General features: G+C 36.5%; 1 protein-coding gene across 1 annotated transcript; it reads left to right on the forward strand.

The window, feature by feature from the left end:
* The first annotated feature begins 24,591 nt into the window (after nt 1-24,591).
* On the forward strand, nt 24,592-58,118 carry LOC133522172 (ras-related and estrogen-regulated growth inhibitor). The gene is made up of 5 exons (XM_061857437.1): nt 24,592-25,594; nt 52,477-52,533; nt 53,784-53,857; nt 53,965-54,141; nt 54,457-58,118. Exons 1-5 carry the CDS (start codon nt 25,507-25,509, stop codon nt 54,688-54,690), a joined length of 630 nt encoding a protein of 209 aa, XP_061713421.1. The 5' UTR covers nt 24,592-25,506; the 3' UTR covers nt 54,691-58,118.
* Nucleotides 58,119-60,948: the final 2,830 nt, after the last annotated feature.

Genomic DNA, 60,948 nt, shown 5'->3' on the forward strand with positions numbered 1-60,948 from the left:
CACGGCAACTCGCGAGGGAACGATGCGGCCGACATATTGGCGAGAGGAGGTTCGGAACTGAGGGTGGCAGGACCGGAGCCAATTAAACCTCTGCCTTATGCCTGGCTCCGGAACATGCTGCGACACAACACCAAGGTAAAACACCAACAGTACTGGTCCAACCTAGGCACGTGCAGGCAGGCGAAGGAAGCCCTCCCGATAATCGACCCCGGTTTGTCGAGGAGGCTGAGACAGCTGAAGAGGCCACAGCTCCGGCTTTTGACTGGGGCCATAACCGGCCACGCCCCACTAAACAAACACCTACTAACCCTACGTGCTATAGATAGCCCCATCTCATCAGAGCGTACATGGAGGCAGAGGAGACAGCCGCCCACGTCATTCTTAAATGCTCAGGGCAGAGCCATCAGCATCAGAGCGCTCCACTTCATTGTTATTATTCGCACGAGATGCTAGTGTTGAGTTGCTCACTCGTGAGGCACCTCATTTGTACCACTCATTTAGTTAAATTGTCGCAGAACTTCACACCGCATAAATGTCATACATCACTCCTCAATTAATTTTACTCATTTACTCGCGCGCATCACACACAGCTCTTACCACTCAAACCATTCAAACACTTCAAATTTGAAAAAAAACTCTCAGCCTTTCAAACTCACTCGCGTTCCTCACAACGCTCGGTGCTCGCCGACATTCAAATGAAGAAATGAGTCATTGACGTCATCGCATTCATCGCTCACACTATCAACTGCCCAACTACAAACCTTATTGCAAGGACAAAAGGTCCACCGAGAAATGCGTTGTGTTTATTCACTCGCCTCACTGTGACATCCCTCAAAAATCCTTTCAAAATGAAACAATGAATTAGATTTACCGAAAGAGGGAGTGAGACAGACACGCGCCGTGCTTCAATAACACCTCATCGAAAATACGTTAAAAATGAAACACGAAAGAAAACAAGCGTAAGCGTCCGCAAGCTTACATACATATTACGTCATTTTGATCCTAGCATTGCTAAGTTACTTGTCAAAAGCGAAAAATCTAAGTCATCAAAGAACCTACCGAAGAAAGTTTTTTCTCTCTGTCGCACTTGTAATTTCATACGTAAGTGCGACAGCAAAGCAAAACTTCGTGGTTCGCGGTAGGCCTCCATATTTGTTAGCTATTATTGTACTAACGCGCATACCAGTATAACCTGACCTCAAGACTCATATTGCTGGTGTCATGTATAATCTGAATCAATTAGACTGGACAGTGAAATGGTTACTTGATAAGCGATTGAAATGCCAACCAAGTCTCACTGGGCATTTACGAAGCTAGCTTAGTTAGAAACAGTTATCGTTTAAGAGACCAAAATATTATTTAAATTATTGAAATATAATATAGTGGCGTACACAAAATATGATATTTTACATTAGTTTATTAATAAAAAAGTAAATATAATTTGTATAGGTGAAATAAACATGTACATTTTAACGATTTGAATTTGTAATACTTTTTGTTAACGTGCTTCGTATAGTATTTCGATCATTTATGATTTTGACATATTTATAGTAAGAGAAACTCGAAAAAGTTGTTCGTAATCTTTAGTTGTGTTTTATAAATAGTGATCAGTGACCATTCTTATAATTATACCAAAATAACAATATATTAACATTGTTTTCGCGATAAAATATACCTGTGGGTCTTTCTTTGTGTCTTTTGCATACAAAAATCAAGTGTATATTACACGCCGGTGGCATTACCGCGCGAACGTTATTGAGGCTTTCGTTTGTTATCATATTACAATGCTATTATTACTGACAAATTATGAGGTGGTAAGTTAGTAATTTCTATATAATAATGGTACAAAAAATATTGGATTTGTTCTCCTTAGTTTGTTAATTGTTTGTCTGGCAGTTTATGGTTAGTATTTATTTCAATATATGAATGTTAAACTTAAAATGATATCAAGTAGCAAGGATTGATACTGAACAATCTAACAATAAAAATAATAAACTGCTAAATTAGAACAAGTTTCATAAAAGCATCATATTAAGTTGCAATAGGATGTATGTACTTTAACTCCTTAGTTTGATTCTTAAATGTATGTCTTCTGTTGTTAAAAGTTCTGTTTTAAACCTCCAGAATTGCACTCCAAGTAAATATTTAAAAGGAAGTTTAGCAATGCCTAAATATGTATTTACATTAAATATGGTTTGCTGCCGTTGGAGTTGATGGAATAGTCGATGCTGCAAAAGTGCTAGTACCTCTCCTCATTTGAAGTAAGACATTGTAACACCTCATTTTAGAGAATGAGGTACTCATACAAACTCATTTTAAATTGATGTCCTACCCATCACTACGAGATGCACACCATACTGTAATGCACTAGACACTGACTGAGAGACAGGCGGCCCTAGTGCGCTTACCCGCCTGACAGAAAGGGATAGCCATATGCGGCAATCAAGGACGCTGTCTCCGCGCCCCTTTGGCCCGGCATTATTTGAAGACCAACGTAATTTTTGTACGGTCGTATGTTCATACGCCTCTTTGCCGCGACGCACTTTGAGGATAGTTGGTAAAAGTTTATGGTCGTATGTACGTACGCCTTTATACTCCGATGAATATTGGGGACTGAATGAAAATATCACTTATACGCCTTCAGTACGCCTTTTTGGAACGACATTAAAATGATGACTGTCAGTTATACGCCAAATGATTTTTTAATTATTTAATTAACTAATTGTTATGATAAAATTATGAAAAAAATTGTGCTTACGTATTGTTACAAGACGAATACGATGCCGTTAAAAACGAAAAATAGCATTTTTGCGTATACGCCCCTTTGGCCTGAAGCCCTCGATATATGTACATAGACCTAATTTATAAGTATTTATAAATACATAGAAAATACCCATGTCTCAGGAACAAATATTCATGCTCATCACACTAATAAATGCCCGTTCCAGGATTTGAACCTGGGACCATCGGCTTCATAGGCAGGGTCGCTGCCAACAAGGCCAGACTCGTTCTCATGATTAACAGACATATAAATACATAAAAAGTTAAAGCATTGATAAAGGGTTGTTGATAACTGGATGCTGAAAAACATGATTTATAGATGCATATTAGCGCGAAATAATCAGTTGATCATCTCATTAGCAAACGCATGGAATATAAACTGTAGATAAAGTCATGTTTTTCCAAGGCTGTATGTTTTCAGATGCAGGCAGTGGGCCAAATTTGTTGGGAACGAAGACCTGATACATCTTTCCATAGAAAAGTTACATTTATTCAAACATGTATGTGCACATCATTATGAAAATCAAGCATTTAATAAAATAAAAAAACACGACTTAAAAACTGTATTAAAATAATTCGGGTCCACATTAAGCCCGACCAGATAGTAGTCCAATTAAGAACTATCCACTATATAACATACAACTTAAATGTGGACTCGATGCTAACCTGATTACGAGTACAAAATTTGTAGACAGGAGCCTATGTTTCAACCCTCCCCATTTTATCGATAAGAATCGTAAATGTGTAGCGTACTACACTATTTAAATCGCTTATGTTGGTACTATGGTTCTTTGACAGTTCTTTGTCGTACATTTTGGTAATGATTTGCGAAACAAACTGATTCCACTCGCTAGTATGGAAGTCCCGTCTCTTAAAACGTAGTGATTATATGCTCTTTGACAATGACATGCAGTTGCGTCGATGTAGATCTATCATAAAAACGTACATGTGACGCATGTGACAATTGTCCAGGATGAAAGAAATATCTTGACAATTAACATAAAGCAATACAATACCACAAAATGTCAACAAGAAAACAGATTTATTATAAAAATACAAATTATATACAAAGCTTCATTTTAAAACCAATGGTCGTGGGTTCTAACCCCGGCTCTTAACAATGTGCATCTTGTAACATGTACCGATTGCTTTTCAGTAAAGTAAAATATATTATTATGAGGAAGATGGAGTAGCCCCAATAAGGTATATTTTCCCCTCTGGGTTAGGTCAGATAGTAGTGAGACAGGGAGATATAGTGAAGAATGCGGAAAAACAAGCATTTATTGTGTTGTTAGGCTAGTTCTTTTTTTCAAAATTTGAAAACGAACGAAACAGCATGCTCAAAGCCCCCTGTGAGTCAGAATCTGTTAAATTCAGGCTTAAGACGAAACAGGAGCTGAGCCCGTACACAAATTTGAGATTTTTAGGTAAAAGGTAAAAAATATCGCCGTCGCGCTGACGAGTGTGGCACCCCGTACCTAGCTAGAGACTATCCCTTATGTGTGTACCAACAAACCAAATTTTAGACAAATATGATACGTCTTCTTCTTCTTTGTCGTTGTACTCTTTGCAGAGCGTCGTGGTCAACTGCTGATATCAGGCGCAGATGTTGCTTGCCGTACGATTTCTCGCCATTTTTCGCGGTTGGAGGCCATTCTGGCAAATGCGTTCAGGGGACCCTTCATGGCAGATTTGATTTGGTCAGTCCATCGCATAGGTGGCCTTTTGCGCGGTCTTTTTCCGTTTGCTCTACCCTGCACCACTAAACGCTCTATGGAGTCGTTGTTCCTCCTCGAGACGTGACCGAAAAAACTGAGTATGCGGGTCTTTACGAGAGTCGGAAGGCGCTGCTTGATACGGAGTTCTTTAAGGATGGAGACATTAGTCCGAAACTCGGTCCAGGATATCCCCAGCATTTTCCTCTAGCACCATATTTCTAGGGCGTCTATCGTCTTCTCCTCTGTCTTTCAGATAGTCCAGGTCTCCGCAGCGTATAAGAATATAGGAAAAACGAGGGCCCGTACAAGCCGAACCTTCGTGGTGTTTGTGACGTTTCGGTGATATACGTAAAAACTAGCCAAGACAAATCCTTTATAATTTCAGGATTTTCTACACAGCACAGAACATGGCACCCATATAGATCTCAATTCCGTTATCGGCGAGTCAACAACGACACATATTCTTAATATTGAACTTAATTGGCTCTCATTTAACATTTATGTTTTAAATTAATTATAGGCATAGACATACCATATCCTATTGTAAGTACAAAGTTTCAGAGCAATCTAGCAAGTCATTTTAAAATGAGAGCGTAACTACATTTGTATGGAGAACCGAATTTGCTGCGGACGCACAATGTAGCATAATCGGATTAGGACCAACCTCGAAATCTCTGTAACAGTCATGAAATTTATTATGTATATAAATTAAAGGCCCCTTTTTCATGCCCAAACCATTTAACATTTGGGGACCTCGAGGAATCCGAGCCATCTTGGAAAATGTGTACCATCAACACAACAGTCAACATTAAAACTTATTAAATTCTACACAAATAAGTCCTCGATATCTTTGCAGAACAATACATCTTGTTATAGAGAATACTTGCTGAATCTAAGTTTAACGCTTATACACTTCCAGGGGACATTCTCTTAAAAGGAAACTCGGAGGAATATGAATTCTATTTTTAACTATACATTTGTACGTGGTCTACTCTATAATATTAACATTTTACTCTACTGTGACTAAACCAGAAAGAAAGGTTATGGGTCTAAGTACTGATGATTCAGTACACCCAGTAGCTAGGTATTAGGATACTGGACGGATTTTTTTAAATGACGTATCGTTAGATTCCTCTTGCCATTCACAACCTACTTTTACTTGTTCTATTAAAGAAAAATCAATACAGCCGCCTTGAGAGGACTCCGAATATTAAATCATATTTTTTCTTCTAGCGCCTAAACTATTAGTAGAGGAGATATAGCCTTTGGGGTCATAATAATTCCCACAAAGACGGGGTTTGATTTTTTTAGGTCTTTGTGTGTATCTTTTTGACATACTAGAAATCTAAAAAAATATACCTATGCAAAATACGTTTTTTTGACCGCCAAAACTTTTAACTTTGAAAAATTAAAATAAATATTAAAAATCGTGCGTGGTATCAAATTACAGGAATTTACACGCTAAAAAACGTTATGGCATTGATTTTGTAAAATAATAAAATAAAAAAACAAAATAGTGACAAAAAACCGGAATAATTTTTAAATGTAGGAAATATCTTTATATTTATTGATAACTATTAATTTTACACATTAATATTCGTTTTATAAAAGAAAAGCACGTTTCATTATTAAATATCTTTAACTATATTAATATAGCTAATATAGAAAATAGGTTGCGTATTAATATAAAAGGTTATTGAACGCACCTCAAAGGAAACATAAAAAAAAAAACGAATTTACCATAGAGGTCGTTGCAGAGCGCAGTAAGGTCGTAAGTACTGTACTCGAATGGAGGGAAAAAATTACTATAGAACGTATTGAAATATCTGATGCTAGAAAATCAAGAGATGCCAAGGATTTATAACATTACTTAAATTTTTGGAAGTCCATTTGATTTACACTGTGTAGAGCTACACAATATTTCCACTGGGTTAGTCGATAGCCAACACAAAGTAACAGCAGATGAAACTAAGTCTATTAGACTCGATATTCCAACCAAACTGACTGAAAAAGCTTTCATCAATGGGTAAAAAGGATCAGGCTGTCACAATGAAGATTTAAAAAAAAGGTCGTGTTATTCACGGAGCTATTAAGCACATTGATTTAGGATTACTCACTCAGAGAATGCTGGTATCTATAGGGAGCGTGCATATGAACTGTAGGAGGCAGCACAGGAGCCGTCAGATTTTTGGCGCGAGGCGTAAATGTGACGTTTATTGTTCAGATGTAGATGTAGCCAAAAGATGGCAGAACCTACTATGCACAAGAAAACACGTGACGTGTAAATGTACATGTTTATTGTTCCGATTCAGGCCACAAGATGGCAGACCCTCCAACGCGCACGGTCCCTATATCTGTTAATTCTGATCTTCAAAATTTAAAAGATAATTTCAATTATGAATAATGTTTGCTGCCTCCGTCTCTATTCGATACAGAAACTCAGTTAATGAGAAAATGTGACAAATCTACATTGGCTTGAACTTTAGATAGCATAGGAACTATAAATGACGATTCACCTGATGAAACATCTTATGTTCTTGATGGAGGTGCATTGCTACACAAGTTACCATGGCCAAGAACTGGAACATTTGGGGATGTGTTAGAACTGTATCATATTGCCAAGCAATATAAAGATAAAGTTGTGACAGTTGTGTTTGATAGTTATACTACCTCCAGTACAAAGGATGTAGAGCATCAGATATACACAAAACAATCATCAGTAGCAGTGAATTTTAATGTAAGCTCCCCACTTCTTATCAGCAAAGGACCTTTTCTTTCTATGTAATAGTCAAAACAAACAGTGCTTTATAACCATGCTTGGCATACACTTGGAAGCAAATGGTCATTCCGTGATTCATTTTAGAGACGATACTGACACTGTTCTTGTAAAAACAGCACTGACCTTGGCGGAAGAAAAGCATGTAACAGTTGTTGCTGATGGTGATGACACCGACATTCTTGTACTTTTGATTTATCATAATACACGAGATATTTCTTTGCAGTTATCTTTGTCCAGTGATAAAAACGTGATATTAAATCGATGCAACGTGCACTTGGTGTAAACGGATGCAAAATAATTCTCTTTTCACATGATTTAACTGGATGCGATACCACAAGCTCCTTATTTGCTAAAAGTAAATCAGCAGCATATCGTCATTTTTGTAAATAGGAAGATTTTAGCATTTGCGCTACTCTATTTGGATCAGAAAATGCAAACAGAGCGGGACTCATAGATATTGGAACCAAGGCGTTGGTATCATTATACGGTGGAAATCCAAAGACAGAGACTTTGAATCTATTGCGTTATAACCTCTACTTGAAAAAAATCACTACGCCCACTACGGCCAAAGCAGAATTTAATATTGCAAGATTGGCACCTACAGAAGATGCTGCTGTACAATGTCTTTATTGGAAAACTATGGACACCAATATTACTAATCATGTAGAGCAGGGTTGGAAAAAAAGTAGAAAACGAACTCCAGCCCATAACATGCCAATTGAGCCCTGCACTAGAGTTTTTATTAAATATACTATGTTTTAACTGTTCTGGTAGCGATTGCACCAATAGTGTAAAAAAGAAACTGATTTAGAAGAAACCGAAGATTACTGGATTTAGATTTTTATATTTCATTTGGATTTTGATATTATATTTATAGAAATGTACATTTCATTTGTGTTACGAAATACAATCCGCTTATCTAAAATAGGTAATGATTTTGAATACTGCATTTTTTTTCCACCTATTTATAATTTCTTTATATTTTCAAAAAATTAAGGCTTTTTTTCCATGTCTTCATGCATTCTGCCACGGCATGGGAGCCTGAGGTCCGCTTGACAACTGATCCCAAGATTTGGCGTAGGCACTATTTTTTACGAAAGCGACTGCCATCTGACCTTTCAACCAAGGTGGCCTTAAACTAGGCCTTGTAGGAAGTAGTAACACCATGAAATTTCCTGTGATTTGATACTACGCACGATTTTTAATACTGTACGAAAATGTTCAAAGTTAAAAGTTTTGGCGGTCAAAAAAACGCATTTTGCATTGGTGTATTTTTTTAGATTTTTAGTATGTCAAAAAGATACCCACAAAGGACTAAAAAAAACAATCCCCGTTTTTGTGGGAATTAGTATGACCCACCCCATATAAATTTTCACACGTCTCCTTTACTATATTGAGCGGAGTACAGTAAAACAGACATCAGTAGATCCACAGTTAGTATACAAGTGCTATGCAATACAAAGTCACTAAAATTAACGGAAGAAAAAAGTTTAGGGCTAAATAATACGTCATTTAAAAAATCCGTCCAGTATCCTAAGCTACAGGGTGTCCTGAATCCTCAGTACTTATACCCATAACCCTACTTTCTGGTTAAGTTGCAGTCAAGTAAAATATTGATATTGGGGTAGATTATGTACAAATGTATAGTTAAAAGTGAAATTTTTAAGCTATTGCATAGCTTCTATCGCGGGCCTTGAGCGCGGGGACCGAATCCAGAAATTCCGTAACGAAAAAACCTCACGCTCCCCACTTCGTCTAACGTCGTTTCAGTTCGGCAGTCTTCGACACGGCGTTGTGTGCGTGCGATTAGACGTATTGTACGACTCTACGAAACTCGCACGAATCGAGACGAGCTGCTCCGAAATCGGACAAATACATAAGCAGCTGTTTATAGTAATCTGTATGTATCATTGATGTACGTAATAGGGGTAGATGAGGTACCAGGCGCTCGATCGTGAGCCACAAAATATAGGTTCCGGGACCTATATTGAATTAGTCGTACGGGTGACGCTGAAGTGTCAACATTGTCATCAAATTCGATAAAATATTGCCAAAGAATGCCGTGTTGCGCCTTTTTCCAGTGCTTCAATAGCTCCAAGCACAAAAACAAAGCTCACGGTATCACTTTTCATTCGTAAGTACTATTATAACATTTGAAACATATTTTTTCTAAATAAAATTAAAAATTTCCTTGTTATTGAGTGAGCGCGACAGCTAAATAATGCATTACCCATGTGAGAAATACGTTTATCCGAGTGTCAAGTAGGCATGCCCGCTTCATGCAGTGCATGCATGCCCGAGTCAGCAATTTTTTTTATAAATAATGCAACTTTTTAAATCATGTGGTCCTATTATCCTATTCCTTGAAACTATAGAATGTAACCGGTTTTTATTTTAATATAAGGTCACTGTGGGCAAGACCGTCTACAAGGCAAGTCCGTCAACACATTATAACTTTTGAATTAGAAAGCGTTTGCCGCTTTGGCGTCGAGTTTATAAGTCAGTTTTTCGTGCTAGTTCCCTCACTCTAAAACAGATGGCGCTGTGACAACGAACTTCAGAGCAATCCGCGTAAACAAGTCATTACGTGTATGGAACTCGAAGTGATAGTGCGACAGTCTCTGCAAATAAAATTGTTAAAAATAGTTTATGCCAAGATTTTGCACCAGAAATTGACTACGTAAGTAATATAAGACCCGGCAATCTTTATTATGTGTTTAAATTATCAGATATTGGCTTAGTTTTGTAATTATACGTTCCATCATTCATCACATTAAAATTTTGCTAAGTTGGAAAGTCTGTCTACTATGCACCAGGCAAGTCCGTCATATGCCGGACTTTCCTTGAATCAGAGGTTACCAACTGCTAAATGGCTTCAATATTATTTATTACGATTTTATAAGGTTACTACAGATATGCATCTTTACAACATTGCGCATGATGTTTGTGTTTTGTGTTTATTAACAATTTTAATCTCGAAACTACTAAAAAAATATGTTCTTCATCCTCAGCACTATGTAACCGAAAATACAAATAAGAAAATACCTATTAAGTAAATAAATAAATAAATATTGGCCGCAAACTAAGCATAGCTTAGCTTTTACTATTGGTGCTAGGCGACGACATATACAAACTTATATAGATAAATACATAAAAAACAAACATGACTGGAGGAACAAATATCTGTGTAGATTATACAAGCAAATGCCCCTACCGGGATTCGAACCCATGATCATCGCCTTCATATGTTATATTATTATACCTATGACACATATGATTACCCTTTTTACTCCTCTTGAATTTTATAATTATTGTGGTTTAGGCGTTTTGCCTACACCGTGATCACGACACGCTGTACCGCGCGTGCCACGCCGCTATGTGACGTGGGTTCTTCGCCTTACTTATCCTGAAAATTTATGTATGTAGGGTACCTACTTGTGTTATGGAGGTTGATTTGCCAATCACTATTTGATTTAAACTTAAACGGTGTTCGTAGTTTAATTTTTTTTTACAAGAACATATGGTACAGTACAGTAGATGTTATAAATTTACATTGTTGACCCCTAATATGTTCTGCCATATGACATGTGAAAATGGTTTTCCCATGACATGACAAAGCCATGCATGTGGACACTAACTACTAAAACTAAAAATTATTACTATACTAAAATTGCTACTACTATGAGTTTATTTATGTAACCCTCTTTGATCTCCGTAAATTTAAAACGAGTAAATTTAAAATGACTATTGGTATTTTATTTGAGAAGTCCAAAAAATAAGTACGTATAATTATTTTCCAAAAAAGGTTTACCACCCCATTTTCGTAATATATGACTTACCTTTTAATAAGAAAAATTGTGTTTATTTCGAATCTAAACCCTATATTAACAAGTTTAGAGTACACTTTTCATTGTCTTGTTTTATTCTTTGTAAGGATTCGAATACGAACACATAAGCACCCATAGTATGGCTGATATCGTTACTAGACGGACTTACCTTAAACTACACGGGAAGTCCGTCTACTCGCCGAATTTTTAAAAACACTATTGTTTTTGCTTAATTTATGATTAAAATGATCTGTCACTATAGCTTAACTATTATTTATGAAATTCTTCATCGTATGTGATTACAAGCGGTCACGTAAGTGAATAATTAACGGAGCTAGAATACTCCAATGTAAAAAATAAATAAAGTATGCCGGTCTTGCCCACAGTCACCTTACGAATAACCGGTTGTTAACCAAAAATCCAATTTTTCTGATAGTATTGTTAAAACAATATCTTGCATTAACTTGAAACCCAAATATCGGGAATAGTCCATCAAAAATTACTAAATAGTACTTGTACAACAATAGGAAAACTATGGACAACATTTTTAACGAGAGCTCGGATTTACAATTTTAATATGCGAGTTATAGTGTAGTTTTAAGATGTATTTATGTATGTTGAAAACTGTGTAAAAAATATCTTGTTTTATTCTTTGTAAGGATTCGAATACGAACACATAAGCACCCATAGTATGGCTGATATCGTTACTAGACGGACTTACCTTAAACTACACGGGAAGTCCGTCTACTCGCCGAATTTTTAAAAACACTATTGTTTTTGCTTAATTTATGATTAAAATGATCTGTCACTATAGCTTAACTATTATTTATGAAATTCTTCATCGTATGTGATTACAAGCGGTCACGTAAGTGAATAATTAACGGAGCTAGAATACTCCAATGTAAAAAATAAATAAAGTATGCCGGTCTTGCCCACAGTCACCTTACGAATAACCGGTTGTTAACCAAAAATCCAATTTTTCTGATAGTATTGTTAAAACAATATCTTGCATTAACTTGAAACCCAAATATCGGGAATAGTCCATCAAAAATTACTAAATAGTACTTGTACAACAATAGGAAAACTATGGACAACATTTTTAACGAGAGCTCGGATTTACAATTTTAATATGCGAGTTATAGTGTAGTTTTAAGATGTATTTATGTATGTTGAAAACTGTGTAAAAAATATTTAGAACAGATTTTAGATCAATCAAATTTAACCTTTTATCATAAACAAAAGAAATAAATAATAATCATCTCTATTTGTCAAGTAAAATGTATGATGACTGGTCTGGCCTAGTGGGCAGTGACCCTGCCTATAAAGCCGATGGTCCCGTCCCGGGTTCAAAGTTCTAATGATGGAATCCATGAAGAATTGAGGGAACACTTAAAATCTTATAGGTACACATATAGTGATTTTTGTATTGTTTGTCTACAAATTAAGCATTTTCATCCAAAAACTGGCAATTAGTGTAGTGGAACTGCTGATGATAAACAGAACGAAACTCCCTAACTACGTATTTACCGTTTGAGTATTTGTATTAATTTGTCCTCTTTGTAGAGCAACTAAGGTGATGAAAATGAAAACGATGAAAATCAGAACGAATACTTTAAATTGAACATTCTAATGTAAGGGCACGCTGCCGTCTCAAATCGAGAAAAGTGGGACATTGCTAATTTCGCCTTCGATAGGGAATGATTTAAAAAAATATAACTTCAAAATCAGTATTAACGTTAAAAAAATGAAAACTATAATGTTTAGAGAAAAAACTTTCACTTATTTCTATTTTAAAACGAGCTGCAGCTGTGGAAATGCCTAGCGATTGAATTGTGAAAATTAAAAATGATGCTCGGTTTCGTTTTTGATGAAATTTTTTTTTCTCCATACATTATAATTTTCCTTTTTATACCGCCCTCTCCGCATATTTTTTTTAATTGTATAGATAAACTATCGGTTTTACATATAAAATACATACAGTTTTACATATTTTATTTAATGTGTTAGCGAAAAAAAATTGTTTTCCATAAAATAAATAAAGTGCCTATTTATTTTAATTTCGTATATTTTTTATAAATATTTGTTTCCTGACGCTACCTAATAAAGACCGCCGTTGAAGGCGCTTATTCCCATGACTTACAACTTGTCCAATATAAGTGAATCCGTATACGTATCGTAACTATGAATAAACAAGGTTCACACTTTTATATTGGTTATCTTGAGTCGTGCGCTCGGTGAACGATTGGAATATATAAATACCAGGAGTAACTACGAATTACCAGTGTTTACATTATCTCTTGTCAAGCGTACTTGTCTTTTCCGAAAAACCATCAGAAGTGAAACCTCGAGATCCCTATCAACTGAGATCATATCGTTATACTGGTTTACTGGTGGTTGGTTATGGTGGTATTAATATCAAAGAAAAAGAAATACTGCATAAATAAAATAAATAAATAATTATAATTGCATAAGTTGATACAAAATGCTATGCAATAGCTTTACCGCGGCAGTCCCCGAGTGCCACACGTCTTTTTATTCTTCCAAGTCTCCTATTAAGAGAATATCCCATGAAAGGGTATAAGGGCTAAATCTGGGTTTAGCAAGTATTTTTTAAAGCAAGATCATTTTTTTTTCGCAAAGATGTCTAAAACTATTTTATGTAGAATTGTATAAGCTTGAATGTTGCCTTACACGATTATTGAATAAAGAACGTAGATTTAGAGTAAAACGCGAATTTCTCCTGGATGGTCCACATTTTCCAAGAGGGCTGCGGTTCCTCGAGGTCCCCAAATGTCAAATGGTGTGGGCATGAAAAAGTGGCCTTTAAGGGGCGTAATATACATACCAAATTTCATGACTGTTCAGACATTTCGAGTTTGGTCCTAATCCCACTGTGCTAATGCCACTATGTACGTAAACTGTAACTGTACTGCGGACTCAACCTTCACGTTATAATTTTTTAAGTATTAACGTTGACATAGTAACGAAAATAATAAACACGTCAATTGAAGTAAACAATATTATTATATGCAAGAAAATTTTGCAAAATAGGTACATTAATGATTAATATGTAAAACACTATTAATTATTGAATTAAAATTATGATTGTGTTAAAAAATATGAGACCAATTATACAGCCCGATTACACGGGCTACATATTAAAAATGATTATAATGGAAACAGTAAATATACACAGGTGAACAAAGTTATAGTAAAATAGGTGCATAATTTCAGAGCTTGCCTGGCCCACCTGTACCACCTACCATGACCACGGCCGTCTCCTACTATTATTTTTTTCTAATACCTATGGCCTTACTAGCGAATAGTATTCCATGTTCTTGATCCAGAATTTAAACCCTTAACTACATATTTGTGGCACTTGGGGTTGAATTTGAAACTCTAGGGCACTTGCGTGGCTCTATGAGAGCGCCTTATATAGGCTTCTGGTGACCAGAGGATCAGCATTGTTAACCAGCGCGGAAATGCACCCAGCCTTCTGGGCACCCTACCGAGCGACCAGAATATAGGGCAAATATTTTATGTATACGTTTTTGACTTAAGTGTTTTTATCATGTTTTATATTTAAACTTACAGATGTCGAACTACCAGCAAAGTTTTTGAAGAGGTGTAGTTTTTATATTTCCTGGTACCAAACTGATACAGGAAATTGGAACATCAGTAAATAATCTACACCGAAGACAATGAAATAGAGTCACATAATTTTTTTTAATTTAATCATTTATTTCGGATAACAAGACCCATACATTATTTATTACACAATATAATAATAAAAACAGAAACATTTAAAAATTAATAATAATAATAAAATAAAAAGTCATTAAGACTCTAACACGGCGCATCAGGGAGGCCACTCTCTTACGCATTATGGCTTGAAAGCTATCTACGTGAGCTTCCGCAAACATCCCCGACGCACTGCAAAATCGAGGCAACCCCAATAATACTTTAATGTTTTATTTTATTAAAGAAATCGGTAAAAAAATGTGTTAACTGAAAAAGATAAATTTTATTTTATTTGTAGTAGAATAACAATATATGTATTTAATCTCCTTTTAACATAGGAATTCTCTTTGTGTAGGTCTAGTCACATATAAATAATAGGTACTTAGGTCTTGGTAAGTAATATAGACAGTACAGTAGGTCTTATCTTAATAATTTGAGATCTCATACATGCGTTCCGATATATCTGATGGCGACTGTACATACAATGGGGTCGCGTATACGAGTACAAAGAGCATTAAAATAGTTGTTGATAGACCAAGTGAGCGAGCTACTATGGTACCTATCTTTATATCAATTTTATGCATTATGTAATAGCGCAATACAGAATTTTTTTTTGACAAATGTGGTATTATTTTTATAGTAATAAAGGTTATTCATGAACCATCTCGTAATTTAAAAAAAACGGACTTTATCTCTAAATCATATGCCTTATATTTACAGATGTGTTAGGTTACAACTTGGTTCGTGAACGTGGTTTAGAAGCAACTTGAGACTGGGTGAGGAGTAAATTGTATCAATTTTTTTTACAATTTTTAGCGTTTATAGGAGAATATGTGGAGCGAGCATTATTCGACGTGTAGTTGTGGGTTCAACAAAAAGATCGCATGTCAATAGTTCTTTATTGTCGTTAAAATTCAATTAATAATCGCCTTTATCGACCATCAACTGTGTGGTCACTTTTTAATTGATTGACGTTGTCAGGTACAGTTTCACTACTCGCCGCCGCATTGTTCATAGCGCATTACTTATCCTATCGAATACAAGATGTCGCTGATTCCTGTAAACTTATGTTTAAAAAAAAAAGACGCTTTACTCTATGCCATATATTGTAGGAAAGGAAGGGTATTCCCTGTCGTACGTCAAAAAATCCAAGATGGTGCCCAAGCCCATGGACAAAAAAGTCTAGCAATAAAATCAACACTTGTCAAAATTTGACATTAGCAATCCACAGTCAGGTGACAATCAAATCAAACCGAACCACTTCGAGTTCAGAGCCATTTCAAACTATATAGTAGTAATAAACAAAGTTGATTTTTGTTTGATTATTTTTTCTATGACTGAGTTTTGATTGTTCCAAATGATAATATCCACAGTTGATAGAATCAACACTTGATACAATCAACATGCGATAGAATCAAGTGTTGATTTGATGTGGACGCGAAATTTGACAGTTGTGCATCTCGAATAAGGCCCAAGGGGACATGTGAAACTAAATAAAAGCTTGTAAAAACACGATGCAATTCGTTGGAAAAACATTACGATATGAGACAAGAAGAAATGAACAGTTAGTAAATTAATTACTTGTTACACATGTTATATCTATGTCACAGTCAAATTGTAAAATTCAGCATTTTACATACGGCCTCGTCATTTTACAAACATGACACGTCATGCAAAGGCGAAGGCAATTGTTAGTGCGCTCAATAGAGTCAACTTTTATACCACACTGCCATCCTCACGGCCACCAAAATCTCAAAGTCATCCAAAACCGAATCAAAGCACCCCACTATCCACGTGGTCTTGTCTGTCCTACCCTTAGAGAGCAATTGCGAAATCGGAGGCCGTTTATAAAAGGCGGATTCTTACAATTTGACTGCGACATGTATATCATAAATTGGTGATTCGGAAGCCGCCCAATGCCACAATTCAAAACTTTATTGGACCGCTTCACCATTAAATTCATACGACACTTTAAGTTTCATTTTACATTCAGACTCGTCTCTTCGACAGATGTATATGAAATAACAATACCCTTGTTGAACGAAAATAAACTGCCTGAAGGGGATGGTGTATATATATAGGTAATATGTATGTATATGGGTACTGTAAAAGAGATACGGTCTAGTTGAGGTGGGGAATATAAACGTCAGTACATACACACATACATACTTATATAGTAAGAGGTAGGTTCAGTTTCCGTCGTTATGACAATGTCCACTAATAATTCATCATTTTAGGCGGGTCTCTGGCTCGTTCACGTAAGAGAATAGCCAGAAATGCCTTTTACCAAAGTCAAACCACCAAAGAAACTAAACCAGTAGTATTGTAACCTCAATTGTTCGGGCGAGTACAGCTATGAGTACTGGTACAACCCTATTTATACTGGTTTAGGTTGGTATACCTTTCTCGTCGAATGAGCAGGTGTGTGAGACATTTTTTGGACACAAAGCCCATTAATTAATTTAGAAATGTTACAATTTAGAAATAAAAATACGGTAAAAATATTTGTTCTACTATTTTTTAAATTAAGCCCAATCAAAAGATAGGTACTTGAAAGAACCGTCTTAGGGGCCATCATTCAACGTGACAGGTTAATGTGCCTAGTATAAAATAATAAATTTAGCATTTAGAACTTGCGTTGAAACTGGATAACGTTAACATCATCTTACAAGACGTACCTACTTACGAGATGCTACATAAGTAGTCACATATTATTTTAATCTGATCCGTAATTTGATTAGCATTAGACTGTAGGTAATTGGCATGTATTTATTAGTCATATTTTTACTACGTGTCGCTGCTAATCAGCTGTCTCTGACACCTATTGAAGAGTTCTTGGCCGTGGTATTAACGGCCTGGCTGCACTCCAGAACCAGAACGTATTAAGTGTAAACTAGTTTCATAGATACATACTCGATTTTGATTTCGGTGGCGGTAGAAAAGTTTGGCTCGGAGCCACGCGTATGAGGAAGAGTGACGTGGCGATAGACTGTTACTAGTGAAAGAAACCTGCTTTGGGTCATTTTATATGAAAGTTTTTCTTAAGATAAGATACCATTTATTGACTTTACAATATGAGTTCAGATAAAATCTAGATTAAGTAACTATTTAGAATGTTAACATATGAAGTGAGTCATTTTCGTTGCTTTTGAGAATATTGTACAGTCAGGGTATAAAATATCGACACGGACAAAGTGACGATTTTGATTTCGGTGGCGGTAGAAAAGTTTGGCTCGGAGCCACGCGTATGAGGAAGAGTGACGTGGCGATAGACTGTTACTAGTGAAAGAAACCTGCTTTGGGTCATTTTATATGAAAGTTTTTCTTAAGATAAGATACCATTTATTGACTTTACAATATGAGTTCAGATAAAATCTAGATTAAGTAACTATTTAGAATGTTAACATATGAAGTGAGTCATTTTCGTTGCTTTTGAGAATATTGTACAGTCAGGGTATAAAATATCGACACGGACAAAGTGACAAAAATATGTACATACTACCCGCCTAAAGTTTGGAAATAATGTCGGGTAGGTAAGTACTAATACATGTTTTTGGCGATTTGGCCGTGCCGATATTTAATACCTTGACTATACATTGGTTACAATTAGTTTTAATGCGTGTTTTCACCCTTAATACGCTTTCCCGCCTAGTCGCGCTTTTTGCTCGCTCTCTTCAGAATCTTCTTAAGCGGGATTCATTGTACTATCATTTCGGAGTTGTATTTCTTATTTCGGAACACCACGCTGCGCTCTAAAACTTAGATTATAGATGTAGATGTAGATGAGTAGAAGAAGAGGGGGGAGGCCTTTGCCCAGCAGTGGGACACAATGGACTCGTTATAATAATATAATAATTTCTTATTCAACCAAAACTGCAATGTAAAATCCGCGGAATACGAGAGGAAAGTTGGTACAGGGAAATGCAGACTATTTATTATATTTTATACGACTTCCTAGTTCCTGTGCAGTGTAATTACGACTGCTGGTGATAATGTTGGGTCTTAGACATACGACATTGCATTGAAAACCAAGTATTGGAAACTCCGGGAACTCTATAACTAATTTTTATGAATGCGCAACATATTAACTAGAATGGACATAATTTAAGGCGGCGAGGCAGACTTCTATAATTGGCTACTTGACTGTTTTTTGTAAATAATGTCAAACGATCTTGATTTTCCTGAGGATCAAATGTCTATATAGGACTCATGGCATTTAAGCAACACAAAGGTCAGAAATGAGAGTTAAAGTCTGACGCTCGCAGTCGACGATTGAAACGCCTCTAACAAAATGATAAGGTGATGTGACGTCACATTACATAAGTCTGTCCTAAATGTATGGAAGATCAAGGAAATTGCCATTTTTAACCCTGAAATATTGCGTTTATGTGTATAGTTGTCATACAATTTATTTTTCAATAAAATGTAAGGAATCGAATGGTACCATTTTCTTTCCTATTTTTTTTTAGACTTCGGAGCCTTGTATTTTTTATAATCTCAATATAATTTTTTAAATTCCACTTTTTTATAATGGATTGCTCATTTTTTATCCATTTAACTAAATTTTGTTATAATATTCAACATGTGTCAAATAACCAATTATTCTAGTTCGTCGCTAAGACAAAACTGTTATTTCATAAGCCGTCAAACTCGAGGGCTCGATATTTCCATTACAATTTTTCTACAATCAATAACTATCCCGTCATGTACAGATGATCAAGACATGTTATTGACAACCTATTCTTAGTTTCTAAAACGGGAGTAGCGATTATGTCATAATTACAATGGAACACATTTTATTTACAATAACAATACACATAATAGATATATACAGTGGTGTTCTTAGTAACTAGCTTACATCTAAAATAGGCCCTTGAGGCACCAAGGATGCTGGCGGCATTTCCGCGTATCACCATGCTGATACCTTGTGCGAGGAAGCCACCAGCTGTTCGGTCACCATACGAGATTTTTGCAAAAAAATTGTGCGCGCTGGAACCCCTTGGGCCTAAAGTTTCAACGCCAAATGGGACAAAATGGTACTCTCTACCGAGGCTCTTATATTTATTGCGTTTCAAAATTTCGGCGCTTTCCGCCTCGCCGCCCGCTTTTACAAATACTTTCAAGATGCCGCCATAATCAGTGAGGTGACTATAAAAACCTCTAGTCGCCCAGAGACCTATAAAAATGATTTCCGTTCCAGTCTATTTAATTCCAATCAAAATGGTATTTGTCTTGGCAAGTTTTGATGGGTGGGCGGGTAGAGGTACATTTTTTTCTGCCGGGTTGTCGCGAAGATAATGCTGTTTCCATTGTCTATAGGGTGCGTGCATGTACCGTAGAGGGCAGCACAGAAGACGTCAAATTTTGGCGCGAGGTGTAAATGTTAAGTGTATGCTTCCAATGTAGCCCACAAGATGGCAGAGCCTACTATGCACAAGAAAACGTACGAGAACGGTAGGCAGATAGCAGCACTTGCTTTGGCGTGAAGCAAAGAGCATATAATCACTACGTCGTGAAGTGTCAATGTACATGTTTAATTTTCCAATTCAGGCCACGAGATGACAGAACCTCCAACGCGCACGCTCCATTCAGGTATGGCAAAATATATGGCGACTTGAAGCGCCATCTATCCAGCTGACAAACTCAAGGACACGATTTGTTTGATCACGGCATGTCCTTGTGTCCTTTCAACTTTTAGGGCTCCGTAGCTAAAGAGTAAAACAGGACCCTATTACTAAGACTCCGCTGTCCGTCCGTTTGTCTGTCACCAGACTTTATCTCATGAACCGTGATAGGATGTATTTTTGTTACCGCTATAAGAACATATACTAAAAAGTACGGAACCCTCGGTGGGCGAGTCCGACTTGCGCTTGTCCGGATTTTAATTCAAATAATTTTCGGACGTAAATAAGTTTAGCATAATTTCTGAATACGTGGAAGACGTTGTAGGAGTGCGTGTTTTGGTCGGCATTTCAGATACCTAATTCGATTTGCAAGAAATGAAATCCGCATTTATCCTCTTTTCATAAAAATAAATAGTTTTAGTTAATGAGATTTGATTACATTTTGAAATCGGTACCCCTAGTGTAAATATTTTCGACAGCGAAACGTGACGTACGCGTTTGCGTTAAGTGTCATTTTGTATGAGATTTTTGACTTTCCAAAACGTCCCGCTTGGCGCGCTGTTCAAAAACCCATACAAAATGAGACTTAACGCAAACGCGTACGTCACGTTTCGCTATCGACTAAAATTACACTAGGGGTACGGAAAACTTCGCTTTTATACAATATAGTTTCCTGTAACATGCTCAATACTTTACGTAAGATTCCGTTCAAATAAGTATTAAAAGTGTAACGTATATTGAAAACGTCGGACGATTCCGATGGAATGGAATTCGGTACACCGAGTACATGTAACGACGTTTTAGTACGCGCGTGTACACATACTTTCGAAGCTTCTTCGAAAATATGCTCTGATTTCGTAGCTAACCTCTTACTGAGGAATGCAAAAAAAAAATACGTTCAAAGAAACTACTTACTTACTTAATGCTGTTCACTGAGCATAACAGCAGCAACAACCATTGTGAAACAGATTCCAAGTTTAACCTGATCTTAGGGCCCTTAAGCCCGTCACAGCCGGAGCGAATATATATGTATGTAAATCCCATACAAAATGTGACGTAACGCAAACGCGTACGTTACGTATCGATATCGAATAAATTTACACTGGGGGTAAAGTGCCCCGAATAAATTTACACTAGGGGTACAATACCGCTAGTGTAAACCCCAAGCTAAATTTATTCGATAGCGAAACGTGACGTACGCGTTTGCGTTACGTCTCATTTTGTATGGGATTTTGAGTTTTCAAAACGTCCCGCTTGGCGCGCTGTTTTTAAATTCCATACAAAATGAGACTTAACGCAAACGCGTACGTCATGTCAAGAAATCGAATAAATTTACACTAGGGGCTCTGTTTAGCACCTACATTGTGAGAGAGACGATTTATACCAAAAATATCGTAATATTACAGAGCTATAAGTATATTTTTGTAGGGGATGTAATTTTTTCATTTCCATAATGAACGTTTCCTTCGTTTGATGTGAAATTTTCGAGGACATTTTGGAAACTTTCAAAAAATCTGAAATATTGACATATACAATATTTTTCAAATATCGGTTTGATATCAGGTGCACGGTAGAATTGGCCTGCAACGCGCGCGCTGACGACAATCTTCTGCTACCGGACTACCTTGCTACGAGCTACGGCCCTACGGCGTAGCGCTATGTAGCAGAACGCTGCCTTGAGACCGGTACTAAAGTATATAGAACTTGTTTTTAGGGTTCCGTACTAAAAAGGTAAAAAGGAACTGTTATGGTGTCTGTCGCATAGCTAAATATCTCGGGAATTATAGGTCCATGGGGTCCCAGCGCGCACAAGTTTATTGCAGAAATCGCGAAGCGTCTGGTTGACGTAACTGGTGACGAGCTGGCCTGCTGGAGCTGGCTTCCTCGCACAACGTAGTATTGCGATACAACGAACAAATGCCGCCAGCATCCTTGGTACAATGCCTAAAGGGCCTATTTTAGATTTAAGCTACTTATAGTAAATACCTCTGTATCTGTTATGTAAATACTCTCGGTAACTACTTACACTATCGATTTGTAATGTTTATAAACAACCTATATTGAAAATAATTTAAATTAATTTATTTGTAATAATCATGTTACGTCTTGTGAGACTGTGGTGCTTCTCGTGCGAACCAATAAATATGAGTAATATAATATATAAATTTTGACGACCGGTTTGGCCTAGTGGGTAGTGATCCTGCCTACGAAGCTGATGGTCCCGGGTTCAAATCCTGGTAAGGGAATTTATTCGTGTGATGAGCATGGATATTTGTTCCTGAGTCATGGGTGTTTTCTATATATTTAAGTATTTATAAATATTTATATATTATATATATCGTTGTCTAAGTACCCTCAACACACGCCTTATTGAGCTTACTGTGGGACTTAGTCAATTTGTGTAATAATGTTCTATAATATTTATTTAGTTATATTTATTAACCTTTCGGCGCCTAGGAAATAAAAGAGATGTGGTCCTTCTCTGGATGAAAAATGGGGGGTAAAGCGCCAATTACATCCACACTACCCGATAACGGACCCGAAATCAGTTCCGATTTCGAGCCTTTAATCGATTTCCGTTTCACATCGTTAACAATATTTGAAATGTAAAATAGTTATTTGTTTTACAAGGTGGTAAAGTTGTTGTTTAACCACTCGTGCTAAAGCGAAAGATTCCAAAATTGAACCACGAGCATAGCGAGTGGTTCGAGAAATGGAATCTTGAGCGTTGCGAAATATTTTTCACCACACCAACGCGAAGAAACTATTAACTATAAAATACCAAAATATTGAAATTAAATCAAATGCAAATTCTACTAGCTAACATAAGGAAATAACTCAAAATTTGTATCTGATTACTTTGCCCACATGTGGATAAAATGCAACTTTTTCATTAGTTTTTGAACAATCAAGAGGGCCTTTACCAGTTGGTGTGGTGAAAAATACTGTGTCTCTAATTGCCAATAATGTTTAATGTTTGATATTTCTACATATGGACAATTTTGTTACATTTCAAATATTGTAATAGATGTGCTGATATTTAGTGAAACGGAAAGAAAATATTTCTCTGGCCCGAAATCGGGTCTGATATCGTGCCTGATAAAGTGTGGATGTAATTTGCACTTGAGGGGAAATACATTTGAATATTCCTATTAACCTTTTCGCCGCCCAGGAAATAAAAGCGACGTGGAACTCCCACTTCGTATGCAGTTGCTGGCACCTGTAGTGGTGGCAACATCGATGAACTTGAGTTCGAGTTGTTGGTGACGAAAGGGTCAAGTATAAACAGTTTATTGTAATTACCTAATCGTTGGCACCATTTGCGAAAACCCAAAACTAATAAACATTATAAACAAATATTTATAAACTTACTCGTGTATAATAATTGTAAATGTGCTTACATTTTAGTGTCTCATGTAATAAAATGTAATTTGTATCGCATAGTAATGTGGCGTGGCATAAGAGCCAAGACCATTAAACAGTCGTCATTTAAGTCGTCGTTAAATCATTTGGTGAATGAATATGAGACGGAAACCTCAATTATATTTTACGGTTACATTGTTATTAAATCGTGTAGGATATTTTATAGTAAATTACGATACAAGTGCGAAAAATAGTAAACCCGCATCGAGCGGAAGGAGCGTTTTAAATCGACTCGAGTTGCGAATTACCTTTTCGCACGTGTCGTACCTACAACGTTTTACAAACGTAGCCTGACACTTTATATTTTCGACATAGTTTCGTAATTTGCTAATTATCGCACTAGTGCGGTCAAGTGGCACCATATGTACTATACAGAATATTAAGTATTAATTACTATAGTCCTTATAACATTTAAAAGGTTAATTTCTTCTTTATGAAGTTGAATTGTTATGAATTGTTATATTTAGTTTAAAGGTTGTCAAATATATATTTTTCGAATTCAACCCCTAAAATGAGGTGAACGTGTTATACGAGCGCGATCAAATGTAAATAGCCTTCGTAGTTTAACTTCACTCTTTAAAAAAAATACCTCTGAAGTTTCATAAACAACTAAACACAACCAAATCAGTCATTTCATTTGAAATTGGTTTTAACTATTCCTAAACTTAACTACTTACTAAATAGATATTTAGAAATTAATAAAAAATCTAGTAATAAAGTAGGTGCTATAAAAGGTAACTGGGTGCGTAGCCACGGCACGTTGATTAAGCACCCTGTGAACTCTATATTTGTGTGTCCAACTTTAATAAAAGTCAAGCTTTTAATATTAATAAGTAAAGCTCGAAATATGATAATGGATGATGATAATGAAAAATATTTAATTAAGTTAATGTGTAAATTATTAATTAAAAACTGAGTAACCAACGGTTCAGGCTACTTGAAGTTCTCCACATCAAGGAACAGCTGCGCTATAACAACAATAGATAAGGTTATGTCCATTTCTAGCTAGCTGTTGTAGGCAAAATGGCCTGCTGTGCTGTTCTATCTGACATGGTGTTATAACTAATCGTAGAAATATATTATGACTTTTTGTTTGTCAAACATAGGTATTATATATAATATTAAAAAATTATGTTGTTGTTAAAAAACAACACGCGTAAAATTGATAATTTTATTGCAGTAAGCTGATTTTGGTACTTTGAAACTTTTAATATTCAGGTAGTTTTCGTTTAACTTTATAATGACAGTTGTTTCGAGTGGTTTTCTAGGGTAAAAAGAAAAAATAAGCTAATGTACCTAAAGTGTATTTGGGTAATTATGGAAACTTCATGATGTCGGGTAAATCCGAAAACCACCCATCATGATATTTTATTTTTTATACTACGTATCCGACAATTTTATGTATTTGTGTTTACCTGAATACACCTTACATATTTTTACTCACCCACCATACCCTGGTAAAATCCTCCGGTCCAGCCCTGCCGGTGATCTTGGCCACAGATCTTGACCCATTAAACACGCCCGATGTTCTGTCGCTTCAAATATTTTTAGAACGGCAGTCGTCGAGTAGTGTCGGTACTCGCGCGGCGCGCGAACGTGGACGGGAGCTCGCCATGGCGTCCCGCGGCATCAGACGGAAGAAGTCCTCACTCTCGGAGGTGAAAGTTGCGGTGGTCGGCGCACCCTCGGTTGGAAAAAGTGGTATGTGAAAATGTGCGGTTAAATGCGACTGGCGATTTTTTGGTGTTTTAATTTAGCAAAAGTTTTACGTATTTTTTCAGCCTAAAGTTTTTGATGGTGCTTTGTTTTTTTTTGCGTGAGCGTTATTTAGCACTATATCAGCAGCATACTTAGTTGTAATTTTGCGTATTAAATAATTTTTAATAAAGAATATTTAATGTATTTAGTATTTACTTGTCCATACTTTAAAAGATTACCATGTGAGTGCGAAAAAATAATAATCATTTCACAAGCAATAAATATTTGAAGAAAAAACTCTTTGATGGAGATTAATAACTAACAAATATAAATATAGTCATCAAAAGTTTCAATATTGAACCCTCGACTTAAATTTTGTGTTATAAATAATTATCTTGCTAAAATAAAATAAATTAAGTAGGTGGTACATATATAACTAAAAAACAATATTGTTAAAGTTGATATTGTTTTCTAATATTTCTCATAATATGTAAAGTCACTCCGTATAAATTATGTTATGTAGTTTTAAAATATTTACGAACGGTACTTGTTCAGTTAATTCAGGAATGTCTTTTCAAGAAGGCTTATTTATGTATAGTTTTCATAAAGAAATAATGTCTTTTGAAATGACAGTCCTCAATTATGACTAATCTAAAATCTTTAAGTAGCATAGACGCCATTTTTTAAGTCAATTACATATTTATTTGCTGGACACACGTTCATCCTCACCTGCAAACTTAACGACGCTACATAAAAGATCTGTTAGTTGCGTTAATAATTCAGTATCACCAATGCCCGTCGTCAATTTAAATAATTCATAATATTGTCCATAAGGGCACCTTCGATGCACAAGTAAATAATAAATAATAGAGCTGTGGAAGCCACGCAAAAATGTGTTGCATGGAAGTTGCGAAGTAAAACACAGTGTTATTGCCTACGTCTTGGCAATTTTTGAGGGTTTTCTAACGTAGTCGAAGGTGCAGCTGAAAATATGACGTTGCGTGAACAAAAGATTTCTTTTGGCTGAGATTCTTGGTAAAAATACTTTTATTTTTACAGAAACAACTTACTCGGTACAAACACAAAAAATCTAAATCTAAAAATAAATAAAACTAATCTTAAAATAAATAATTAAAAACTATCCCCCTGCGGCATGGTGCCGTAGATGCTGGCAGCATTTCCTCGTTGTATCGCAATACTTATTCTCTGGGCGAGGAAGCTGCCAGCTCTACGATTCTTGGTTGTAATGTAACTTTATCTTGATATCTATATCTATATCATTTAAACTACTAGGCCAAGTTTGGTATCCTTTTCGCGTAAATCGAGGATGCTAAATTCATTTATGGTATCATTTTGACACCATTCCAAAGTAAAAACAAAACATAAAAAAAACTTCTTGACGCTAAAATTGCTGAACTAATTTAGTTAAAATTTAGTATAGAGATTGTTTGAGTTCCGAGGAAGAACATGGAATAGTTTTTATCCCTAAAATCATCCCTTAAGAGTATGAAAAGGGAGGTGTAAATTTATATGGGGAATCAATCATCACTGAACCGATTTTGATGAAATTTGGTATAGAGATAGCTTGAGTCCCGGGGAAGAACATAATCCTATGTTCTTTCCCTGACCAGTATTTATTCCAAAAAATAGCCTTTAAAAGTGAAAAAGGTGGTGTAGGGTTGTACGGGGAATCAATAACTGCTGAGCCGATTTAGATGAAATCTACGTAGAACCTACGTAGACATCTTTGATTTAGTTAAAAATGATACCAAACTAGACTTAGAACCTAAACTTAAACAATTATTAACCTCGGACGTCGCGGCGCTGAACCCTGAGACCTCCCTGCATCTAAAATCTGAGTGGCTCTACTTAAATTTATCTTAGGAACACAAAATTCTGACAAAGAAAATCTTTTGTTCAGACAACCGACGCTGTATATGACCTTTTTATGCTTTCCGCACCTTCGACTAAAGTCATCGGGAGTTTAAATAACGGTTAACTTAGTGACTAACTGAACTTTATACTTAATTCGTACAAACTTCCACTCCCCCCAATACACCCCCTTAGGCGATGAATTCCGTGATACAAAGCGCCCAATATAAATCCCTCTACTTTAATAAATTATCTGTGTATCTTACTAAATTAATTACATTCATATCTGTTCAGTGCCCAAAGTTCCATAGAAACATAAATGATCGAAATTCACTATCCCATTCACTGTCCAAATTAAATATGTAATAAAAAGTAGACAAATACACAAGAATATAAGACACACAACATTATCTACAGTCCGTCTAAGCTAACTGTCGAACACGCTGAACAGGAGAAAATGACAAAGAGAGGAGGTGTCATCATGAACGTTATTATATTTCCATGATATTTCCCTTTAACATTTTTTCTTTTCTTTTCAAATGCCATACAGACGGTCACACTTTATCACAGGTTGCCAAAACGTTGGTTATTCAACGCTGTATGGATATTACGACTATGGTCTTTTATGGTGTCCGTCACTATCTATCCCGCGGTGACAGTTTTTTTTTAAATACTACGTCGGTGGCAAACAAGCATACGGCTCGCCTGATGGTAAGCAGCCTCCGTAGCCTATGTACGCCTGCGACTCCTGAGTACATGCGCGTTGCCGACCCTAAAACCCGCCCTTCTCTTGTTGAGCTCTGGCAACCTTACTCACCGGCAGGAACACAACACTGTGAATAGGGTCTAGTGTTATTTGGCTGCTGTTTTCTGTAAGGTACTTCCCAAGTTAGGCTCTGCTCTAGATCTGGAATGACATCCACTGGCTGTGCCCTACCACACAAAGCGAGATGACATTCACAATGCCCATACCTCTCTTTTGGACGTAGTTTAAGGACGTACCCGGGACGACGACGGGACGTCCAAGTTATTTTATCACGAGAATAAAGGTATCCATGATACGCCTTTTTTTTATACTACGTTGGTGGCAAACAAGCAAACGCCTGCTGAATAACCTAGATAAATCATTGAATCAACATTAACACACCACGAATATCGCAACATATTGAAAGCCGATTGAACGGCGCGCGATACACGCATAATGGCAACAAGCATTCTCTAAAAATATCAACAGTTGTAATATTTTAATCTTATCACTTTCCCACGCATACGAGATTCATACCGGCCCTGAAAACGCCGAATGTGCTCCCTTTAGAAGTTTCGGCACATTCGCGGTTTCGATTCACAAAGATTCGAGTGAGTCACTTGTATCAATCTGAATATGATAAACAAGGTCTATGCCACGTAACACATCTTAAAAGCGGCTGAAACAATTTTTATGTGTTTATTTTATTAGCGATTCCCATAATAAATAAACAAATGTAGGTAGTAAACAATCCGTTAAATGTCAGGCCCGGAAACAAGCTCTGGCAACTTTATATTATTATGATATTGGGCATAGCCCAAAACATCTAGATTTATAAAGGTCAGAAATCTATACTTCTTGAGCAGTGATGGCTAATAACACTTCTCTAACTAGCCAACCATACACAAGGAAGAAACAATTTTAAATTTTAAATTAATTCATAATTCATTTATGTATTGCTTTTGTGGGTTTACCTATTGGTTTTATAGCAGAAAACACTTCGTCCGCCACAAACCCAGCTAGGGCACTGCATTGTTAAGTGCCTATAAAATACAAAAATAGCATGCATTACTTAAAACATCTCATGCATAAATTTACATAATCTATAGGCAGTGACTACTTAAAATTATAATTCTTTTTTTTTTAATCATAAAAACAATTGGTAACTAGAAAATCGTTAAGCTTTAAAAAAATGTCTCAGTCTATTGCTTTTATGTGCTCTTAATGGACACCTGCAAAGCCTCGTACAATTTATTTGAACCTCAAGTTCAATTGTTATAGCGGACCTATAAACTATGACAAACAAAACGTAAGCAGCTTATAGTTCCGTTTTGTTATCAATACGGAGGATGAATTCAACATTGTTTTATGTTATTATTTATTTTAGTTTGTAACATAAGTATAAGCCGTATTTGCCCTATTGCCCTCAGCCGGCTCAGCACATGAGCTCCGCGACAGTATCTCGTCTGCGATATAGACTATCTAATCGAATGAATTAATATTGTTAGAAAAACACGGGTAGTCCATCTCGCGTGCGAGATACTATCACGGTGCTCCTGTGCTTAGCCTTCTGGAGCTCAATCCGAATCGAGAAAGTAATTTGCATGGTTATCATATTATTATGGTCATGGATATAAACCATGTCAGTTTTGTTTAAAGCGATAAAGACAACTGAACATGTCACCGGTATGTTTCATGTGGTGTGTTTTAAAATTTGACTGCGGTATCTTGTTGAATTGACAAATTCATACCACAATCTGCGGCGGTATCATGGTTCCATTTTTATCACTTGTCGCTATGCCCGTCACTTTCGCACTAACATACTTGTTAGAACGTGACAGGCATGGTGACTAATGATAAAGAGACGACCATCTTAGCCCTACTGTAGGGTTAAGATGGTCGGCTCTTTATCATTTGTCACCATACCTGTCACGTTCTAACAAGTATGTAAGCGCGAAAGTGACGGGTATAGTGACAAGTGATAAAAATGGAACAATGCTGCCACCGCTGTGTCATCGGTCTGTCATGTGTGAAAATTTGACTGTTTAAAATTGGGCTCATATATATTGTTTGTCTATCAGAAAAGTAACCAAATTGTATAAAAACAGGCGACAGTTTGATCTAAATTGTGTTGTCAAATGCATGTGCCAAGAGTTCAATCCAGTTTATCGCACTTGCGCTCGCTAGTAGGTCAGGCTAGGTGGCAGCCGTGACCCTACCTGCAAGTTCTAGTTCTAGGGCGACAACTGAACTTTGAGGATGTCAACAATGTGCTAAAGAATTTTCAAACATTGAAATGGTCTCCGTACTTTTTTCTGTACGTTTATTACCAAACCTTATTTTTATGACATATGAAATAGACGCCAATGAGGAACGTAAACGTTAAATGAAACACTATAGGTGACCTTAGTGCTAAGATGGTCGGCTCTTTATCATTTGTCACCATGCCTGTCACGTTCTAACAAGTAAGTGCGAAAGTAACGCATGACATGAAAGGTGATAAAAACGCGACCAGATACCGCTGCTGACCGCTAGAGGCGTTGTAAATACAATTCTCCGCACACACAATATAGGTATACTTTTCGAGTTTTATTTCTGATATAATTATTGCTATGTTTTTAAGTACAAGTCAAGTCGGTTCCCTAACATAAGCATCAACATTTCTATACAATTAGTATGGCTACTTGGTTACTTAAGTTGGGGCTCCGACCGTATACTTAGAAAGGGTCAGCATTGTTTGGCGTGAAGTTAGGCACATTAGACCCTAAAGTAACCGATATATGTGACATACAGCCCGTTTATTCATTTATCAGTATAGTAAATTCTCAAATCGCGGGGATCTTTCTCTTTTACTCTCACTAAGACGTAATTAGAGTGACAGAGAAAAATGCCCGCAATTGTCGAAGTTCGATTTTCGCGGTTATAGCCCAGACACTCAGTTAAAAACATCGTGTAATAAAAAGATCGCCAACAGTAAAAAACATTAAGTAATCTGAACGTGAACTAAGTGGAAGCTTGCATGAGAATTTTCTCATGAAAGTTTCCAGAAATTGCGGATATTTTATGTTCTGCAACTTGGAGATTGCTAGGGCGTGATAGTGCAAGAAAAATGTGTAAGTACCTATCCCTGGCGTTTAAAGCTGTTTATAAATAGAAGTCAGTTCAATACATTTTGCCGAATGGTTTTAGATGTTTCCGACAGTTCTCGGAATTGGTTTTTCAACGGCGACAAACGTTAGAGTTGAACCAAGCTATCAAAGTGTGGCAATTATGGAAGGTAGAGGCAAGGAACAGAAACTTCTTAGGCAGAATTGTGGCAAAAGTGTCCAGCTGTCAGCTATAAATAATAGTTCTAAATTTCGTAGCGCTAGAGTAGCTAAGAACCTAGGCGTTATTGACGGAGTGAAGTGCGCTGTCTATGATTAGATTTTTGTCTCAAGTATTCTAGATAGTGTAGCGCCACCTATTTATGGTTTTTGCCGGACACTTTTTGGTATATGGAGATTTTGTTCCTTGCCTCTACCTTCCATAGTGGCACTTAATTGGTAACAGAATTTTTACATTTGAACGTATAATTAACTAGCAGGTGCCGGTGATTTTTAACAGACAGAAAACCTTTTTAACGAACAGTGTTTGAAGTTCGAGATTGATATAAAGAGGGAATCAGGGTGAGTAGTCAGATTATACTTTTTTCAAAATGTCCGAAACACCCCCTTTTTTTTAACGTTATTAAATATTATATTTACAATAACAATATTCATAACCTTTAAGTCTAAGGAGAGAATTGGCCTCCTTATGTGTGTTCTACCGCTTGTACAATGGGCTGTGCTCTGAAGAATTGTTTGACATGATGCCCACGGCTACTTTCTATCACCGCACCGCCTGCCGTCGGCAGGGTGTTCATCCTCACACCCTAGAACCTAAATGGTCACGCACTGTGCGATTTAAGAGGAACTTCCTCCCGCGCACGCTCCGGTTGTGGAATGAGCTACCTGCCGAGGTTTTCCCGAGGGTCTACAGTATGACATTCTTCAAAAAAGGAGTGTATAGATTTTTAAAGGGTCAGCAACGCGCATGTAACACCTCTGGAGTTGCAGGCGTCCATAGGCTACGGTGACTGCTTACCATCAGGCGGGCCGTACGCTTGTTTGCCACCGTCGTGGTATTTAAAAAAAATGGATATATACAGAGGATTACTAAGCATTGTACCAACGATGCCGGTGGCATTTCCTCGTTGTATCGCAATACTGATACGTTGTGCGAGGAAGCCGCCAGCTCTTCGGTCACCAGTACGTTAACCAGACGCTTCGCGATTTCTGCAAAAAACTTGTGCACGCTGGGACCCCCCTTTAAATTTCAGTAACTAAAAATAGTAGAACTGCTAAATTTCTTTGAATATGTATTTTAGTGCTTATTTTATTAAGTAGTTAATGTAAAATAATTTATTTCGATAACTGTATTGAGCCGTAGCCAAAATGACAATCAATTATCGACGAACGCAAACGAAATGTAAAAATATATCGGGAAAGATGCGACGAAATGTCACATCATCATTTCCATACATTACCTACTTATTTACCTATACATCGTGTCATTCACGTAGTCGTGTGCCTTGACTCGTATGGTCATGTTATTAAAAGTCAGATTTGACAAATCTGCGTGTCATCGTGGATGACACGAACTATGTATATGTTCCGAATCGTTTTCTAAAAGCTATTGTCACTTGTACAAGATCCAAGCAGCGGTGGTGAATTTTTATTAGAAGCAATAAAATAAACTTTAACGGGTAGTTTATTATCACAGTTCGCGTTGAACACTGTTGTGGGTTTAATTATACGAGAACCAGACGTCCTGCCGGATTCAATAATATTAGCTGCGTAGGTTTACATTAAATGTGTTTACTTAGGAATACAAATAATAAAAACTATACTCCGACCACGCTAAATTTGCACTACCAGTAAGAGTGCAAAAAGTAGATGCGGCCAAATCCGTCTGCGGGAAATTTCAAACAACATAAGTACACGAATATCAACTTCTTTGAGCTCCGGTAATCAATAGCATCTGGTGTTCTGCTGGTGATGGTAAAAAAAGAATATGCGTACGAGGATTTTCCAGCAGACTCTAGATATGCCATAGGAGCGCCATACTTGACGTAGAACTTCGCATGGAAAAATATTTATTTGGCATAAATAGCTCCACTTGTACCTTCTCACTAACCCAGAGTTAGCCGTATGGTAGGCGGAGGTAAGGAATGGAATCTCCATGTACCGAAAAGTGTCATCAAAAAACCTTAAATAGGTGGCGCTAAAATACCTAGAATACGTGAAAAAAAATCAAATAATAAACAGCGCACTTCACTACGTCAATAACGCCTAGGTTCGTAGCTACTCTAGCGCTACTCTGGAGAGATTTGGAACTATTAATTATGCTTACACTTTTACAACAGTTCTACCATAAGACATTTCACTCCTTTTAATTCCATACTCCATAGTTAACCGGTTAAACCTGGAATTACCATGGTTACCAGTACAATTTGACACCGGTTAGTGGGATGGTACAAGTGGCGCTTAAACATTTTCGAATGTGTTAAAATGATTATTAATAATTAAAAAGGCTACACAGTATTCAAGAAATCGTTGACAGCACTTTTAGGTTTTTAGTCTTGAGAGAAAACTAAAAATGTGTATAGTTAATTAATTATTTAAGTCGTCTACGTTCTTAATTAGTTAAGTACCCACCTATTTTAGTATTGAGCATTAAATTTTAAAAATGCTCAGCGTGTGCGCGGGCGTTGTGTAGAAGAACTTAAAAGAAAAAAATAAAATACTTTGTCTTATCATTAAATTAAAAGATAAAAAAGACAAAACAGACTGCAAATAATTTACATTACTTTAATTTTATATTATTTATTAGCCTCCACCCACGACTGAGTTCGTACAGCAGTCGTTAATGACTTTCCATTCTATTTTCATCCCATTTACCCTACGGGGTTGAATTAAAATAAAACCTTTCTTAACGGAGCTCGACGACATTTTGGACCATTGTTGTCTATTGAGAAATAAAATAGAAATAAGTAGGAATTTAGGAGGTTCCATTTTACTCGCAACTCTAACGGTACAATAATACAGATTCTTGGTCAATGATGTAATCTTTGATATTTGACTACCGGTCTGGTCTAGTAGTGACCCTGCCTATGAAGCCGATGGTTCTGGGTTCGAATCCCGGTAAGGGCATTTATTCATGTGCTGAGAACGGATATTTGTTCCTGAATCATGGGTGTTTGAAGCCGATGGTTCTGGGTTCGAATCCCAGTAAGGGCATTTATTCGTGTGATGAGTACGGATATTTGTTCCTGAGTCATGGGTGTTTGAAGCCGATGGTTCTGGGTTCGAATCCCAGTAAGGGCATTTATTTATGTGATGAGTACGGATATTTGTTCCTGAATCATGGGTGTTTGAAGCCGATGGTTCTGGGTTCGAATCCCAGTAAGGGCATTTATTCGTGTGATGAGTACGGATATTTGTTCCTGAATCATGGGTGTTTGAAGCCGATGGTTCTGGGTTCGAATCCCAGTAAGGGCATTTATTCGTGTGATGAGTACGGATATTTGTTCCTGAATCATGGGTGTTTGAAGCCGATGGTTCTGGGTTCGAATCCCAGTAAGGGCATTTATTCGAGTGATGAGTACGGATATTTGTTCCTGAATCATGGGTGTTTGAAGCCGATGGTTCTGGGTTCCAATCCCAGTGAGGGCATTTATTCTTGTGATGAGTACGGATATTTGTTCCTGAGTCATGGGTGTTTCCTATTTATGTATGTATGTATTTATATATTATATTTATCATTGTCTGAGTACCCACAACACAAGTCTTCTTGAGCTCACTGTGGGGCTTAGTCAATTTCTGTAAGAATGTCCAATATTTACTTATTTATTTATACAAAATTTTATCGTTGACTGTACAAGCCTTTAGAACAGGTCATTATTTACCTAGCAAGATTTAACTCAAAGTAACATACTAACAAGGCTTGTTAAAAGCATATTAATAAAAGGTGATAACATTTAGAATTATATAAATCTAACCTCCGCTGTATACGAAATTATGCTAGAAATACTAAAAGAGCTAACAAAGCGATCAACGTGTTTCATTGTTACAATATTAAATTTATTATAGACAACGCAACGCGATTCCTGATTACTGCGCGCAGCGAATGTTAAAGAATCTATTTGATGTTTTGCCAGTATTTCACAAATTCCATGGAAGACCAGCAAACGATAAAGACTGTTAATGTGGCATTCCACAAAAAAGTCTACTATTTTGGATACGTGTCTACGTAACGCGTATGGCAGCTAACTTAATAACCTGCAGATGTAGTATGTAGGTATACTATGTATATTGTATCTATAAAAAGCCCCCATTTTAGTGCGCTTATTGCGACGGATAACAACGAAACCCTATCCATAGGCTTTCAGGGAACCCTACAGAAAGCATGGCTCAACATAATCTAGGCCGGTTTTTTTACATATCGAAATGAAAATTAGTATTCCTTAATATTTGCAGGTCTCTGATTCTGCTAATTACCGCTTTGTTTTAAAACAGGAATGCCAGGGACTTTTATGATTTCGTATTATATCTTCGATTCGTGGAAAACTGAATCTTGTTAGCTTAGAATATGGTAGATATTCTTACTTAGCACTTAACTGAGATGTGAGGTTGTGAACACAATATTAATTATATTAATATCTTATATGAGAAACGCCTCAGGGCATCCAATATAGTCACAACAATGCTTTGAACAGAAGTAAAAACAACACCTACCCACCTGACATTTCTTTATTAAAGTATAAATAACCTACTACTTATGAAAATTTAATGTGAAATACCACACAACTTTGTAAAACGTAGGTAAAATCGACGATTAGGTATTTAAACATGAAATATATTTACATACAAAGTGTATAGGGTATTTGACTACTAGTCAAATCAGTTTCTTTAATCGAACTGTCAAAAGAATTTTTCCACTATGGAATATAAAACACTAGCGTATGACGTCACGGTCAAGTTACCTCCTCTTTATAGTTCTATACGATATAAAATAGAAATAGTGTCTAAAAATAACTGCTGTCTACGTTTCTCTATCAATGCTGAGGTGCTTTATTTCGTGCATGGGGTGAACGAATTTATGTTTAATATAGTCAAATACCCTATTAAGAATTTCGGTCTTGTGGACATGTATAAGGGAAAATATTAAAAGTCTATACAAACTATCCTTGGAATATGTACGAGTATGTGGCCATATTAAAAATATACGCTGTATATATTAGACGTGCACATTTTCATTGTTTACATTTGTATACTTCGATGTACAAAATTCTAAAAATGTAGTCTAACGTATTACTTATCTTTAGATATTTAATAAGGGCGCACCAGTAGGTTGCTATGCAGCCTACGCATCAGGGATTCCGCTCGAGATGCACCCAAGAATTTAATTTTTTCATTACGTTAACTGAGGCATACAAAATTGACTGGCTTTGCATCAATAGTTATCGTAGACGTGATTATCGAAAGAGGTGTAAAAATAAAGCGCTGGAATGTCGCCTGACCTGGCCGTATTACCCAGAGGGAAAAATAATAATTAAACGGTATTTATTAAAGTAAAATTTATTTATTCAGCCACTGTGCCAACTCGCGTCTTATGCATGTTTCACTTCCACCCCTGGAGCATATAGCTCTAACGACTCCTCTGTGGACGGCCAATGAAGGCAAGCCAGAGCTGAGACTACTTGGTGCCCACTCTGACCGACGAAGACTCGCCAGAGACACCTGACCGACTCTCGAGAGTACTCGGGTCCGTGGGGTGGTTACTCTCCAACAGCTCGCCACAAGCTGACCTGCGGTTTTAGTTTCAATTATCATTAAGCGTCTCTAACTTATTGTTTTTGTGCTTTAAGTAACAGTAAAAAAATAAGATTACTGAAAAAATCCTATATCTATTGGAATACTTTTACGAATTGAAATACTAAGACGTGTTAAGTAGCTTCTACAAAATATTGTATCCGTGAGTATTACAGCAGAAGTAGAATTCGCAGAAGCTACGGCTGTAATATCAATAATTGTTAAATGTAGTATGTTTAGTTTTTATAGTTGCCCAATATCACAGTAGATGTCGCTGATCTATCGGCTACTTCACGCTATTAAGATTTTTCTACAGCCCCTTATAAGGTAAATTTGGTTTCGGAATAAATGAGTATTAAGTTGTCAAGTGAAGTGTTTCATTACAAAAGGTAGGAAGTGCAGTGCAGTGTAGGGAGTGAACAATAATATTAAATAACATCTGGGAGACCGAGCTTTGCTCGGAAAACACATAAAAACTCTAAATTGCGCGTTTTCCCAGTGATAAAACCTTGCTAAGTAGCTAGACAGATTTTCGCCCCCGTAAACCCCCAAATATCATCGAAATCGTTAGAGCTGTTTCTGAGATCTCCGAAATATATAAATATATATTTATACAAGAATTGCTCGATTAAAATTATAAGATAAATCTTTTATGTTAGCTATTAATATATCAGTGAAACACAACCTTTTTAAAAATGCTATGTTACATATCTACTGATGTGTCAGTTTTTAGATTTATTTTCAAAACTCTCAAGACATCCGGCTCAACGTTACATAGAAATATTTTTATATTTTAATGGTGTGTAAATTAAACACCGGGAACCGTACAATTTCAATACGTAATTAAGTATAAACACATTTTGCCATAGGAACTATGTACATGTACAATAAAAACAGTCACACCTCTATCCTGAGTTGCGTTCTCGCGCGAGTGCATATTTGAAGTCGCGTAGGATGTATTAGGTATGGAGTCGCGCTCGAAAACGCAACTCATACTAGGCCTGAACGATATTGGTTATTTTTGGGGGTGTTGACTATATAACTATGACTATGGTTAGGTGGTTTTACGGCATCAATATAACAACTGTTGAACACATACAAACATTGTTAAAAAACGTAGCTACCGCAAAAACAGAACTCGTCAGTTTTCTATGACGCCCGAGTACTGCGCCATAACCGCGAAACTCGAAGTTCGCAAGTTGCGGGCAACTTTCCCAGTCACTCTAATTACGCCTTTATTGGAGTAAGAGGAAGATCTCCGCTATCTGCGAATTTTTGTTTTTGCAGTATCCAAACTTCTAGGTATCCAAGGAGCATTGCGAATGCGATAGCTTGATAAATAACCGATATAAAATATGTTTCCTTTTACGTTTGCTGTGTATTCCCATTTCTGCGCGTGCATGCATCTTCGAATGATCCTTGAAGTTGAACTGTTTACATGCATGTTTGTTTGTGTACGATTTTATGTTAGCAAAAGCTGGAATTATCGTGATCTGCACCCCTAGTGTAGTTAATATATTCGATGGCGAGACGTGACGTACGCGTTTGCGTTAAGTCTCATTTTGTATGGAATTTTGAGTTTCCAAAACGCGCGCTGTTTCTAAATCCCCTATAAAATGAGACTTAACACAAACGCGTACGTCACGTCACGCTATCGAATAAATTTAGACTAGGGGCTCTGTATATTAATTACAGCTAGGTACCTGTGGTTGATATACAAAAAATTGTGTCTAAATATTTCCAATAATGTTAATATTCAGAGAGGAAAATGAGAATTACGTTTGTTTGAAAAGGCGATTTCGCACGGGTCCTCCACTTTCGTCTTAAGAACACGTATTAAAAAAGCAATTTCAGGTAATGGAATGCTTCTTTATTGAAATTTTATAGCCTGCCTAGAATATAGCCGCCTTTTACAATATGGCCGCCATATCATAAGATAATAACTTGTCAATAAATAAAGCTGAGGCTCCTTCCTTTTATTAAGTTTATTTTTTAAAGTTCCTCTTTCAATTGCCGGCCGGTACTGAGAATTTCATTATGAAATTTTCACTACGCCGGCGAAAGAACAAACCATTCAAAGGGAAATGTAATTGCAGTTCCCGGGCTAAGTGGGTACTCGAGTCGATATTGTAGACTCGATGCTTCTTAGTAATAAATTTAAGCTTCCTAGTACATACTTCCGTGGACAAAGAGAAAACGGGATGATTCCGTCGCAGAATAAATAATAACATTTTCTTCTGCGACGAATCAATCATAGAAAAATATCTTATTTCATGCAGGTGTACTGAAGAAAAAATATTATTCCTGCGGGAATTATGGATTGTGAATAACAAAGCTTTTTTATTTTTTATTTTGATACTAATTCATACGAATTAACTAGGTATAAATAAGTTTTACTTTAAAAATATTTACGTTTACAATTTAGTATTTTTGTTCATGGTTAAAAATATTGAATAAGATTAATTTAATAGCCGTTTGATATATTTTTACGCAATTTTCAATTGTGGCTGAACGTCGGATAGGTCTGTGCCTTCGTCGCCTAACCTGTCAAAGTATGACAACGTATTTAAAAATTATTTCGCTTAAAATTTAGTTTTTTCTTCGCAAGTGTGATGAAAAACATTGTGTGTAACTCCGGGGGAAAGAATATTGCAAACTCGGGTCTCTAATTTCACTTACCCCCCTCGTTGCACAATGTACTATTATTTCATTATAAGGTTAACCGTAGACATAACTGATGGACACGGATGGTTGGGAAAGCGGTCAGTCAATTTCAATTTTCCGATAATTGCAAGTCCAATGCAATTCTAGGTTGTGATGGAATGCTATGAATTGATTCGAGGATGAATTTTATAAACAAACTGGAGATTAGGTGTATAAAAAAGGAACATGATTTAAATTATATGAATTTAAATCCTTATTTTTTTGGCACTTGAAGTCAAAAACTCAGGATTCAAATCACCTAACTCCCTAGAAAAGGCCACAAGATTGCTAATTCAATTTGTGGCAACCACCGTTTTCTGATCTAGGTAAAAAAGCGCTACGATATTTCAAAATCTCCGTTTCTTGAGCCTTCTGCACCCTAAAGAAATGAAGAATATAGAGGATCGGCCTGGAGGTTTAAGAGCAACAAAATGGCCAAGACTCTATTTTGGGCGACTATCACGAGTTTCCAACTTTAAAAATGTTTTGCGATTACCGCAGCGGTTACATAGAAGGTATTTTTAGAATTTAGTAGTACCTAATAGCGTCCTTCGATAAAGTAAACGTGTCTGATCAAAACATTTTTTTTGCACTTATTATTATTAGAACAAGATGTAGAAGAATATTGTTCGTTCTACAATCATTCCGCTGTGATATCGACCGTCTATAGGTATAGAACAAGAGATCTTGAAGGAGGATGAGGAGGAGGATTATTCATTGACCGCTTTCGTTGAACGGATGCGTTTCACGCAACAATCGAGGATACTTCTTATACATACTATAAACATAAATTATTATTTTAAAGCGCGCGGTTGTTTTAGGCGTCGTCCTGGGTGTCCTATTGGTCGCGCGATTGTCAATTAGGACACCTATTTGAGTTCAATATGTTTGATCGCGCGTTCGCGCGAGTAAAATTCGCGCGAATCTGCGATAATCGCGTAGTCGCGTTGTATTAGGTCGACGCCTTATGCGATAAACGCAGCGTCAAACGCGATGCGTATCTAATGACGGATAAGCAGCGATAAGCGCATTGTCATTTTCCCTACGTTTCGTGATCGCTTGCGTTCAACGCTGCGTCTATTGCATTACAACGCGCGCTTGAGAGCGTTTGACGCATGGCGTCCAACGATACGGTTGCCAGCGCGTTCACCGCATATCTAAAACAATATTTGATTAAAATTACCTGCTGCCTTACAACGAGTTTATCACTGACATCACACTAACATATTCGCTAGCGTGTGCAGGTCGGTGACAAGCTCGTCGTGGCCGTACGGATGTAAAATGACGAATGTATGTTTAGGGTAGCGTTTATGGCACAAAAAAAACCGCTCGCTTTAACTCGGGAATCGGGCAAGCTAATGACGAATATTACGAGAATAGACGATTTTATCCCGCCAAGTATAAAAACTCAAATTCAATAACTTGAACTTGGCATTTATTACGCGAGAATACTTTGAATGAGTTTTCTGTCACTTACGGTTGGTATGCCTGCACAGGATTTGGTCCAGTTGTTTTGAACGTAGGTAAACACAATCAAACCCATTCACAGTCGCAAATAGCAATAGCATTCACGCGCGCACGTTTATTGCCTAATCGCGCTTTGGTAATAAATGCACGCTTTTGGTGGTTTACGCTTTGCCCACGAAAACGCGTACCTACCAGCTACCGTGGCTCTACCGCGCAAAATGTAAAAAGTTCTTTATCCACCTCTCTAACGCTCAAATATGCAAGACTTCTTTATGTACAGCTGCAGACATTGTTGACCGCTCTGCAAAGAGATTTCTATGCAGAGGATCAGTTATCTCTGCAGTTTGCTGTACGGAGAGAGCGCGAAGCGACGTGTTAAATTTGTGACGATTCAATTTAAAATCTTAAAAACCCCCTGCGCTATATGCCAAATAAATCCACTTATGCCTCAAATGCCTTACATCTTGGAAAAGAGCTGATAGTCTTCAAACCGCTGGATTGATTTCTATCAAACATAGCTAAGAACAATCGCTTTCACGTAAAGTAGATTCGTACGCATGGGCATCGGCAGCGGGGTGCAAGTGCACCCCCTTGCACCCCCCCTGGCAGGAAAGAAAATATATTAAAAAATTACATGTTTTTTACGCGTTTGCTCTGCACCAGCATTAGAGCATCGGCATATTTCGGCAGTACGCCCCCCGCTTCGCGATCACCGGATTAGCGTGACAATACTGTACTACTGCTTTGGGCAAGTACCCACTATTTGGTGAAAGGACTGGCATAATCGAACTTAAAATGATGGCATTTTAAAACGTCCTGTGAGGTCGGTCCTTTTTTTTGTTCAAAATTATATTTTAAAAAAAATCAAAAGACGTCTAGTCTTCCAAAGCTTGTATATACTCGAGAAATCGGGATGGGTACCGCCGTAGCTGAGAGGTACAGGGTGTTAGCCAACCCGCACCCGTTTGAATCCGAAGTCCACCACCCTAATCGTAGTTTACGAAAAAAACTGGATAAAAGTGTATATTTTAGACAGAAGTAAAGTGATTGTGTTTCTGGGTCACATAACCGGCGGTTCGGTAAAACAGGGCACAGCTGCGACATGCCGTGTCGGGTTATCCAACGCTGTTGCTGCGACGAACCATTTGGCGTATAGTTACGCAACCAACAGACTGTATCCTGTAGACTCCACACCGCATTATGGTGTCAACGTTTTTCTGGAATAAAATAATGGCATTTTAAAATGTCTTGTAAAACCGGTTTCTTTTTTGTTAAAATCATGCCTCACTTGGAGATCAAATATTAATCCCTTCCTCCTGCGCCATGCCGTGTCGGGTTAGCGGGTTATCGGGCCAACGCCGTCGCTGCGACAAACCATTTGGCGTATAGTTACGTAATGGATAGTCTGTACGACTGTGTGTGTGTCCTGTAGACACAACGATCCGGGTCTGGTCCGAAGCATCTGACACTTCTTATTCTATGATGGGTGATCGGTAATCAGTTCACGTTAACCTGTCTATTGAAAACGAAGTGTCGGGAACCTTGGCCTGTCAACGTTATTCTCGAATTGGTAAGAAATCGGGAACAGATGCCTGTTTCTTTACCGAAAATGACAATTCGCAGTAAACGAGTGGTTACGAGAGTCACTATTTTTAAAGTTTTTTTATAGCTTGATAGCTATAGAAGCGCCAATGTGGTGAACGCGAGTCGTCATTATGCCCTATCTAGTGGGTAAGTGTTTAAGTAAAAATCCAGCCAACAAAAAATCTAACAATCTGCATGCAACGAACTAGAATAACTAGGTATAGAAGTCTGATTTGAATTCAAAAATAGTCCCACGTGTATCGCGACTCAACTGTACCGTCACAGCGTGTAGATTGGAAACGTCTAATATTGTAAGTTTATAACAGTTAGCTTTTGGAAGTTTGGAATTTGTTTTTCGCTACTATGTTTCTCTACGGAAAAGCGGAAGCGGTCGTCCCCTTTCTTTTTAAGCAAAATTTTCTGTATTGTAATTTTGTCGTCCAGCAGATATACGAGTAGACGCAGGAGCTGCATTGCTCGCATGTTTACTTAAAGCAGTCATTAGCGGGATTGGCGGCTTTTATAGCGGTTGCTAGTGATGTACCGTTACGTATTTCGGGAAATTCATAAAAATATCGTTTAATGATAAAATCCGTGCTCAAAAATACTATTATAACTTAACTTTATGCTATGGGAAAAGGCAAATAAAGTTCCGCTAGAGTGCAGAAAAGTAAGTTTTTGTTAAATATTGAGAAAATGTAAGTTGACTTAATGAGGTGTTGTTTCATCACTTTATAATAAAAATTGGTTTGATCCATAAGAACCGTGTGTTATAATTTGGGTTGTGCTGTATATAGTGTGTATTTTAGATATTTTACGGCGAACTTAAACTAGACGTAGGTTTTAGTGCTATAAAACAATTCTTAAAGATTTTTTTTATTTAGTATTAACTACCAGTACAAAATATTTTTGAAAAAATTTAAGAGTGGCAAATTATCTCGTACATCATGGTCACTTGTGACAGTTGCGAAGTCTCGTGATTAAATGCGACGTTTTGAGTTAAAACAAAGAAGTGATACATTGCTTATATAAAGAAAAATAAAAGTTGTAATTTTTTTTTAAACCTATGAGAGGGTGTTCATTAAAGCCTAAACTAGACCCTTTGATTATGCGGTCGTATCAAAAATACACGCCGTAGAGCAGAAAAAATCGTTATGAAAAGAATACAAATTGATGACTAAAAATTCGGCCATGATCCTTATCAATCATGCAGTGCCCAATCCTGAAAATATCATGGACGGATAGAATAACCAACGAAAGAGTTGTGCAGTTAGTAAATAAAGAGGTCGAGGTTTTAAGGACAGTTAAAAATGCAAGCTACAGTACCTTCCTTGGTCATATCATGCGAAACGAAAAGTATGAACTCCTTCAACTAATTATCCAAGGAAAGATCCAAGGGAAAAGATCATCCGGACGAAGACGTAACTCATGGCTCAAAAATCTTCGAACATTGTTTAAACAGAGCACACGTACATTATTCCGCGCGGCTGTGTCTAATATCTGACCTCCGGTAGGAGATGGCACTGGAAGAAGAAGAAGAAGAGGCAATAGTTTAAAAACTGGCTCTTGGCGTGGCGAATTGCGTTTAACGCGTATTATAATTTGTGACCTGTGGCTTAATACCATTTTTGAGATTTCCTGTAATTGCCGCCAATTGACTTCTGTATTTGAACAAATATGACTGCTTCAATTTCTTTTGCAGTGTGTATGAAGGAAAGTTGCAACACAAATATTTGCGGAAATACGGCCTCGTTTCAACCAATAGCCCTTCACTACGTTTCCCGTGGGCCGAGGAAGTTATTGCATTCGGTTTATTATTGCATTACAGGAATCACAGGAATGCCCATTCCAGTATCGTCGATTAACGCGTAGTAATTGAAGCTTCTCTTTGTAATTTCGTAAACAATGCTAGATTTAATGAATATTCATTACTCTTGCTCCAAAAAGATCTTATTTCACGCAGGCTAACGGCCCGATTTGATGAATGACACGTTTAAGATGTTGGAAAGATCGACAGCAAATCGACATGTCAAAATTGACATTTATTTCGATTACGCTGTGATCCCAATAAGATCTATCTACGATATTTATAACGTCAAAGTGACATTGGTTGCCCGAATCGAGCTGCTTCTGTCAATTATATGACATACAAACGATATCTAAACGAGAACTTATCTAAACCAGGACTTATCGTTATCGTATCTCATTCTTCGAATCGGGCCGTATAGCATCGTCACTGCTCGGGGTGTGTGCATGTTTTATATTTAAATAATCCCTACTAAGACACGTACTTACTTCTTATAGATGTAGTGCATAATTATTTTCCATCGTATTTTCACGGAAACGTACGAACGTGTCTTGCTATTTTAGTAAATCTCGGTACAAAAAGTACTGACGTTGACTGAAGTAGCATGACAAATAAGAACGTTTCCAAGAAAATACGATGGAAAACAATTATGCACTATAGTTCATGTCGTCCACGATGACGCGCAGATTTGTCGACTCTCACCTTTAATATCATGGTAATACAAGTCAAGGCATGCGTCTTCGTGAATGACACAATCTATACATCTGTATCTGTATTTAGTCGCTGTCATACGAAGTTACGCATTCATTTTAAAACGACACATTATGAAATAATATGAAATTTGACATGAATATTAATAATTACAATGATTAGAATTAATAATAAAAACTATAAGTAAACTAAAACTAAAATATTACTATTAGATCTAAAATAAAACTAGAAATAAAACTAAAATAAATTTAATAATGGCCCCTGCGGCATAGTACCGAAGACGCTGGCAGCATTTCCTCGCTGGATCGTTAGACTGATGCGTTGAGCGAGGAAGCTGCCATCTCGTCGATCTCCTGTGGCGTCTCTGAGTCTCTTCGACAGGTACATTTAATAAATGATGTTATTTAATTCACGTGTCTTAATCATTTTCAGTCTTATGAACATTTAACTAACATATTTCTTTATCTGATATATACGGTCACGTCTGAAAATATCGATACGAAAAAAGTGCCAAAAATATGTATACACGACTTTATGGCCCATATATTAAGGTAGTGTATACATATTTTTGGCACATTTTTCGTACCGATATTTTCAGACGTGACTGTACTAGTTTTGGTTGCTCGAAATTGTAATAAGTACAAAGAAATAAGAGCGAGTAGAAGTTTTACGTACAAAATTTTTACTCGGTCTATTTTCTCTGTATTACACTTTCAAGCAACGAAAACTTGTACGAGACATACAATTTTATGGGGGCGGCTTTTTGGTGACGGTTTCGTGTGACTCTTAAGAGGAAGGGGACGGCCGGTCTTCTCCTACAAACGTAGTCCTCATTTTCCTCTCTGGATGTCAATACATTCTGAAAAATATTTTTACATAACTTGATCTATATTAACCATAGCTATGCGTATATGTTCGATTTTTTTATTATTGTAAAAATTAGGAGCGAAAAATAGATTTCATACAAATTTTGAAATGCTCCTAACTCTTATAATAATTAAAATTCCGATAAAAATCAAACGTATGAACATAGCTGTGGTATATCAATACCTTGTTTTAAAATATTTTCAATAATGTTAATATACGACGACCAGTTTGGCCTAGTGGGCAGGGTACGAAGCCGATGGTCCCGGGTTCAAATCCTGGTAAGGGCATTTATTCGTGTGATGAGCATGGATATTTGTTCCTGAGTCATGGGTGTTTTCTATGTATTTAAGTATTTATAAATATTTATATATTATATACATATATCGTTGTCTAAGTACCCTCAACACAAGCCTTATTGAGCTTACTGTGGGACTTAGTCAATTTGTGTAATAATGTCCTATAATAATTAAAAAAAAAAAAAAACCAGAGAGGAAAATGAGGACTACGTTTGTATGAAAAGCTGAAATGCGCACGGATCCTCTACTTTTGTCTTAATTATTACCTATTGTAAATTGTGTGATGTGTGCAATATTACGAGTAGTATGGAGATAGTTAAGTTCCACGAAAGAACATAGGATAGTTTTTATCTAGGAAAAAAAGCCACTATATCGACAATTATGGTAGGTTTGCAGCGAACTAAAATAACTTCGTATAGAAGTCTGATTAAAGCTCAAAAATGACCCCATGGGAATAGTTCCGTGAGCGACTCGACTGTACTCACTGCGCGAATACTGACCCAAACAAAACTTTTGTTTTGCCGACCAATCACAATTTTTTGAATAGCGGGTAATGGTGTATTGGGTAATATTTAAAGCTGCGGGCGGAGTATATCTATGGAGAAAGGATAATATGTGTCAAGTGTAAGTGACATGGGCCGTTTTTCGAAGTCAAAAATGTATTGAGAGCCTATATACCGGGTGTTTCCTGTAACAAGAGCAAATAAAAGCGGCCTTGTGCGAGTCGGACTCGCCCATGAAGGGTTCCGTACCATTTATGACGTATTTAAAAAAAACTACTTACTAGATCTCGTTCAAACCAATTTTCGGTGGAAGTTTGCAAAATTGCTTGTACATCATATATTTTTTTTAGATTTATCATTCTCTTATTTTAGAAGGCAAACTGTTCAGTTTAGAAAAAAATGATTTTAGAAACCTCAATATCATTTTTGAAGACCTATCCATAAATACCCCACATGTATGGGTTTGATGAAAAAAAATTTTTGAGTTTCAGTTCTAAGTATGGGGAACCCCCAAAATTTTATGTTTTTTTATTTTCTATTTTTGTGTAAAAATTTTGATGCGGTTCATAGAATACATCTACTTACCAAGTTTGAACAGTATAGTTCTTATAGTTTCGGAAAAAAGTGGCTGTGACATAAACGGACAGACGGACATGACGAATCTATAAGGGTTCCGTTTTTTGCCATTTGGCTACGGAACCCTAAAAAATCAAAACAAGCAATTTTTAAAAGTTGCTGAACTAATGTTGGTCAGTCAGAGTACAACCTACAATTTAATTTATTGCTCCTGTTAAAGGCAACACACGGTATATTCCGTCGCTGGTTCGACCACAATAGCGAGATGCGACAAGCGATGTCATGTCATGTCAACTGCGCCATGCGTCACATTTGCGTGCGTTGCACGATATTTCACCAACATGTGAACGTATTTCGCCTTTAGATTTTGTGGTATCATAAGCTGATAGAGTTATTTCTAGAGGATAAAAGATTTCATCATTATTAGTTGACGCGCATATAAATAGTGTTCGCATTATTATAGTGTGTTTATACACCGTACCCGTTAGATTTTAAAGGTTTAGAGACAAAAATGTCGTACAAAGTCGTTTTAGAGATACTGTCAATTTTTGTGAAAATTTGTTTCTGCTGTAACTTAGTGAAAAATGCTTTTTTAGCTGTGACGTTGCCACTATGCGGCTTGGTTTAGACATACCTACTGAGAAACATTAAAGTTTTAAAGTAAACTCGTAATTTTTACCGTAAATTAAAAAAAATACCTTACTAACCTATTCATTGTAATATTTTTTATTTTCACCAACGTATAAAAATAAATAACATATATGTCGTGTGCAGAAAACGAAAAGAATTGTTTTCTTGGAAAAAAAAATTATATTGTAAATGGGTTGAAAAACCCATGTTAATTTTTTGCTCCTTATGACCTCAAGAATGCGTGGTTACAATTTGTCGTGTTTATTTGGGCCACGGTGTATATAATCTCTCATAAAATTACTATTTATATAAAGGTAAAATTTTTGCTAAGACCTAATTGCTAATCCGTTGAAAGCTTACGTCAGGAATATAAGAGATTGCCATTTGGAATCTGCTAAAAGTGTTTACTAGACTATTGTCGTGAAAAAAGAAGTTCCAGAAAATAATATATATAATGTTACTAGCAATTATTTAGTTTCCCTTATACTTTTTTAAGCTAAGAAATTTTATTCAGAAACATTAATTGTGATGGTTTCTGGATAATCTAAATCAGTGAGAAGTACCAGTCTTAATTATTTTTATAGGAAATAGTACCACGGAAGCAGCTACATTTTTTCTAATCAACTATGATTTCTGTAGTCTCCTGACGAGACAGAATAACAACATGAGAGTTGATCCACCAGATTTATGGTGGCCTACTCTGACTATTACTATCTAGGTTGAATATTTACTATCAATCGTCACGCTCGGTTTCACCGTGCCCGTAGATTACAAAACCACAGACCATATACATTGAAATAGACGTGGCAAGCGTACCATAGTATGAAAACTAAGCGTGTCGATTTTGTATAACTACGAGTACTATGACGTCAGGAGAGCAATATAGTGTTGGAAAATTTTGCAGTAATTACTTTTGATAAGTGTTGGTTGAGTTTGAACAGTTAGTTATATAATTGATTCCATATTAGTATATGTATTTAGTTAGTTTTATGATTGTAAAAACTTGACATATAAAAGTGCCCCTGTAGCCTATTTGCTGAATAAAGTATTGTTTGTTTGTTTGTTTAAATGTTGCAATGATACATTCTATATTGCGGCGACATCAGCATCAATAACCATCTGAACGCATGGAAAGGGCGCACGACCGAGCGGTACTCAGTGCATAGCACTAATAATCTTACCTTACTAAAGTCTATGCAATCAAGGAAATTGAGATACAGCGGCGGCAACGACGACTTGTAATGGTAATGCAGCTGCAGTTGACATCCGAATGTCACCTTAAATATAGTTGAAACTTTTTAAGCTGACCATGTTGAGAGATTATCTTGTAAACAACGACATTATTCTCTATTGTTTAAGACTACCGCTTTAAGCAACTAGCAATAAATAGGATACAAATAGCTACCATCTTCTCTAATTCACGAGGTTGAAATTGCACCTACCTAATGGTCTAGTCCCAGGTAATGGTCTGTGTAAAATACCAATATTCTGTATGGTCTACGTCTACCAGTGTTTGTTGTACCAAACGATAGACACAGAAGTGCGTAACATTGTGTACCGGTTTGCAATCGCACTCGACGTATAAATAAAAGTTATTTCGGGCCGCAAATCGGGCCAAATCACCACCCAACCTCCAGATAAATTAACATTATAATTACGAATGTTACGATTGGAAATGTTTTGACATGTGCGACTTTAATGTAGGTACGTATATTATGATATAAAATTATGAACTGTCGGATTAACTAAATTGATAGTTTTAAGTGGCCGTAAAGCTGGAAAGTTAGAAGAACACAAAAGATATGGTGCGCCGTGCGAAATATACAACGGAAGGTATAGTCGTCGCGCGGGTATCTATCTCAAATACTCTGAAAATAAATAAATATTTGGGGACAATCTTACACAGATCAACCTAGCCTCGAACTAAGTAAAGCTTGTGCTATGGGTACTAGGCGACGATATATTGATAAATACATACATAGATAATATACATAACTCAAGAACAAATATGGGTGATAAACACACAAATTAATGCCCTTGCCGAGATTTGAAACCGGGACCTCCTAGCTTCGTAGGCAGTCACTACCCACTAGGCTAGGAGGTCGTTATTAATATACTTCTAAAAGTTTTCTTTATAACTAGCTATTTTACACTAAAATTATACAATGAAAAACAATTGAAAACAAATGATTGGACATGCTTTCGTGATTTAGGTACATATTTCTATCAAGACAACTTTAACCTTTTACGTATTTCATCGGAGTCTGTACCTCTAGTGTAAATTATGACGTACGCGTTTGCGTTAAGTCTCATTTTGTATGGGATTTTAAGTTTCAAAATCGTTCCGCTTGGCGCGCTGTGTCTAAATTCCATACTAAATGAGACTTAATGCAAGCGCGTACGTCACGTTTCGTAATCAAATAAATTCACACTAGGGGCTCTGATGAGTGAATGTAGAACCTAATCATATCATGACTGGTATCCTACATCTATCCTTTTCGTCCCTCCAATTTATCGATTACGAGCTAGGAAAGTCCTAATATAGGACAAAAAGATACCAGTCCTTATTATTTATTTGTTGCGGTCCATTCTGAAAATTTATACACATACGACGCCCGATGACGCCCGACGCCAAATATCTGTTCCTTGCTAACAAAAGTACAAAGCTTATAGACTTATGACTTTTAGGAATAGCATGCTCGTTATGTCAAAACAAATATAATCCGTGTAAAAATCCGACCTCACATTAATTTTAGAATCGTGACGCAAAGGTATCTAAATTGAATGTAAAACGAATGATTGTACTATTTCTGTTGTTTACGCTATGCGTTGTATCTATTGTGGGTGCGGTGCATGCATTCAGTACGTTGACTTAATTTGCGTATGAAGTAAAAACAGACTAATTTCTGTAAAACAATGGAATCAAATAAATTAAGCCTTAACATGTTTCTAATATTAAAAACATAAATCAATTTAATATCAAATTACAATTGCTTATCTAAAAAGAAACAAAACTAAACTTAAAAAAATAATCAAAAACTATCCCTGGTGCCGTATATGCTGGCAGCATTTCCTCGTTGTATCACAATACTTATTCTTTGTGCGAGGAAGCTGCCAGCTCTACGATCACCGGTGGTGTCTGCTATTCTTTTAAATTAACACTAATTATTTCTTCATTATATTACCTGGGGTCCTAGCTAATTTTTTCGCCTACGCCTAACGAAAAGATATTTATATTGAGATGACATTCCATATGTACTATATAAAGCGCGCGGTTGTACGATAGACGCAGCGTTGAACGCATGCGATCACGGAATGTAGGGAACTAGGGAACTTACAGCGGTGAGCATTTACCGCGTAATAGTTGTTCACAGTACATTTGGTGCTACTTTACCGCACTGGTGCGATAATTAGCACGTTACGTAACTACGTCGAAAATTTAAAGGGTCATAGGTACTGTAAAACGTTGTACCATACATGTGCGTATCACCACTCGTTGCGAATTTCCTATTTTCTGCGCATGTACTGTAATAGTTATTTACGATACAAGTGCGAAAAATAGGAAATTAGTAACGAGTGGCGATAAATTAAAACACGACCGAAGGGAGTGTTTTAAATTGACACGAGCTGCGAATTAACTATTCGCACGTGTATCGTACAACGTTTTACAGTAAATTATGGCTCTTAAAAGTTTCGACACATACACGAAAAGTGCTCATTCCCGCACGTGTGCGGAAAAGTAGCACCATATGTACTGTAAAACAATATGCGGTTATAGCTTATCAGATTTTAAATGGGTGTGCGGCGAACGCATCGCGTTTGACTCTGCGTGTATCGCATAAAAAAAAACAACCGCGCGCTTCAGTTTCAATTGGTATTTTTTATCAAAGATTATCATCTTAGCTAGGCCCCCAGCTTATGGCTTTTGTATACAGAGTGGCCCGGAACTGGGGCAAGCGTTTAAAAGAGTAACTTGCCTTAAGCTGAAATACTGGCGTCCATCTGTTCTGTGTAGAGTGCGTTTGTTTCGTAAACACGACGTCGACCGGAGAGTACTTGAGATTCATTAGCGAGGCTGAGAATTATGAGATGTTATGGCTTTTGTTTACAGGGTGGGACACGCAAAGAGATCAAATATTTGTAACTAATGTTATTAATATAAACAATGTCAATTAATGCACACAAAATTAATAGTATGATTTTCTAATGAAATCTTTTCTTTCCTTTCAGCTCTGACGGTTCGATTTCTAACAAAAAGATACATCGGCGAATATGATCATCAACAAGGTATATTATAATTAGCTTACATTAATATAGCTCTTTAAGAAGTTTCCTTGGTAGGTATGTGTATTAACTTGGCTGTATATTTTTGAGATAGGTACCGCGTACTAACGGAATACCATTACAAAAGAGTCAAGCTTTTTGACCACAATCTCACCTGATGGTAATGGCATTTGGTCTAAGATAGAGCATGCTTACCTATGAGATGTATATTCACTCTCGATTTTCATTTAATACAAATAAAAGTTAAAAAAAAATGAAAGATCCAAGTTATAGTGGGCTGAGAATAAATTACCAGGAAGAACACCACACACCACACTTCCACATTTTAGCCGCGCGTTCACAGCAAAATACTGCGAATTAGGCAGAGTAACAAAGTAAGGTTGGAACGCAAGTCCGCGGCTAGTTCCATGGTGGCAAAACGGAGATGGGGGATTGTTGACAGCTTTTATATACCTATAACTATCTAAGATATATAATTGCACAATGGATAGTAGACGTTGCGATCATCTATCAAATGTATACCCTAATGCAGGCCATGCACCTGAAAAGGACGTTTAACTATTTACTACTACGAGTATTCAAACATAATTGATCCGCAATGTACCATAACCATACCAACCATATGTAACCATAGATCTACAATATTCAAGATTGCCTGTCAAACACCAATAGTGTGTCATGTTAATAGTGGCCGTTGCAGCCGATGAAATACGACGTTTTGTCAACCAAAGATTTCCTTTGGCAGGACTGGTATTGATTCGAGAAGAACCACCAAGATTTTTGGTGTAAATTTTAAGCTCTGAATTTTATCATATAGGCTATTAAAAATAAATTTTGTTTACTCGAAATCTTTGATTTAGTTGAAAGTGATAACAAACGTGACTTTAGAACCTAAACTTAAATAGTTATTAACCCCAGACGTCGCTAAAGCTGAAAGCGTATAAGTAGATCATTAACATATATCTAAGGACGGGCCTTACAGGCACTAAGAATGGTGCTAGATAGATAGAAGAATCGTGCAGTTTAAAGCAACTAGTTGCGGCCAATCACGTGCATGATGCGAACTCATCAACCAATCGCGTTGTGGCGTGGTTAGACTGCTGTACTGGCCCCATTTTTATTGCCCGTAAGGTCAATCCTTAGATATATGTCGATGAAGTAGATCTATGATATGAACGGTCAGGATTTGAACTAGTTACTTAATTACACACTACTACCAACGTTCTCTAAAACTTGAATTTGTTTTATTTCAGACAGCAAGTACAAGCATGAAGTGTTACTGGACGGCGACCCAATCCTGTTCGAGATCCTGGACACGTGCCCAAAGGTATTAGTGATTAATAAACAAAGTAAGGACGCTAAGCACCAAGAATTTCGTACATTGACTCGCCTTAGCTTAGACTCTAATATATTATTTCATATGCTTTATTGCAGAGCACAGAGGATCTACCAACGCATGACATCGCACAGTGGGCGGACGGCTTGTGCCTAGTGTACTCTATCACGGATCGGCAGTCGTTCAACTTCGTGCGGCGCGCCAAGCAGAGCCTACAACCAGACGTACCACTCACGCTTGTGGGTAATAAAGCTGACATGGTGCATCTGAGACAGGTACGTTACCATCTAGAGTCTGTACTATCGTTCCTGTACTCGAGCAATATGATAGATTTGACCCTCGACAACCCACTTCAACCTTTGTCATAGGGCCAAGGCTAAGCTAGGTGGTCCGACACCATCCGATCAATCTAGCGCTCTAGCTCACACAAAACATTTTACGTACAACTTCATTGTGACTGCGTGTCTGATGCAACTTCCCCTTTGTGTTTTTGCGTTTTAACGACCCTAATATCGTAACTTTACCTTTACCTGCAAAATCCATAGTGGCTTTTGAGGAATACTCAACCAACTTGTAACCTTCGCTTTCAGGTGAGCCCTGACGAAGGCGAGATCCTGGCAAAAGACTTCGAGTGCAGTTTCCGAGAGGTCGCGGCAGCCGAACAGGTGGTCCAAGTGAGCGAGGTCTTCCAAGACCTATGTCGCGAAGTACTCCAGCTCAGACGCCGTGCTAAGCACAGCTTGCTGGACCGCATGCTGGGAACGAAGACGGCTTACAGGGTGTATTCTAGAGGGAAGAGCGACAGCGCGTTGCCGAAGGATTAATTTGTTGTAAATCGACTTTTAAGCAACTTCTAGAAACTTAGGAAGCCGCATTGAGCGTTCCATATAGGGTAGCCTGCACTTCTCGTCCAAATCAGATTATGTAAACGACAAATCGATTTGTTTTGTTCTTGATTATATGGAAAAAATGTGGATAACAGCGCTCACATTATCGTTTGCAGAATCCCTAATATACGTGTAGGATGAGAAATGCAAGCACAGAATATTTTTAGTATGTTTTTACTTTATGGAATAGACAATTACTAAAGTACTCCGACTTGAGTACTCACCTGTGACATTCACGTATATGAATCTGGTTTTTGATAGAATATACAAACTCCCGCCCTAATGAATATAGTTTGCATAGACTTGTATACATACACTGTCGGAAAGTAATTCATTTAGCTGGGATGAAACCTATTAAGCTAAGTATTTAGGGATGATAACACATGGTGAATTTTATAACAAAATCTAGATAAATACATATAATATGAGCACCTTATCATAATAAATTGGACACAAAGCAAATTTGCCGTCAACACAGCAATTTCCTTGTATCGTGACGTCACGGTCAAATGTAGTCACACATTGACTGTAATTTCGGACTTTTATATTGCTTTATTGCAATGGGTCTAAGGCCGCAATTAGGCGATCATAGATGTGGCCATTTGGGATCCTATTTGAAAGCAATCCTAAAATAATGATCATATTTATATACGCCTAATTTGTTACAATTGTTGTTATTGTATTATAATAGGTTAATTAAATAAAAATAAATTAGGCGTATAAGATCATAATTGTAAAGTTAAATTTGATCCTCAAATCAAACCTGATTGACTGATAACATTAATAATAAACTTGTCATCTAGCCTGTTCTTATATATATTTTGAATAATTTCAAGGGTGGCCTAATTAGAGACCGTTGTAACAGACGAAATACGGCATTTCGTGAACCAAAGCCTTCCTTTGGCAGGACTCAAGGATAGATTTAAAAAGTGGAGCCACCAAGATTTTTGCCATAGACATTTTTAGTTGTAGGTTCTCAACTTTATCTAAAAATATTTGATTTAAATCCCCTACTTCACAAAGTTAATATAAATAACTTATAAACAATTATGAATGTTGAAAAAATAAATTAACATGCAAGTAGACAAGAAGTAAAATATATTGAAATACGAGTAAAACGTTACCTATCTCGAATTGTCTTAGTTGCCATTACAGGTTTAGCACAGTAGTGTTGCCAGTGTGCATGGCATTCCCTCTCGCGTACTAGAATAGCTCGGCTGTCCCTATGGGCTGCCATTGCCCTTCAATATCAGTCCATCCCCAGTATTTTGGGAGGAAATGTCGACTGTGGAATCTAATCCTTTTCGTCTTCGTGGCAAGTGACCAGCGTTGGCAGCATGGTTGCATTTTTATCGCCTGTTACTATATCTGTCACTTTCGTACTTACATGCTTATTAGAACGTGATAGGCGATAAAAATGCGACTGTGCTCAGCCCGCAGCTTTTTGTCTCTTTTCTAAATTTCTTATATTTTTAGTACATTTTTATTAACCCGTCGCCGACACTGAAAACCCTCCCCCACCTGCATCAAGAATCTGGGTAGCTCTGAGCTCCACTTCTTAAATACATTTTAGGAATACAAAGATCAATGCTGCCAAAAGAAAACTTTGGTTCAGAGAAAGCCTACCATTTTATGTCGTATACAAACGCATCTAAATGGGTTTTCCTAGACCAGATTTAGGCAAAATATATTTACTGTGTATATTCCTATAGTACGTTCGCGTTAAGACTGCAGTAAAATCATCCTTGTCCGCCGGCTGAACCACGCTCATGACTAATCAAATCGTTCCTAATTAAAAATTCAAGTTCACAGTGACCAGTTGCAGGCATACTTTCTAATTTGGAACGATCTGATTGGGTACGAGCATCGCTAGGCCGGCGGACAATACTGATTTTACTGCATTCTTAACGCGAACGAACTATAAATCTACCGATATCTATGTCATTGTGACAACCATATACGTATTGCATTTTAGAAACTATACACTATAATATAATGTGGATGTGTAGTAGCACCAATATAGACAATGTGTACTCACTGTTAAAGTCAGATTTTGATCACATTTTGTACCGGTTACTTATTTACCGGTAACTTTTTTGAATTACCACTAAGGAATAACATTCTTTAAAAATATATAAAGATAGTTTATAAGGTTCTATAATATCCAAATTAAATGTTGAATGTGTATGTGTAGTAGGTAATTTTAATGACTCTTATTGTATCCAAGATAGAGCTCATATAATATTTATACGACGTGAACGAAAGTGAGGTTGTGACGGTGTGATTTAAATGCAGGGATATTTAATGTATACATGAACAATCTTGTTATTTATGTACTTATTATACACTGTTGTTGACGAATACTGCGTCGGAAATTGTAGAAATCTCGCACAAAGGTGACAATAGTGTTTGCGAGTTAATTCCATGTTGGCCGATGCGATATTGTTTTTACTTATTACCTAATCGTTCAAACTATACTGCAGGAATGGTACTTGCTCGATGGCGGCACTTTTTTTTAAAATCCCGTAATATACAAGGTGTAACGAAAATAGTGCGGATCCGTTTTAGGCCATTTGATTATCGTATTCTGATTAGGAAATATATATATACACCGTGTTTTTTATTGAATTCCGTTAACTCCGGGGTAGGGGTAAGTACGTTTAAGGAAACTAAATGACATAGTTAATTTATATACATATATCTTATTTTTTTAATTTCTTTACTTTTATAAATAGTAATTAAATGTTGCATATAGTGGTGTTGTACCACGGGCATTACATTTAATTCAACCAAACAATTGAAAACTGTGACATATCAATGTCATTTCGAACATCAATCGTCCGAGATAGTACTTACGTTTAATAGCAAATGTACTCGTACTAAACACTGATCAATGTGTAAACAGGCCCTAAGGTAAGTGTATACGCTTGTAAGGGCCTTATAAGATGAAAATGAATCATTGATTATCTCCGAAATGGAGTTAATTAGAATAGCGATGTCTTTGAGAAAGTTACTTAATTTAAATTCAGGAATGCACCCTTGAACTTAGCGGAAATAAAAAAAAAGTATAATATATATGTATATTTTCAACAGAATGATACCTAATATTTATACATTTATATTGTGCTGTTAAAAATGAGATTTTATGAATGATGTTGGCATAGTATTAGGAAGTAAAATACCCATTTAGTAATTAAGGTGAATTCATATTTTATACCTACCAAGACCCGGCTCTGAAAGAATAATTTGCAGAGTAGAGTTGGGCTAAGGTAATGAATGGCATTTACAATGATAAAATCTGGCAATGTCATCAATAGGTAATGTCAAACTCAAAAGTCGGTTCAAGTTAGCTTAGGTGTACTCTAGCTACACAAGTGATATTAACTGTCATATCCGTCATAGACGGAGCGGTAATATACGCAAAGATATCTTATACTCGTAGCAAGGCATCTTACGATATATTTTACGTACCATTTACCAGAGTTCACACACGAAGCTATCAAAGCTCTACAAAAAAAAAATGTTTTTTGTTGCCCTGGGTAATTCTGCGAATTTCTATATTTTCAAGTGCACAGTTTACGAATATATTTATAATAGTATTGAATGTGTTCTAGTTTTTTTATGATTTTAGCGTATTTTATATCATATATTTTGATTATTTAATGTAAAATGAAAATAAAGACTTAAAAAAAGTGGAGCAAATCTTCCAAAAACATTGATAAGTAGTTTCATAAATTGTGAGCATTAATAGATCGGAAATCAATCTTATATCAAAGGCAACAAAACCACTGTTGACCAGAATATATATTTTAGAATTTTACGATATCTTATACGAGTAGCAAGGCATCATAAGATGGGTGCCGTTCAATTTTAATACAAACTTTTAGCATAATTTCATTTAACTACTATGGAAACTCATAATAAACATTATGTATAAAAACAAACCACAGAATGTTGTTTGTCATACTAATTAAATTACAGAATACTGTATAGCCATAAAAACATTCTTCATAACAATCCTCAGGAATAATTTTACTTCTAATAACATTCATTTCATATTATGATTAAAATGTAGAACTAAATTTTAATGAATTATCAGGTGGCATAATTTTCTATGACATATTAAATTATACAAAATCTACTCATTGAACTTTAAGGCTGGTTAGGTACGACGACGAGCGAAGCGAGGAGGAGTGTTAGGTAGAACTGTGACCATATGGACAGAACCAATTTTTTTAAATACCTATTAGCTTTCCTTTTTAAGAGGTAACAAAATAAATCAGAAAGATATAGAAGAAAACAACATTTTTATTCAAAGTGATGTACATAAATTGTCTCGGAAATGTATTTTTGCTCGTTCATTTTCACTAGGCGTTTATAACCTTCAATATTATGATATTAGTTTTGATGCATGAAAACCCTTCTGAATAATAAATTGTATAAAAAATAAACATTATGCTGGTTGCCTGTTATGAAAATACATTTTTATGCTAGTTAATTATTATTACTTTCGACATTATGCAATTTGTTTTTATTTCACTTATTTTTATACCGAATCATCATTTCTGCAATTCAAAATTATGCAATTCAAATTATGCTAAATGAATATTCGCAAAAAGTTGTTATTAAAAACATTACACACCCCATAAGATACCTTGCGATATATAGCTCGGTATATTACGATATATTTTGGTATATTTCGTCTCTCATACAATGTAGGTGCTAGACAGGCAGCGATATATATTTTGGCATCGTTGGCGTGTGAGGTGCTTAGCTATACTATAAGATATCTGTCGGTATCTCACGGTCCGTCCGGTCTTAAGGTCCTATATTATTTTAAACTCCTTGTCGTTATGGCTTCCTTTGTCATTTATATATATGTATATTTATTTTTTTGTAAAAAGTAATAAATGTAGTCTATCTTAACTATATATGTATTATATTTATATTGTATTTTTACTACTTTTTTCTTTATTTTGCACCACCCGTTAACTTCGCTTCGTTCGCCATCTCACTATCTGAAGGTTGTCTGGAAGAGATCGCTGTTTAGCGATAAGTCCGCCTGTTGTTACCTACCAATGTATATATTTTCTCAATTTCTGTATCTGTTTTTTTATGTAGTGTGCAATAAACAATAAATAAATTTTATTATTATTATATATTATCGCTCTGCGACGGACTTCAGACTTGAGTCTTGCTAATGTGCGTTTTCTTATCACTCTTAGTGATGAAAGAAGTAAAGACAAACCACAAATTAAGCTCATACCTAGTGCTAATTTTGTAATTTTTGACATTTTATTTTGTGGCGTGATTTAAGGCCTTGATTTAGATAAGGTAGTAAGTAAAAGTAGTTCCTATTTGTAATTTTTGTCTAATACTTAATTTATTTAATAAATCATAAGGTTTTTTAGATTACTGGATAAGGAAAAGCCACAAACTAACCGCCACTTAAAATATACTCCAGAAAAATGAAAATAAAAATGATTTGTTTAGGCATCAAAATTGCAGCTTTTAAAGGATATGAATACGTAGAAGACGATGGATATTATTTCTATTTGATTTTTTATTTATTTATATTATAATATTAATCTAGTTTAGTATGATCGTAAGAAAATGGTCGAAGATGGTTACTGTTTTTTTTACAAGCTTTTATTTAGCTTCACCTGGCCCGTTGTCTGTCGGTCGGTCTGTAATCAAATCTTGCAAGTTAAATTTGATCCACTTCCCGGTTTCCGATTGAGCTGAAATTTTGCATGCAAGTGTAAGTCGGGTGACAATGCAATATTATGGTACCATCGAGCTGATCTGATGATGGATACAGGAGGTGGCCATAGGAACTCCGTGATAAAACAACGCAACCTAATTGTGTTTGGGGTTTTTAGAATTAGCTGACGATATGTATCAGTCGCCTGTCTAAAAAAAACCGGGCAAGTGCAAGTCGGACTCGCACAGGAAGGGTTCCGTACCATTATCTATAAAAACGGTCACCCATCCAAGTACTGACCCCGCCCGACGTTGCTCAACTTCGGTGATCGGATGAAAACCTCGAGATTGGAAAGAAATATTTATTTTATTCTGTTTTTAGTATTTGTTTTTGTAGCGGCAACAGAAATACATAATCTGTAGAAATTTCAACTGGCTAACTATCACGATTCATGAGATACAGCCTGGTGACAGACGGACGGACGGACGGAC

The sequence above is a fragment of the Cydia pomonella genome, chromosome 1 (assembly GCF_033807575.1).
Source record: "Cydia pomonella isolate Wapato2018A chromosome 1, ilCydPomo1, whole genome shotgun sequence".
NCBI lineage: Eukaryota > Metazoa > Arthropoda > Insecta > Lepidoptera > Tortricidae > Cydia > Cydia pomonella.

Bases quoted from the DNA above. Each gene is read 5' to 3' on its own strand.
- LOC133522172 (XM_061857437.1), top strand. From the start codon at position 25,507: ATGGCGTCCCGCGGCATCAGACGGAAGAAGTCCTCACTCTCGGAGGTG. The intron at 52,534-53,783 runs GTATATTATAAT...GTTTTATTTCAG, and splicing joins CGAATATGATCATCAACAAG to ACAGCAAGTACAAGCATGAA. The intron at 53,858-53,964 runs GTATTAGTGATT...GCTTTATTGCAG, and splicing joins TCCTGGACACGTGCCCAAAG to AGCACAGAGGATCTACCAAC.